The following is a 72,089-nucleotide window of genomic DNA, read 5'->3' on the forward strand; positions in this document are numbered from 1 at the left end:
TCAAAAAAGGGCTTCCGTCATCAGTCAAAACCGTGGTGGAACAGTGACCTTGACTCTCTCTTCAAGTGTGAAAGTGAACATGCATTCCTAAAGTGTAACAGTACCAAACTTGAATACAGGCGCCTGTATACATTAAAGCAACGTCGTTTTGATAGGGAAATTAAACGATCTAAGCGGTAGTTTGAAAGGGACAAACAAATTGAACTGAAAACTATATGCACGGAAAACCCAAAATAATTTTGGCGCCATATTAAGGCGCTAGGTCCTCGACGAGACCACAAAATACCCAAGGAATCAGTCGACGAAGATGGTAACATAGTAACCTACAATAAAAGTGTCCTTTAAATTTGGTAGAGAGAATTCCAAAAACTTTTTGACAAAGCGGAAGCGTGCGAAGGCGCAAACTTTGATGAACAATTTTACAAAGAAGAAAAACTGTTTAACAAATGTTTTACCTCTGGGATAACGCCCTCTATGTGGTCCGCGTCAATAATCAAGCCAATCCCGAAGAACAACACGTGCGACCCGCGTATACCACTTAATTATCGCGGTATCAGCCTACTTCCGGCCGTGAGCAAAATATTCGCGAGTGTTCCTAACAACAGTTTGACACAATACCTTGACCAGAACGAACTAATTGTCAATGAGCAAAATGGCTTCCGCAAACTTAGATCTTGCACCGATCACCTATTCACACTGTGTTCCATCATTCGCAACAGAAAGGCAGAGGGACTAGCAACGTATACATGTTTCATTGATATGATGAAAGCATTTGATAGGGTGGACAGAGATTGCCTGTTAGCCAAACTTTTGGCAATAGGTGTGAACGAACGCTTCTATCACGTTCTACGTCATCTTTACAGCACTTCGAAAGCGAGGGTGAATATTAACAATTACTTAACCGACTACTTCAACATCGAATGCTCGGTTGAGTAGGGAAACATAAGTTCACCGACGCTATTTGGACTCTATATAAACGATCTTGCTCTTGAATTGAAGGAAATGAACTGTGGTATAATGATCAACGGTGAAAATATATGTATCCTACTGTACGCGGACGACATTGTAATTTTAAGCGAAAGCGAACAAAATCTCCAAAAGATGCTGGATAACATCGATACATGGTGCAAAAAAATGGCGAATGAAAATAAATCCTTCGAAAACGAGCGTGATGCATTTCCGAAAACAAAGTCAGCAACAAACAACGTGTGCCTTTAAAATTGGAGAGCACGCTATAAACATAACGAACAGTTATAAATACCTCGAGTGCATTTTATCAGACACGCTTGACTTCTCCGTTACCGCTAACACAGTGGCGGAATCGGCGGGCAGGGCTCTTGGTGGTATCTTAAACAAAGCTAAAACAATAAATGGACTAACGTTTACTGTATACACCAAACTTTATAACAGCAGTGTTATACCTGTGATGGATTACAGTTCAGGTGTTTGGGGATACAAAACATACTCGAAATGCGACACTTTACAACATAGGGCGATTCGAGCCTTTCTTGGTGTGCATAGACACGCATCGAATATTGTAATTAACGGCGACGTTGGGTGGCAAACTACTACCGCAAGACACCATATTGGGATGCTGCGCCTGTGGGACCGCCTTGTAAAGATGCCAGACAATAGGCTAACAAAGAGGATTTTTAATTGGGACTTCTCGCAGAATAAGGGCTGGAACTCCGACATTAAACACATCTTTGAATCACTGAACCTTCAGCACTTATTTGCATCCAGATCGATGGGCAATATCTCATTAGATAGTCTTCTCAGTCGGGGAACCGAACACTATAAGAAAAACGACATTAACAAATGAACGCAGGGTCTCAAAACCCAGCCGAAACTCAGAACCTATCGGCAAATAAAACATCTTTATGAGTGCGAAAACTACATGACAATGTGCCTCCCGAAACATCTCAGATCGTTTATTGCACAGATCAGAACTGGAACCTTGCCACTACGCATTGAAACCGGGAGATTCCGACATCTGAAGCCTGAAGAGAGATTGTGTTTACTCTGCAAGGAACCAAATAAAATCGAATCCGAGTACCACTTCCTATTTAAATGTTCCTGTTATACAAACCTCAGACTTATGTTCTATAATTCCATCATAACGATAATACCAGACCTGATTCGTATGGATTATAGTGACAGACTCAAATGCTTAATGACGGACAAACGAGTGATATATAAATTTGCTTTATTTATAAACGATTGTTATTTAAAACGAGAAAGTATACTGTGTGTGACGATATGACTTTATTATGGCTATTATACAAAGTTGTATATGACACTTACAAAATGCTATATCCTATATTAAATTAGTGATTATTTTACAATATACTCTTTAACAGACATTAGACGGCTACACTTGTGTCCAACCATGTCCAATAAGTGACTCGTAAGCCATTTGCATGGCTGGGTAGTACTGTTTGTTTTGAAATTGTATATAATAATTACTATATGTATGTACTATGTGTCACTTAAATAAAATATGAAACTACTACTTTTAATTAATAAATAACGACATTCGGTTTTACATGTGAATACTTGTAAAAAAAGACGTCCTTTTATCTGAGCACTCAGACCTGAAATATTGTTTCCATACGAGCGAACATAATGTGCATTTTGTATTTTCAGTTTTCGCTTAAATTAAGGGGGACAACTTCTTCAATAATACACCTAAATTAAGGAATATATCAATCTATATTATTTGCAACATTGTTTCATGCATGTATAATCAGATGACGACACGTCTAGTTAACTATCCTTATTTTTAATTTTATAAACATATCTTTGTGCCTGATGCTAATATACTTTCACAAATGAATTACTATAATCAAGCAGTCTCAAAGACAAAGAAACATCTACCAAACAATTATCAGATAAAATATTTTGATCATGGACACAAAATGATTTACATACGGAAATACGTACGGGTAGTTAACGCATAGCCAACAACGCTTCATCCTTAGATACCTATATAGTTAAATTAACCGGGTTCGTTAACATAATATTGTTCCGTGTCAAAAAGCATACATGTAGGATGACCCTGTAGGAACGTCAATGCGAGTAACTTTCTTGTTTTCTGTTAACCATTTTGCTATTGTTCTAGTATTGAAGGTTGCGGAGTGAAATATGGTCAATCAATACGACTTTATTCAAATAAACACATTCAATATGCAATAAATAAGTTTAAGAATAGAAGCATTGAAAACAGTACCTGAAGGTGGATATGCACCAAGAATGCGTATAATTCCTAGCAAGATCCTTTTAAGCATTACATTATAGCTTTAAGCTGATTTGTGTTAATATATATCCTGAAATCCTGTTACATATAATTATACCATAAATGGGTAGTGTTGTTGGAAAATGCTATTGCCGCCAAGGCTTACACATGTTCTTTCTTACATCAATATTTTACGTTAATTTATTGGTAACCATATGATTGGTACAAATAGATCAGATCACAAACGTGTTTATGGTTCTTAATTTTGCTGTTATTTTTATTTTAGTAATGTTAAGGTAAACGAGCTCGAAGTATGACTAGCTGTTAAAGTTTTGAGAATCCAAGCCCTGTTTTATGTTCAAATATCAAGCAAAATGATCGTGTATCTTATTTGCCTGTGTTATCATTGCTGTAATACTGTCATGTGACACAGTCGTTTATATAATTGACTCAATACAAAACATATGTTAGATGAAGCAGGAACTAAATGAAAATAAACAAATAACATATGCCGCGCATCATGTTACATTCGTGATAAAACCGTCTGTTTAATATTTAAGTCATTAATGAATCTCTATTTTCGCTCACACCAATTGCAATCGTACATGTTTACCATTTTAACAAATTAAAAAATGCATTGTTGACCTTTTAAGTTTTAAATTATACAGTTTTATTTGTGAAACGTGAACCGTCTTTTTGTTGCCATGGGCGAGGAATTTAACATGCAGGGAAGTAAAGTAAGTGCATTCATTGCAAATGTATTAATATAAATATCACCATTGTCATCCGCATTATACTAATAAATGTTATTGTTAACAAGATTTAATTTTGTATTTATATTAATGATGTTGTACTTTATGTAAAAACAAATGCTATAGCTATGGTCATGGACAAAACATTAAAGTGCACGCTTTTATTGCCAATATGGTCCTTTGTTTGGTTGAAGAGACGTTAGGAAGCAGAGACAGTGTTGGCTCAAAAGGAATCTGGATCCAATACCTTGACACGTTACGAAGATACCCCTTGGTCCTTTAATGTACTCGTTGTATAGAACCAATACACGCGAGAAAATATTTCATTGTTAATTAAATGTGTCGTTGAGTCAGACACACTCTAACAGTCTCTGAAATCTCCTGTGTCACCAACCATTATTAAGCCAGGTACATCTGAATTGGTATACTAACGCTCGTCTGATTATATTTGAAATATCAATATACATGTATAGCCTTTGTTGCATCGTTGAACATTTATGCCACCGAATGAAGCTTTATTTTCGAACGCAGATAAAATGTTGTGCAGTCTTCAATAAAAATATGTTACTATAAATACTCTGAATATTTCAAACGTTGAAAACATTGTAAAATACAAATTAATATTTGTTGTCAATGAGGAAACGGTAACAAAAGACGTTCTACTAATGTAATATGTAAAAGCATATAGTTTTTTCATAATACAGTAAAATTCATGAAGACAATTATTGTCCCTTTTAACATTCGATCGATGACAGTTTTACTCTTTTTAATGAAGGAACGACGCCACTGTGTTTCGTTCATCCATTTATTCTGGTACATGTGTATGTCATGATCGCACAGAAAATAGAGGTACGGATACATAATCATTCATTTATTTGCTATGTAAGAGACAATCTCATATATATGTTATAAACGTCAAAAAAGCAATAGAAAACGAACTATGATTTGGAAGAACATTATAATAGCCGTTATCTTGCTCGCTCTTGTGCTTGCTATATTATGTTTTATGAATAGAAACGCATGATAGTCCGATTGACTATTGACGCATATTCGACTTATAGTTTAACTAACATATCAGCCTAGATTCGTTGTGGAAATCAATAGTTTTTCGGTTCACATATGTATATACAAACGCAAACGTGAGTGTTGATTGTGATTTTCAACCATTTCTCTCTCCGAAGCAAAGTGAAAATTGCTATGTGCAAATAGCATATAACCGAAACAGCCTGCGAGTAACTCGCAGTCTGTTCAGGTTTTATGCTGTTTGCTGCTCATTAGTATCTAAGCGTTTGAAATGAAGTCTTTAAAACGTGAATCTAGTAAGACAGGTCTTAACTTAAATTGAACTTTCGGAGGGACTACAAATACGTAAAAATACATATCTAAGCTGTAAAGGTTTAAACAAACAGTTTCTGATGTGTGCGAGTTTGAATTAAAGGATTTGAATCCTTAACAAAAGCTGGTGGAGAGCTTTAACCACTATATTGCAAATACTTTTTTTCATCATTGTATCATTTAAGCATTGTGCTTGCAACAGGTCATAACAGAACGCGGAGTTTGTGTTGCTGAATTTAACTGTGATCACTAGGACGATTACCTTTGATTTTTGACGCGCTTTGTTACGATGCAAATCGATCTTATACGAATCCGACTGACATTTGATCACGTGATCGTGTTAATCTTCGATTTGCGTGAAGACTTCCAAAATATCTCACGATAAGAATGTCGCGATTGACACCAAGGTCCGACAACATAGTGATAAAACCACTGCAATTAGTTAACAAATGAGGATATGATTAAATTCATAGAATCAATCGTTATAGTAGAAATCGTGTATTAGATCGACTCCAAAATTACGCTTAAAGGACACGACTGGCTATACAGGAATCGTCGCGCTGTCTTACGATAGCTTACGGTCTGATGTCATGTGTATACAAATATACAAATTATGTGGACGTTCAACTGTTTTAAATGAACCGACGATATTATTGGATCATCAAATACAGAGCACGATTGCATTCATACATTTGCTCTGCTCGAGTAGAGATTAGTTAAACACAACTGTCATGCAAACACGATTTTATTCAAATTATATTTCAATTTGGAAAAGGCAATAACAATACAAAATTGCTTTGGAATATGACCATAGTATGCTTATCACAACATTAAGCGCATTAATATTTAGGGGTTTATAATTATGTCTAAGTGCAAACATAAGTCGGTGTAATTATAAAAAGTATGCATATTTCCATCCAAGTGTTTCTAATGGGAATATGGCGTGGTACTGTCGCACAATTTTAGGCATTACTTAAGAACAGGCTGAAAACTTATGAAACCTGTCAAAAGCAAAACCGAAACAATCATGTTGCTATCGATCTTAAAACTGGGACTCCTTCAAAATAAATTGTGACATTAAGTCGAAGTCTGCTGCTAGGTCGCGCGATATGGTTTTTTTTTTAAACAAATGTCTTAATCGTATACATATCAGTGCATAATAGAAGTATAAATAGTCTTGCTCAAATACTGGGATATCCACTATAAAAAAACACCAGAAATAGAATCGGTTCTTTCACACTTTGAAATCAGTTTTCATACGCAAAGAGCTGGAAAAGAGATTTTACTTGTTGCGATATTTATCGTAAATAACATGTTATGTGCCGAATGCATTTGGGGACATCCCAGTGTATAATTTTAGACACACACGTTTTTAATGCTCGTCATTTCGATGATGCGTGTTATGTATTATTTTCTTTTTTGTAGATGAACAAAATAAAATCTTAGCATTTCAGAATATTTTCGAATTGATTTAAGCGTTAGAATTTACAAACTAAATAATAATAAAAAGAATTTAGTTTTCTGGTGAGTCGTTTCGCACACGTTCATGGTTTGTCATCGAATTCCACTCGCGCTGCTGACACATCACGCAATCATTTGGAGCGATACAACCAAGCGGAGCAACATAGGCATATAATATTCCCTATTTATTTTAGTAATTATGCACGGTCAAGGGAAGAACAGGGTGTTTTGTAAGCAATTTTACTTAATAATGATCAACTTACGGCACTTGTTAAACTGCGGGGAATTTCATAACGTATTCAGAAATGCATTTATATGTATTACTATATTCTGTTCTGTTAAAGGTGTGGTTGACGTTTTGAAAAAAAACACCTTTACAATACGATCAATTTAATTATAGTTTGTCTCACGTATGTGAAAGAATGTGATGTGTGAAAATTCAGTCTTTGTTTAGAAACTGGTAAATTCACTAAATTACTGTACCTGTGATAAATGGATTGCATGATTTGTATACAGACAGGTAGTGTGCATCTCCTTCGTAAACAGTTTCGTTAAGGTTCATTTTGGCAGTTTTTGTTTTCTTATAAAATATTAATAGATAACGAATAAATGAGAAACGAATAGTTTGCAATAATGATATGAAACAAAAAAGACCTTTTAATCGTAAGAGGTTACCCAATAAATGGAATATTACAACACTCCTTCTACAATATAAATGTATAATACCTTTGTATACTGCTGCGCAAATGTTTACAATAAATGGAATATTACAACACTCCTTGTTCAATATCTCCTTTGTATACTGCTTCACAAATGTGAATTGTTGAAATTTGTGTTTTGTTATAAAATGTTATACGATCCATAGTTGTGACATATTAATAGCTTTTCTAAACAATGCTTAACACGGAGTTGTTTTCCGAAAATACATCTTTCACCGAATATTTTAAATTTAAGGTTATAATCAACATTGCAATTGGTTTACGGTATATACTTTAAGCTATATATACATCAAGGAGATATACGTACTGTTGTGATAAACTGTGGGAAAATTGTATTGAGGAATAAACATTAATTAAAGAATCAATCGGAGTTTTTATATCATCTAAAAAGACATTCTAAATTATGAAAATGTACTCCAACGATCTAAGCCAAATATATGGTTTAACAGAAGTATTGGTAACAAAATCTTCCTCAAATTGTCTCATAAAACGTGATGCATAAGACGGTGCCATAGGACTACCCATAACAGTACCCATAGTTTGTATAAAAATTCTAGTTTTGTGACAAAAAGTAAAATTTCCAGAAATGTTGAATGTATAGTTTATTTACGGAGAAAATAGTAGCAAGCTTAGAATCAGTATCTAGTTGGAATGTGAGTGTATAAAAAAGATACGTATAGCATTGCAAGGTTTGAGTCTTTCCTTTACTTAAATATTCCAAATCTTGAAAATGAAATATGTGATGTTTTGTTTACGTACGACGGTGAACGTTGCATCACTAAATTTATTTGACACTGTCCAAGCACTTTGAGATGTTTCCGTCCTAGGACTCGATGCATACATGATGGCATGTCCGTGATATCTAAGTGGCATAATGTGACATCAAATGGCAAGAATGTCTCGGGCAACACTCAAACAGCTTACTTATACCGCGGTTATGGTTCTGTATATCTTTAAAACGTTTTTTCAAATATTTTTTTCGCTATATTGTGTTGGTTTACGTTCTCTTTTTCTAGAATCGTTCATCGTTGACAAAAAGTGTACATGACGAGTTGCTGCCTCGTTAATTGACGAGTTGCTTCTTCGTTAATTAACGAGTTGCTTCGTCGTTAATTGACGTGTTACGTCTTCGACTTATTTACTGTATTCTTCACTCTAATCGTATTAAACGTGCTCGTATATTGATTTTATCATGTGATTTACTCGAGAGAGCTTGTAGGTGTTCCTAAGAGATATGTGGCTGGATAGTTCGACCTTAGACCATAGCATTATGAAGAATTGCAATAAGATAAGCTTATATTTTATAAACCAAATAAATATCTCTTCCAACTGAGATGTAAATTTACATGGTGTCGTATTAAAGAACGGCAAGTGTTTACATACATCGTGATCTGTGAGATCGTTTCTATCTGTTTACTTCATTTAATATTGTTAAATATACGTATACACATTCGGCATAGCATGTCGTCTTCACTGATAGGAACCGAAGGCGAAACTGTAAAATACCGAACTTAAGTGTGTTTTTATAATGCTATTTAACATTTGATTGTTTGAATAATCGTGATAAATACATGATCATGTTACCAGATGACTTACAATTAAGTGATCGGGTGGTTTATGCGAAGGTTGTCTGTAGATTTAGCAGCAATAAAATGTTATAAACACGCACCTGTTTTACATTTATTAACAGCACCGCTCTACCAATTGTTTGCATTATAGTTATATATATAGCTGTTAAAATTTACATTTATATATTGGTAAGATACAAGAATGTACCCCCCACATTTCGGACACTGATAAAGCAGTATGCTCCAAAATACCATGGTGTTTGGGACAAATGCAATTTTCGCTTCTTTGTTGCAGACGATATGCACGATACCCATGAGTCTAGCTTTAAACCCGATAATTGTTATCAGCTGATTTGCGATTAAGGCTTTTCCCCGATTGCGATTTGCATGAAGGTTACTATGTGCAACATCATACAATGAAGAAGCTAAGGATTGCAGTTGTCCAATACAGATTTTGAAAAATGAACAACAAAACTAAATCGCAAAAGTTTCGTCCCTAGTCCGCGCGTGAAAATACAGATATCTGTAAATATAATAAAAGATAACCAAAATCAATGTTATTCATTTTAGACACTAACAGGGTGCAGAATCAACGGGGTTTTCAGGGACTTTCACACGGGCTTGACAGAATGAAAACACACCGTTAAGAACATTATTTTTGCAAATATCTCTAGTTATTGAAATACATTTGCAAAAATCTTTAGTATATAAAAACAGTTTTTGCAGATAGTGCCGATATCTTAAGGCTTAAGAATAAATCCTTGAATACGTCTGAAATTGGGGACAAAATGCCACATTGCCTAATGCTAGCCGTTTACGTGAATGCGGTAAAAAAAAATGAACAAGAACACATGCGTATTAGATAGAGTAATTCTGGTACATTTCACATTGCCATAAGCAGCATAGAAATCTGTCTATTATGCACTAGCTGGAACTCTTAAAAAAAATTGTTTTAAAAAGTTATTGGAGAAAAAAAGCACCACTTATCGGTGTGTTTAATTCATTCACGTTTAATTGGGAAAACCCACTAAGTCACGTGATCCGTGTCACGTACACCCTGGTTAAGATTTATATGTTATCGCTCTAAATGAAGTGCACATTTAATACTTTGCGTGTGCCGGGTGTACATATCAAGGCATTATTATGTTCAGTGTTGGCTGTTAATGCTTATAAATTGAATTGTATGTCAATGGAAAAAACAAAAAGGATACCTGCTACATTACAGATACAACAATACGTGCTCTTCCCATGGATAATATGCACAGGTGCATACTACTATTGATATTTAAAGTGTGTTTATATGAACGCATTGTTTTATTGTGAATAAGCAAGGCATTTATTGGTTCTACAAAATGAATTCTTCATATGCTTACCGAAGCCCTGTTTTTCGCCGATCAATTTCATGCGACAGTTCAGTAGAAACAGTCAACATAGAGGTACGCTTTGTTTTTCTTTAATTCCGTTGTCCATAAAACAATGGAGGTTTGATTTAAAGTATAAAGAATGTCAAATAAATATAATATAATGTATATACTAGATAACTACAAGTCCAAGCAAGACAATCTATACTTTAATTGATTTCAAGTGCAAAGCTATAACGATAACCTGAATGACATGTTATTAAAAACTACATTGGTCTAGTTTTATTTGGTTATAATGACTTTTTTGTTTTTCTGTTTTACAAATATTAACAAGACTGTTTATTAAGTCTGGCTAACAACGTGTACACTGTGAAAGATATTTAAATGGATTACTTTCCTTAAAGAAATGAAACTAACCGTTATACACTCCATAGGCTTCTTGATTATGTCGGACTTTAAAAATATAGTGGGATTAAAAAATATATGTAGGGTCTTAAAATATAAAAGTTCTTATTTGGAAACAGTTGAGTCCATTTAATATCCCATTTCCCTACTTAACTTTAACTATGTTATTTGAAAACGATACTACCCCGTTAGTGCATGTTTGACCATAATTTAACGTTGATTTTTTCTTTTTCTTTACTGGAACCATTCGTATAGTGCATCTGATTAAAGGTTATATTTATCTTTCAACATTACCATATGGACCGTGCTCTGTGAACAGGGGGTTTAATGAGATATGCTTCGATTGAACCATTGCCACATAATATTTGCTTTGGGAATGTTTTATTAATGTGTGTGGTCATAAATGCTTAATAGCAAATTGAAAGGACTTTTATAATGTGGTGTGTAATAGCGACAGGAACATGAATGAGCTAGGCTCGTAACCAGTAATTTAAGCGCGGTGGTTAGAAAACATCTATACAAACCGTGCCATTTGATTTTTCCCAAGACAATAACTGCAGAGAAAATCAGTATTTTATCAGATAAGTCTGAACCATTTATTATATAAGTTTATTGGTTTTAGCAATATAAATCACTTTGGGATCATGAAAAAAATGTCCACATTTAAATTTCCTCCACACTTTTAGCAGTATGTTATGCAGTTCAGGTACAACGATTTCTATAGATACATTTATATTATTTAAAACCCAAGTCGGTCTAGTTTTACTTGTTTATATTATTTTATTTGATGTGTGATAAATATTTATATTAACCAGACTGTTTATCGAATCGGAAACATATCATGCAAGCTAATGACAATATTTAAATGATTTACATGCGAAAGAAACCCTTTAGCTTAACACAAGGAAACATATATCGGCTGTTATATAATCCGTTAATATAACGGACATTACGAACATAGTTGGGTAAACGAACAATTAGTTGCTATGGTGCTTCGACTATGGAAATTCATATTCTCAAGCAGTTCTATGCAGTGTTCCTACTTGCCTTTAAAGAAACAGTTATGCATTTTTAAAACAAGACAAGTATTTAATTACCTCGTAAGTGCATCATAAACCATTTCTGAAGTGTCTTATTATCTATACTGGAAGCTTCATATGGCGATTCTGTTTAAAAATTATTTAAAAATGTTTTATTGTTCTGAATATGATTACACATGTTTGGATATAATGTAATGATAACCATTGATCACGTAAGAAAAACAACTTACATTCGTTGTCACATGTAACACCATGTTCAAACAAAGGTAATTACCAAAAAAAATCTTATTAGAGTAAACTAGGCATAAAGGGTCGGTGAAAAGTATGCATGTATTAAACAATTTCTAAATAATCTTTGCGTAACCTCTGTTTTGGTCTTAACTATCTCGAGATGGATTGTTGATTCTGATTGTAAATTACTCGTATCTCTTAAATACTAAGCGTTTTGTTATGAGACCAACCTTACTGGCGAAGGTAAAGTATTATAAAATGTTTAAGAAAGTCCATGACCTCTATTAAGTTGAATTTTTTTAATGAAAGCGTCTTATCGGTTTACGTGTTATTTTTAAGTTATTTTTTTACCGAGTGTCACGCCAAATAAAGGTGTCAAACATTGGGAAATCTTGTTTTCTGCTTTAACTAGTTTATGTATTAAAATAATAACAACGTCACATATGTTACTTTTCCTCTTGCAGTATACATCGGAATCCTTTTCAAGGTAGTGAATCTAAGTAAGATGAAAACATGATTGGTCTACATTTTAAGTCAGTATACAGTTTTAGCAGAATGTTTCCATGGATTCTTGCTTTAGATTATGCAATAGAAGAGAATAAGAGGTGTAACCGTTAACCTTCTCTAGAATTTTTACATGCATGTTGGTTAATATTAATTTCAATTTAAGTGTCAATATTTTGAATGAATTAAACATATCAGGTGTTCGTTTTGACTCGAAGAAAAAACTAACCAAAATATAGAACTGCCACAATTTGATTTTCCCCAATCAATCAACTCTCTACTAAATATTAACTCGTCTACTTCACGAAAACGACGGTTACTTAAAATGCGTTACTTTTCTTCCGTGAGTATATTGTAAGTAACGATGTTTAAACACTTTCAACATTTTGATTTGCGTGTCTAGTTTTCCCTTGGCAGTGTTTGACAACACATCTAGGTGCCAAGTTTATATAAACATTTCACAATTCTTTTGATTGATTGGTATGATTAGCCGCTTAAAAAATTGATTTAATTAATATGTTAGGCTAATTGAATACATGTATGAGCAGTAAATCAAGCTTATCTAAATCCTTTGAATTGAAACTTGTTAATAAGTAGTACTACTATTATATAATGAACTCTTAAAAGTTTATGCCTGACATAACGACAGATGTTACGAATTCGTCATGATAAAAAGCGAATAACAGATTACTGCCTGATCGTTTTGTAATATATCAGACAAGGCTTAAAATAGAATTACGGCGAGGCTTCATGCCGAGCCATTTATATAACACAAAGATCAGGCAGTTACCTGTAATTCTGTTAACCATACCACTCACATCCCTCGCCCATTTTTCAAGAAATAATAATAAAGAATATAATAAAATATAATCGCTACGACCGGTAGCTGCTGCATTCCTTTGACGCGTCACTCTGAATCAGCAGACGATTTATTGCAAAACCAAAATCTTACTGAGATTGCGATGTATAAACAATGAATTGTTCCTCAAAGCGCAAAGTAGCGCCATGTGATGGAACTTTACAATGCTGTAAAGTCTCTTTGCTTAATTCTGAAACAAAATACAATATTTCACAAAATAAATGCATGTATTATATATTCAAAGGCCAAACTTTAGCAGCGTTTGTAATATGTCAAGGCCAGAAGCTGACGCCTTCGCACTGTGTTTTCACTTGAAAAGTCTAAAGAATGGAGTGAAGTTTTTATTGCAAATTCGGATTTACTGCGTTTTTGCCTAAAGGTGGTTGTGTGTAAATATTTGTTCTTTGAAAAAAAGTTTCAAAGAAAATGACATTTATTGGATATATTTTGCCAGGATATGTTGAATGGGAAACTGCATGGAATGTGGGGAGATACTTTCTAGTTTGGAAGACAGTGTTGACCAGAGAGGAGAGAATATGTTGTTCCAGAATGATTTAAGTTGTGCATGACACAGATGGCGATGACTAGCAAGTTGTGCATGACACAGATGGCGATGACTCGCAAGTTGCAGTTGAATATGTTGCCAACAGGTATGAACATGTTTTCGTCGTTTGTTTTGAAATGTCGCTATAATTACCGATGATCTGAACGTTTTTGGGTCGTGTGAATTTCATTATTTCAGTGGATGCAATGTTTAAATTTCTTAATTCTTTAAATAAATGTTTTATAGGAAAAATAATACGTCACAAAACCGGCCCCGATTGCCGCAGTTTTTGACATATTTGCAAGTTTTATTCGCCTCCAGAACAGAAGATCAGAACTGTAAATTCAGTGTGGCATGTGCTGGCAATAACAATACTTGTTTGTTAATGTTTTTAGGAAACAAACGTAGAGCTCATGCAGCCTTATTGGGTGCTACGATTGAAAAACTTATTCGGCCAACATTGTGGGTGCGATACCGATTGTAACTTTTTTTTATCAGAAATTGTTTTTGTTGTTTATAACAACAATAGTAATAAAAAACGTTTAAAATGCAATAAATAATAAACATCGATAAATTTTATGAAATATTGTATTACAATTGGGTTGAAAATTTTAGAATTCCATACCATATTTATTTGAAAACAGTGATAATATTTGTCCTGTTCTTGATTTTTTAGTGTTTCTGCTTTGCGTTCAGTCAGTCTCGTGTGAGGGAAAGTGATGCATCGCTGCTGTGAAAGGTCGAGTATGGGATCTTAGCTTTTTGACGCTTTCGCTCAATTCTTCCCATGATGCTACGCAATGTGACTTGCTCGTATTCATAACTATACGTCTTTCTAATAGACCAGATACGTGGCAAAATATTCAAGACAGGCTTTTTCAAATGTTTATTGTCTGTAAACATCAAAATAATCGATTATGTTGATTGAGTCGAACCGCCATCTTGATATTAGTGGTTATTCATGAGCCGTGGATTCTGATTGTCTGTCCGAGTATCAAGATTTTCACACTATAAATAGCCTGAAAACAAACATTGGAGGGAATAATTATTTTTTGTAAAAAAAAATGTTAAAAGACGATATAGTATGAACAATACCCATAAATAAACGATTGTGTGTTGGTTTTGTTTATACTTATTTTATTGTTTTACTTTATTTGTCTTTGTTATAGTCTTTTTTTACATTTGGTGCTGAATGATTTGTCTTTTGTCACTTGCAAAGGAAGGCATGTCAAAAACAGTATTCTGACCCTTTTTGTTGCTTTCTGATGATAAAATGTACTATATCTTCGTTTCAAATTGTTTGCTTTGATGAATCTGATTCATTTGTACAATACAACATAACTTATTTGTTAAGTCTTAGTAATATGATATTCCACGACGCATTGACTGATATATTAACTTCCTGTTTAACATGGTATGCGAATAATTATTTTTTATCATGCTACATTATATCAGGCATATATCAATGTAGTGGTATGATAAATGGAAAAATCGTTATAAATAACGGTGCAACCGTTGTAATTTGTATCTCGCTTGTTTTTAATAAAGTCACTCGAAACTTGTGAAGCCTCTGTTGATGCCTGATTTTTGTATTATAATAACTTGTTTTACATACATTTGCAAATGAGATAAAACACCAGTGTGGTTACAGAATTTGTAGAGCAAGTTCAAACGTTCAAAAAATTACTTGTCGTTTATCGTATAACTATGGATAACATTAGCCAAACCAAAAGATAACTTTCTTCGGATAAAGATAACCGAAGTAAAATACCTTGGCTAAGTGTTATCCAAAACTAGAACAAAACTTGCGTCTGTTCAATTATCTTGTTTAAACAATCGCTAACCAAAACAAAGATATCCTAAAATTGAAGATAACCAAAACTTATCCGCTAGAGCTTTCCAGATGTATACAATCGGCTTCTGAAAACCATTCTTGTATTCACGTATGTGGTATGAATTTGTGTCCAAATGACATTTAAATCTTTATTCGGTTTATCATTTCCCATCTATTAAAGACCAAGCAAATTAGAATAAGCAATCGAACATCAAGCAATATTACAGTATGTATGTCAATGCTACTGTATGTGTCGCATTTTAAAAATTGGACTTAACATGGAGACGAATTGAAATGAGCATGTCTGTTGTTGTAAACGAAAGGGCTTAAGCTTCTTCGAACCTGCTTTTCTAGGATTACATCATGAACATATTTTCAACGAGTTTAACGATTGATTTACAGAGATAAACACACGCACTACATAGGAATGCAATATGATAATATACATTATTGGTTCAAACAGTATTCATTCTTTATAACTATATACTGCACATGGTATTTGCACTATACACTATACAATGCAATGTTCATATCTGCTGAGATAAAATTCAGATGAATTCAATAAACGACGCGTCAATACTGTAACGGTTTCGTTCCGTCGGTAAATACTGTGTCCTGTCTATCAACCAGGTAGTTATTAGTTTATTAAAATGTTATTAGTCTGTGAATAGATGTCTTCAAGAATAAAGAAATGAAAACAGTGAGACTTAATTTATTTATACTTCTCAAAATATACCAACATGAAACAACAAATGTATAAGAATATAATATAGTTACATTTTGTCCGACATCCCAGTTCTTTCTTGTTATTATTATTATTAAAGGTTTTAAAAGTTTAAATAATTTTAGATCTTGTGTGGCCGAAAAGTTGAATGTCCTAAGTCATCTGCGGCGCGTCTTTTATATGGATGCCCCTTGATACAATTCCTCAGACTCCGTAAACGGTTATGCGACAGCTCCGACCAATCAGAATGCTTGAATCGCCGATTTGAACCACTGTCATCCAATCAAATATGCGCGCCAAATGAACTCTTCAAAACGCTTCCGCACATCAGGAAATAGTTCCAAATGTTATATCTATGCTTATCAATCAAATGACAATAACTTGATATAAAACAGTAGCAAATCGTTAACATTAATACAATAAGACATAGTTTACTGTAACCATAAACTATATGGCGCAGTCTTTTGCTAAAATCACAAATATCTTTTTATGACGTCACAAGCATGGTCGACACTGTTTATGAGTGACAAGGAAGTGTTATTCTTTATGGAATTACAATCATAGGAACGAGGATTAATAACTAAAGTTGTGAGTAACATTTAAGGATTATAAGGATTAAGATGTAGATAAAATGATATATGCATGAAACCTCAGTAAACTGTTCAACATGCATATGTCATGTAATTCAACGAACTGTCAGAATCTGTCAACATTCGGTGAGTAGGTCTTTGCCCATATCCTAGATAATGAAACATGTTATGAAACCTTATTATTAGTTTTGCTTAGGATTACTTGTAGTCCATTATATTACACTTCCCCCCACTTAATTAAAATAATCCTCCTGGATTATGTCCAATAAAATAAGAAATGAGCACTTTAAACATTTATGCAACGAGATCATACAGATTGCATAGCAACATGAACAATTGAAAAACAATGTAACTATTCTCAGTCTGCAAATAACACACATCAGACAAATTGCATAGCAACATGAACAATTGAAAAACAATGTAACTATTCTCAGTCTGCAAATAACACACATCAGACAACTCTTATGCACCCACACGTATTTTAATGTTTGCCTCATCCAGTTTTTCAGTTATAATATCTGTGTCCTTCCACCTATCAGCAAGTTCAAGTCCCCGAACAATACCCTCTGCCACGCGACTCTCCTCCACTTCCCCATTTACGATGGCCTTGAGGTAATTAAAGTTATAATACCTAATTTTTGAGTCCATCTTCTCTGCCTCTCCTTCTTCCACTGTCGGCTTACCCTCAGCTTCGAGGGACAAGAAGTTGTACTTGTCCAAGAGGGCTCTCCTGGACAAGGTTGGGAAGTTGGTGCTCTCCACACGCTCAAGAAAGATGGCCACATACTCATGGGCCATGAGTTTCTGATCAGGGGTCATCTTCTTCCAATTTGCTGGCGGCCATACAATCTGTTGGTTGTTTGCTTCCATTGAGAATTCATTGACCAATGACCAGTCCCTTTTCGCAGGGGGACACATGGGCATACAGCCCTTCTTCAGAATCCGGAAGGCTCTGTCCTTTAAGCTGCTGCTTGAACCCAGCACGGATAAGCTACAGGACGATGCTGAAGAGGAAGATGAGGAGGAGGAGGAGGAGGAAGATATCTCACCACTTGGAGAAACAACCCTGTCTCGATCTGGGCCCATATTTCTCTCCGAAACCGCTTCTTCACCCAACTCTATGTTGTCCCTGTGATCAAAGTCTTGATCCCCTTCCGACTCTTGCCTCCTACGTTTTAGTTTCTTTTCAGTTTCTTTTGGCCTGTCTTCCTCAGCTGCTACTTTCGAGCTTGTGCCTTGTTCCAACTGAGCAACCGAACTTCTATCTTCCCGTTCCACTTGTCTTTCAGTTCTTGCGGATTTCTCAACCACAGTCCTCTTGTCTCGCGACACGCTTCGCTCCCTGGATTCCCTCTTCTTTGCCATACCTCTTAAAATCTCCAATCCTTTCCTCCAACCGGCCGTCCATTGATCTCCCCTAGCTTGCTTGTCTGAAAATGTATCGCTCCAACTTCTCATGGCTTTTCTCGCTTCATAGGCCGCCTTTGAGTCGTAAGGGTTGATGTTGTCAACTACTTTAGCGTAGTCCTCAGGATACTTGGCGAAGTAATACCCATTCGCCCTGGTGAACTGGTCCTTGCTCATTGTTACCTCTCGGTGGACTTTCTTCACATGGGATTCCAGATCCGCTATACGGGTGTAAAGGTTCTCTTTCCCCTCACACCAAGCGCACATCACAGAAAGTCGTCGATGGGCTGAAGAGATCAGGTGGACATTTAGTGACTTCCTGTCGGGGAAGTAGGCTTCACACAACCAGCATTTTTCCCTGAAATACCGACTTGAACAATAGACACATGGTAACCAACAATCCCATGTAACAATATTTAAAATGTTAAATTTGTCTTTGACAATCCATGCACAGACTTTTTTTTTTGTATACAACATATTAATTTGTAAATAGTTTGATAGACAGGCACATATCGATACCAGACGCACAGGGTCTCCACCAAAGTTAAAAGTTTAACACATTTTTTTAAAAAGTTTATTCATACATTTACAGTATAAACAGTTCAGGTCAGTTGTGTTAACAATGTTAATTATTTTCCATTAAATTTTGCAGCTGGACCTTCTTTATCCAACTTGGAATGCACGTCCCTGTATAAGGATATAATCTGTCAACATGATATGCTTTTGGAGCCTTTCTTGACGACTGCTTTACTTTGCAAATGAGATCGTCTATCATCCTTGTGACAAGAAATGGTCCTTTCCATTTCACGGCTAGTTTAGTGCTTATACCAACTTTTCTTGATGGATCATGCAACCACACAACCTGTCCTGGGAAAAACTTCTTCTTCTTTACATTGCTGTCATAGTGCTTCTTTTGATATAGAGCTGCAACCTTCAGGTGACTTCTTGCAATTTCATGACAACCTTTAATTTTCTTTTTCAGCAGACTAACATAGTCATCTACACTTGTTTCCGGTGTGTCCTCTTCTGGTACACCTACTACTGCTTGCAACGGAAGACGAATATCCTTGCCAAATACCATCTTGTTAGGGGTGACGGATGTGCTACTTTGAGGGGAAGAGCGATATGCCATACATACTTGTTGCAGATAGACGTCCCAACAGGCTGGTTCGTCTTGACAATATGACCGCAGCATAGCAAGAAGTGTTCTGTTAAATCTTTCAACCAGTCCATTTGCCTGAGGTCGTCTAGACGTGGAGTGCGTCTTTTGAATCCCAAGGAAATCACAAAGATCTTCAAGAAGTTTAGATTCAAAACTACGGCCTTGATCTGTGTACACCTGTAGGGGAATTCCAAATCGACATACAAAATTATCCAAAAACGCTTTTGCAACAGTTCTCGACTCTAAATCAGATATAGCGACACATTCTGTCCATTTGGTGAACCAATCGATGATAACAAGTATGTAGCGATTGCCATTATCTGTAACTGGAAGTGGTCCGAGTATGTCCATTTGCACACGCTCCATTGGTTCGCCAACTAAATAACAACCAAGTGGTGCTTTGTTTGACTGTCGTGAAAGCTTGTTAATTGCACACACATCACATGTTGAACAATACTCTTTCACATTATCTGCCATACCAGGCCAATAGAATGCTTTTCTGATTTTGTACAGAGTCTTTTCCACCCCAAGATGACCGCCACTAGCAACATCATGATGTAATTTCAAAACAACACCACGTCGATCAGCCGGCGTTACCAGCTGGTGTAAAATGTCACCATTGTTTTCCTCGTACTTCCGAAACAGCAACCCTCCAACAATTACTAGGCGATCCCACTGTCTCCACAAAGTTTTTATTTCAGCTTTTGAATCTGAAATGTCTTTCCATTCCGGTCTGGTTTCATTTCCCTCTTTTGCAAGCTTAATTACACCTATTGCACTGTCACTCAGTTGACTGTAAGCGATGTCTGCATGTGTCCAACCATCAATGAGATATGCTGCTCTCTTAAGTTCTGTTGACTGTGCAGCCACGTTACTTCTTGTAACAGCTCTAATTATTTCATCAGTCGATTCAATTTTATCTATCATCGCTTCTTGATTATCTTGTTGGTGCTTGCATGACTTGCATGGTCTTCTGGACAAAGCATCGGCATTGTTGTGGCTTGTTCCCGCTCTATGTTCTACTGTTAAGTCATATGTATTGAGTTCTTGAAGCCATCGTGTGACTTGTCCAGTTGGTGATTTTAACGATCTTAACCAGCTCACGGCAGCGTTGTCAGTCCTGACAAGTATTTTCTGTCCATATAAGTAGCTGTGAAAATGTTTCAGAGCGGTTACAACTGCCAGAAGTTCCTTCCTTGTTACGCAATAAGACCGCTCATGCACATTCATTGTTTTGCTCATGTAAGCAATAACTCTTTCATGCTCGTCTTGAACTTGAGACAAAACGGCTCCAACACCTACATCTGAAGCATCTGTGTCTAGAATGAACTGAGAACCCAGTTGAGGGTACGCTAGCACCGGTGCTGATGTAAGCATCTCTTTGAGGAAATCAAAAGCTTCTTGGCACATCTGATTCCAAATAAATTTCGCACTTTTCTCACACAATTTGTAGAGTGGCTTGGCAATGTCAGCAAATCCCTTTACGAATCTTCTGTAATACGATGCTAGGCCAAGAAAGCTCCGAACCTCCTTACTTGACTCCGGAACTGGCCATTCTTTAATTGTTCTGACCTTTTCTGGGTCTGTTTCAACACCTTCTTCGGATACAATATGACCCAGAAAAGACACTGATTTTCGAAAGAATTTGCATTTGGAAGGATTCAGTTTGAGATGAGCCTTTCTTAACCGTTCGAAAACGTTTTCAAGCCGTGTCAAGCTTTCATCGACTGTTTTACCAGGGGTTATGATGTCATCCATATACAGCAATGACTCTATCCACTGTAGACCCCGCAAAACATCCTCCATAACACGTTCGAAAGTAGAGGGAGCATTTACAAGTCCAAACGGCATAACTTTGAAGTGGTACAGGCCATGACTCGTTGAAAAAGCTGTCTTAAGTTTGTCCTTCTCATCCATCTTCACTTGCCAAAACCCTGAACAAAGATCCATTGAGCTAAACCATTTTGATCCAGAGAGTGCATCTAAGCAGTCATCTACCCTGGGAATAGGGTAGGCGTCCTTGACTGTCACATCGTTCAGTTTTCGATAATCCACGCAAAACCTTGTGGAGCCATCCTTTTTGGACACCAGGACTATTGGCGAAGACCATGGACTGTTTGACGGTTCTATAATACCCTTTTGAAGCATCTTTTCAACTTCAGCCCGTTCCACTTCTCTTTTTCCATATGGCTGTCGTCTAGGTTGCTGCCTGATGGGGTTAGCACTTCCAGTGTTTATCTTGTGTTTCACGACGTTTGTGCACCCGAGATCGTCGGACGACTTTGCAAACACATCTTGGTACTTATACAACAATTTTGCAAACTTGTTTTTCTGTTCGGGATCCAAATATTCAACACCATCGTCAAACATTTTTTTCACATGTTCTGGCAAAATGACCTCTTCAGACTGCAAACCCGTGTCACTTTTGACTGTGGCACACGTATCTGTTTGAATTTCTTTAGAAATTATGGGGTCCTCAACTGGGAAACACTCGCCAACAAGATATCCTGCTTCCAAACTTACTGTTTCATCAAAATCGTTCACAACACACACGGACACATCTTCTCCCTGAGTTTCAACAATGCCTGCCACAACTCGACAACTTATGTCCTGCAAGCCTTGAATCCCATCAACAAACACTACCTCTGGCACAAAGCCTTTTACTTCTACAGGTAACATCTGAAAGCTCCTAGGTGGTATTTCAACCTTCTCTTTCACGAGCACCCTGCATACACTCAGCCCAGTCCCTTCTGTAACACAATCAATTGTATTACCATCCAGTGTGTGAAGTTTATGATTTTGAATGTCCCAGGATTGAATGTGGTTTGCCATAAAATCTTGTCCCAGAATTCCTTGAATATTTGGTATATCGCAAACGGTGGCGTCAATTGCAGTCGTGAAACTCCCGACCTTCAACTTTAACTCTACAGAACCTTGAACGTTTAAAGGTGTGCCGTCTACGGAACAAACTGTACGATTATGCTCACGCAAATCATCTGTCTTCTTTCCTATAGCCTCAAGGGTGTCTTTAGATATTAAAGTGGTTGTTGCTCCACTATCTAATAGCAAGGTTACCGCAGTTCCGTCTATTAATGCTTCAATATAGACACCATTGTCTTTCGTTTTCATCAGATCGCTGCAGTGACCAACCCGCAATGCCTTTTCATCTGGTCTGCATGGCACCTCTATTTGTTTAGGTCGATTTTTCACTTGAACCGTCGCATCACGACCTATTGACGTGACGGTCTGAAGTTTTCCTGCTGCAGTCCTCGTCTGTTGTCTTTTATCGGACAATCTCTGATGAAATGATTTGTAGACCCACATCTGTAGCACGATCTTCCAGAGATTCTGCCTCCCATGGTAGATTCAAGTTTGTCCAATCGTTGCTCAATACGCTTAATGGCACTGGTAAACTGATCATAAGTTCCCTCATGCACCGGGTTGGTTTCAAAAGATCTCTCTCTGCTGCTTGTGTTTGTAACACCCCTAATCTGCGCACCTACACCTTGCCCCGGACGTCCCAACACCTCTTCATAACGCTCAACCACCTCCACAGCTTCACTAAGTGTCTGGCAATTTTTATCCATTAAACGGCATCTCATCTCGGCTGAAACATTCTTATTAAAATGTTGTAATGCAAGCATTTCTTGGGCCTCTTGATCAAGTGTTGAATAGGCTTTCTGAGACAGTAGTCGAATTTCATCCCCAAAAGCAGCAATTGTTTCTGTTTTTCCCCTCATTCTGTTTTGCATCTTTGAAAGCCATCGGTTCTGTTGTCTTTTACTTCCAAACCTCTGTTCTAATCTGTTTGTCAGGAGTTTGTAAGACCGTTTCTCTGCAACAGGTAACGAACTGTAATGCATGCGAGCCTGCTGCTTAAGAGATGTAGCAAGGTAAAGTAACTTCTCCTTTTCGTTCCATTGTGCAAGCTCTGCACAATCTTCGAAGTATGCGATGTACTGGTCCCAATCTTCATCTCCGGAATAAGGGTCTGGTTTAATGTTTGGACGCGGTCCACGTCTGTAAAAGCCACCATATGCCTCGTCAAATTGGCCCTCTTGGTACTCTTGACCTTCCCCTCTTCCGTTCTCGTTGACATTGAAGTCAACCTCGGAGTCGGACTGGTCATTGTTGTCCGCCATTGTACGACTAATGTGATGGTAATGGCACAAAGAAAAAGAACTTGAAAATTTGCACTTTATTATTCACAATAAAACATAAATCATATAAATTTACACAACAAGCAGTTAGGAAACGATCATCTACTTCTGTTTCTGTCTTTTAACGTCCCTGCCGTTCCGTTCTGGTGCCGACGTTCCGTTCTAGTGCAGCCGTTCCCGTTCTATTGCAGCCGTTCCCGTTCTAGTGCAGCCTTTTCCGTTGCAGCCGTTCCCGTTCTTATGCAGCCGTTCCGTTCTGGTGCAGCCGTTACCGTTCTATTGCAGCCGTTCCCGCTCTATTGCAGCCGTTTCCGTTCTTGTGCAGCCGTTCCGTTCTGGTAAAGCAGTTCCCGTTTTCGTCAGCCCGTTCCCGTTCTCGTCCGGCCGTTCCCGTTTTCGTCAGGCCGTTCCCGTTTTCGTCAGGCCGTTCCCGTTCCCGTCAGGCCGTTCCCGTTTTCGTCAGGCCGTTCCCGTTCTCGTAAGGCCGTTCCCGTTTTCTTCAGGCCGTTCCCGTTTTCGTCAGCCCGTTCCCGTTCTCGTCAGGCCGTTCCCGTTTTCGTCAGGCCGTTCCCGTTTTCGTCAGGCCGTTCCCGTTTTTGTCAGGCCGTTCCCGTTCCCGTCAGGCCGTTCTCGTTTCTGTCCCTTGCTGTTTTCCCCGTGGTGACGAAAAATAAAAGTTCTGAGATGCTAAAAGTATATTAGCATCCCACTTCTGACACCAATGTAACGGTTTCGTTCCGTCGGTAAATACTGTGTCCTGTCTATCAACCAGGTAGTTATTAGTTTATTAAAATGTTATTAGTCTGTGAATAGATGTCTTCAAGAATAAAGAAATGAAAACAGTGAGACTTAATTTATTTATACTTCTCAAAATATACCAACATGAAACAACAAATGTATAAGAATATAATATAGTTACATTTTGTCCGACATCCCAGTTCTTTCTTGTTATTATTATTATTAAAGGTTTTAAAAGTTTAAATAATTTTAGATCTTGTGTGGCCGAAAAGTTGAATGTCCTAAGTCGTCTGCGGCGCGTCTTTTATATGGATGCCCCTTGATACAATTCCTCAGACTCCGTAAACGGTTATGCGACAGCTCCGACCAATCAGAATGCTTGAATCGCCGATTTGAACCACTGTCATCCAATCAAATATGCGCGCCAAATGAACTCTTCAAAACGCTTCCGCACATCAGGAAATAGTTCCAAATGTTATATCTATGCTTATCAATCAAATGACAATAACTTGATATAAAACAGTAGCAAATCGTTAACATTAATACAATAAGACATAGTTTACTGTAACCATAAACTATATGGCGCAGTCTTTTACTAAAATCACAAATATCTTTTTATGACGTCACAAGCATGGTCGACACTGTTTATGAGTGACAAGGAAGTGTTATTCTTTATGGAATTACAATCATAGGAACGAGGATTAATAACTAAAGTTGTGAGTAACATTTAAGGATTATAAGGATTAAGATGTAGATAAAATGATATATGCATGAAACCTCAGTAAACTGTTCAACATGCATATGTCATGTAATTCAACGAACTGTCAGAATCTGTCAACATTCGGTGAGTAGGTCTTTGCCCATATCCTAGATAATGAAACATGTTATGAAACCTTATTATTAGTTTTGCTTAGAATTACTTGTAGTCCAATATATTACAATACTATTGAATTGTATCAAGGCAATGAAACACTGCCATGTCATTTGATTAATGCACTTTAAACTATTGAAAAATTACTTTTTGTTATAAAAACTGGATATATTTGCCATGATAAATGTTTTTGCGTCATTGAAAGTACTGGAGGTTATCTCCGCGGCCTGGCTTATTACTCTGCACCTACAATCTCCACTCAGAGTTGACGTTCCATGCTCTAACATACAATATCAGCCATTCCAAAAAAATGTTTTGTAAGTATCGTATCATAAAAAGTATCATTTTCTTTTATATTTAAAAAAAAGTGTTCAGGTTTGGGTTAATAATAAAAAAATAATGAATAACATTTTTAATGAAAAAAATATAAACGGGAAAACTAGTGTTCCACTTGAATCGGCTATCGCCACGTGGTTGGTTATAAATGCAGGGATTTGAAAGTCAAAGCACTGCGCGGTGGTTGCTGCACCTATAGTAAGTGAGTGAGAAACCGTCCTTAAACTTTGCAATGCCTTAGCGTCTATAATGTTGTTTTGTAATAAAAAATCGCCATGTGCTTTATTCGATATGTAAGTAACGCTCACTTTAAAATGTTTTTGGATGCACTAGAACTAGTAATTCGTGAATAATTTATTAAATGATCGTTTAGCACCTGACTTAAATATCATTCATTGTAACCGTGAACAAATTGTCACAATTGATTTTGATATTGCTCGGCTTGCATTTATACACTTCAGTGGGGTTTGTTTAGTGCACGATTGTTAATTTGTAACCGCATAAACCACGAAAACATGTCTAGCATACACACACGCGTCTTTTTTACATGCTTGTTATTGAAGATTATCTCTTCGAGTTTATCAAACGTCTTACAGCCGCATCCCGTGAATTGTATGTTTACAGTTAAAAAGTAGGCGGCCAGATAAGATATTATTGCCATGTTCAGTTGTTACAAAACTTGATGTCACAACATTCTTGATGAACATGGCACAATCAGTGCATTTGACTGCTCTTGTCTCTCGCAGAATAAAGTGTTCTCACTTACAAAAAAAACACTGTCTCGAGTGCCTTTTTTGTTGGGATACCACCACCTCATTTGCGCAGCAGCAACTTGTGTTTACTCACTAAATTGAATCGTGGCTTTTCCCGAAACCACTTGATGCTATTCGGTTTTTTATAAAAAGGAACTTTCTGATTAGAAAATTGAGAAACCGTTTGGCGTAAATTCTCAGAATCCAAAGCCACAAAGTACAAAGGATGATCTGTTATGAAGCATCTCCACAAAACATACGCAATGCACGAAACCAATAAAAACCAGCAAATAGGATTATAAAGCAAATAGGTGCTTTGTTGCAAAAAAGCTATGTAGGTAACCAGACTGTTTAGCCATTAGACATTGACAGATAAGATTAATAATTGAAATTATATTGCTTGCGCTTAAAAATATTGGAGTTTCTTATGTACCATGTAATGATAATTATAATAATAACATAGAAATGAATTATATGATGACAATTCTCATCTGTGGTTTGCATGGGTAGTCATATTTTACAGCACATCTTCCATATTTGTTGACTGATTAAACACATTTTTAATATTTCGCCTTACAACTATTGTTGTTCTGGTAAATAGGAATACATTTGAGTAAATGCAATTGTTGGTGCTTTACTTTTATAAGGCATGATGTACTGTTCGAAGTTCTGGTTTATAGGAAAACATTTGAGTAAACGCAATTGTTGGTGCCTTTCTTATATATAGCATGTTGTAATCGAAACTGCAATATTTTGTATTATGTTGTAAAGAAATATCGAACCTTTTTTTTATCTGAGCGGATTTTATTATTAGCTCCTTCATCTGAAAATGGGTATATTGTTATATCGGCCAGCGCAACTCTTGACACTCCTCCTCACCCACGTAGCCAGTTCAGTGTTTATTTTATCGCCTTGAGCTTTTTTATCTCATCTATTTATCTTTATTGAAAACCATCGTATCAAATAGCTTGTTTTACAAGGTTGACGATTTTGTTTATAGTCAAGCCTAACTTGTAATTAATTTGCTTAAGATTTTGAGATAACCCATTCCTATATTTAAGACATATGAATCGTACATGTAATATGATACAATTTTCGCCATATTTGCAATACGAAATATGAATCATGGTATAACTGATTATTGTCGCTATATTGTCAAGCTGCCTTCCTTGCTGAAGTGTCTTGTGTAAATTATACAACAAACAAAACAGTTTACAGAACAAAATCAACCAGAAGTGTTTTGATATTAGACAACTTAAGTTATAATGATGCCCAAACTTTGCCATGTTGATCAAGTGTGTTATGTTCCACGCTCAGTATACCTCTGATGAACGTCTTTATCAGTACAGGATCCTCATTGCAATTGCTAATCGATTACGTGATATAAGATACAAATTGATTTAAGATGGCACTGTGAATTACAAAGGAAACTTTGCATTAGAAAAGGTTGCAAACACAATATATTGCTTCTTTCAAATCACATGCGAAGCAGACACACATATACATTAACATATATACATTTATAAACGGTATAATAAAAATTGCAAATAAGTTAAAACTCCTCCTAGCTTAATATAACTATGTTATATTTGCAGCGCGATCTGTAAAGTCGATAATTTTTTTCAACTGGAAATATCGGAGTCTTATGTTTTGAAAGTTGCAATTAAATGCAAACACGAGTGCTCGTTTGACGTACTCGTTTTACAAAGATGATAATAGAAATCATATAAAATTATCATAATACTATTTTTGTTAATATAAGTCATCGCTTTTTAACATTATTTCCGAGACGATTTATCCAACATGTTTCCAGTCATACTAAAAGATACCACAAAATGTACGTGATTGTCAAACACAAAACATGGGTAAGAGAATAAAAAACATATGGTTTCATACCATTGACAAAGAAAATGAAACTTCGATAATTTCAGACAATTATATCGTGTTATTACCTATAAAGATAATATATTTATCGAATGTACAAATATAAAATAGATACTTGAAAGAAAATCCATAAAATGATACGCAGTAAGGTGTTGTTCAAATTGTTTAAACGAACATAAACAAGGAACACCATTTCGTAATAAGGTCGTTCGATCGTAACCACGAGCGTCCTGTTAGATTTAAATTAACCTATCATTCAGTATTACCAACCACCCCCAACCCCGTTAACTTTTCACGATTATCCCGCAAGGCACAGATCCGCGATTATTCCGCATCATCGTTATTCACACGTGCCTTTAGCTGGGTTATTTATTTAGCTTGCTTTACTTTTTATATTAAACAATTGTCTAAAGCTTATGCAATTAAGAATAGCTCTAAACAGATGCACAATTTATATAAGATGTTAACTACTAAATAACATTTCGTTACATTAATATCTCAATATGCTGACATTTATAATTATATTTGCTTGTTTTTATAATGTGTTGATCGATTTTCTTTATACATTGTTTTGCGTGAAATTGAGTATTTGAAAGAGATTTCATAACAATTGATCTCCATGGTTATTTATTGGTAGTGTATGCATCCCTCTGTAGACTATAAATAATGACTTGGTTTAAAAAGCATCAAGAATTTGATACATATATGTCGGCCCTGTAATATGGATTTAAAAAAAACAACAACAGTTGATTCATCGTTTAAAGTTTAAACCACAAATATATCTTGGAATCTTTCTTAAACTTGAAATGGAACAGTAAATACATCAACATGCATTTTATATGTACGAATATGTTCAACTGCAAGATGTGTGACAATATTTCTTTCATATTTAAATAAGTGACGAATAGAGCGCAACTATTAAATTCTTGTACACTTAAACAAGTATTGTCATGGTTAAATAATGCGTTCAAATCATCGGTTTTTGTTGTGTAGGACAGATCATTTCTATTTATAACTAATGAGTGGGAACATTTGTGAAGTCCCGCTTGTGCAAATTCTTAACCTTTGAAATACGGTAAAGTACAGTCAGGTTAAGATGACTAATTTACGTGAACTACGTAAATGTATAAAGATTTAAACTGATATCTGAAAAGGTTGAAGGTTCTCTAAATATGTTTGCTTAAGTTTCACAGGCTGTAGAAAACCAAAAATGAGTCATTTAACTCGTACCCATGTTTGCGTGCCCCAGTTTGATCGATTTCACAAACGCAGTGTTGGTTATTGATATGCCACTGTTTACGTGCATACCGCATTTGTATTGATGTTCTCGTTTTAAATTATTTTTATTAACGGCTTGTCGTAGGACTGGCATTAATAAATTAGAGCAAGGTTAAATATTTCCTGTTGTAATTTTGCTGTTTTTATAACAGTGAACTAATACGTGGACGCATCGTGACATTGATATAGCCATTGGGATGTAAAGCTTGGAGAAACTTTAAATCCGGGGCACACCTTTACGCACATATGCAAATGATCTTATAAAGTTATGCATGTAAGTTAGATAATCAGTAATTCAACATTGAAACCGTGCCTAGAAAAACGGATGTGAATACTTAGAAAATAGTACACTTTAAATAGTTTGTTGAAGTACAAAGTACATTTATTTTACAATGTATAACCTACATGTAAATGCTGATTTATGGCTAAGAGTAGAATGGCATAACATCTTGAGCACAGGTGGTTAGCGTGTGGCTATGCTATTAATTAGTGAAAACCGCATTTTAAATGATGCATAATGATATTTTTACGAAAAATCTACTTTTTTTGAAAAAAAATTCACTATCAGATATATATTTAAAAAGGTTTTCAACTCGAAATCACCCAATATCAGGCCAATATCAGAGGGTGGGATATTTTCCATGGCTCTTTGTCATTTTTCCTCTCATTAAACATGATTGTATATATTTATTTGAATATATTGGGTTCCTGGGCCCATATACTATCCAGGGTACGTTAATCCTCGTTTTCCAAGAGCTTGGTTCATGTACCAAACACAGGTGGTTAGCGTGTGGCTATGACATTAATTAATGAAATTATCATTTTGAATGATAAATAATCATAGTATTACGAAAAATCAACTTTTCTCAAAACAAAGTATTTCACTATCAAATATATTATATATATAACAAGGTATCCAACTCAAAATCACCCGAAAACAGGGAGCATCGCTTTGAACAGCCATAACTTCATCAATTGTGCAGCGATTATCACGATCTCGGTCTTATTCAACGCAAATGAATTTCCTTTCTGGAAATGTATATATCTTGTTATATTTCTACGAATGTTGGGTCAAATTTTAAGAAAGAACACGACACACAACTCGGTGACTGTGGTATAGCTTGCACTGGCCACGCCTACTTGCAGGACACGCCTACGGCATGAATGCCTCTTTGATAGCATGTTCAGAGACAGAGTGTTTTGTATGCTTGACGAGTACGGATGTAAATAAAACCAGTATAACCTTCAATGGTGTTTGTTCCTTAAATGGAGTTCCTTTAATGGTGCTAACTAGTGTATTCTGTAGATGAAACACTACAATTGGCGACGAGGATATTAAACGTTCAATTACATTGTCTTAAATGATGGAAAAAGAAAACGACTATTTGCCCCGATTCGATGTGCATGGTGAACCGTCGGGATTAGCGGCAAAGTGGAAGCGTTGGTTTCGAGCGTTTGAACTGTATGTTGTCGGGAAAGGAATTAAAGACAATGACCGTAAACATGCATTGTTGCTTCACATGGCTGGCATGGAAGCGCAGGATGTATTCTATACTTTGCCGGAAGGAGAGGGAGCAAACGTTTATGCTTGAACCGTCGATGCGCTAAGCAAGCATTTCGCGCCACAATCGAATGTTCCTTACGAAAGACATATGTTCCGGAAGTTAGATCAGTCGCCGACAGAATCCGTAGATCAATATATCACACGGTTGCGACAGAAAGCAGAGACGTGTGCATTTGAGAACACAGATGAGCAAATTAGAGATCAGGTGATTGAGAAGTGCATTTCAAGTGAATTAAGACGGAAACTTCTGCAAAAAGGACGGGATTTAACCCTGACAGAATTGCGTTCCATTGCGAGAACATTAGAAAATGCTGAACATCAGGCAAAATGCATTGAGCAAAGCCCACAGGCGGTAAACACAACAACAAGCCGAACAACAAAAGGTACGTTTGCACGGGAAAATCGTATTCAAAATGACGTTCAATGTTTTAAATGTGGGAAACGGGGTCACATTGCAAAAGACAGCACGTGTCCAGCGCGTGGAAAGCACTGCAATAAGTGTGGCAAGATAGGACATTTTGCGATTAAATGCCGATCGGGTGAAAAGTCGAAAAAGAAACCGCCTTCTGTGCGTAAAGTTGTGGACACAACTGATGACAGACAGTTCACGTTTACTGTACAAAATAAGTACCCGACAGCAACATCGATAATGGTCGAAATTGGTGGTGTACAAATAAAGGCGATCATTGACTCCGGTTCCAGCTGCAACATTGTGGATAGGAAAACGTGGGAGTTCTTGAAACGAAATGACATAAAATGCAGGGACGAGCCAAGGAAAACAGAACTGTATGCCTATGGATCTAAGGAACCACTGAAGACTGCTGGTGTATTTTGGTCAACGATTGTTTACAAGGGTGTAGCGGTAGATGACGCAGAATTTGTTGTCATTGAGGGATCTGGACAGTCCTTTTTAAGCTGTGATACAGCTATGCGACTTGGCGTACTTAAAATAGTGCGTCAAATGGAAACCCCGGGAATATCGGATGTTGTTAATAATTACAACGAATTATTTACGGGACTTGGAAAACTGAAAGGTTATCAACTTGAAGTGCCCATTGACCAGGCTGTAACACATGTAGTGCAGCCGACCAGACGCGTGCCATATCAGTTACGAGAGAAGTTGGAAGCTAAAATCAAAGAATTACTCGACTCAGATGTCATTGAACCCGTAAGTGGACCGTCGAAGTGGGTGTCACCTGTCGTCATAATACCAAAGAATGATGGCGACATTCGACTTTGCGTTGACATGAGACAGGCAAACAGAGCCATACAAAGGACTAGGTATCCAATACCAACAGTGGACGAAGTGTTGCAGGAAATGAATAACAGCAAGTATTTCAGCAAACTGGACATTGAAAACGCGTATCATCAAATTGAACTGTCCCCAGAATCACGAGAAATCACGACGTTTACAACACACAGTGGACTTTTCAGGTATAAACGTTTAATGTTTGGAATAACATGTGCTCCAGAGATGTACCAGATGATTTTGCAACAAACATTGCAAGGCTGTGAGGGTGTTAACAGCATTGCCGATGACATTATTGTCCATACTGCAACGAAAGAACAACATGATAAATGTTTAAATAATGTGCTATGTGTATTGAGAGACAAAGGTTTTACACTTAACAAGGAAAAATGTCAATTTTACATGAATAAGTTAGTGTTTATGGGTCATGAGCTGTCTGAGAGAGGGATAGGGGCAACGCAGGTCAAGGTCGATGCTGTAGTAAACGCGCCTGAGCCGCGAAACGCGAGCGAGGTTCGAAGTTTCCTCGGTTTAGTGAATTTTTGCGCAAGATTCATACCGAATTTGTCTACGATTTCCGCGCCGTTAAATGATCTGTTAAGAAAGAAAACGGTGTTTAAATGGGGTCGGTCTCAACAGGACGCGTTCAAAGAATTAAAAAGAAGGCTATCATGTGCCGAAACATTGGGGTATTACGATAAAACCGCGCCGACAAAGGTCATAGTCGATGCGAGTCCAGTAGGACTAGGTGCTGTGCTCGTGCAGGTTCAAAATGGCGAAAACCGCGTAATAAGTTATGCCAGTAGAAGCTTAACTGATGTTGAGAGGAGATACTCACAAACTGAAAAAGAGGGTTTAAGCGTAGTGTGGGCATTAGAGCGTTTTCATCCATGGCTTTATGGTATCGAGTTCGAGCTTCTTACTGACCACAAGCCACTTGAATACATTTACGGACCAAGGTCAAAACCGTGCGCTAGACTTGAGCGATGGGTTCTTAGGCTGCAACCGTACCGATTTACGGTTAAACATGTGAACGGTCGAGACAATATTGCAGACGCACTGTCGCGACTTCCGCTCAAGCACAGTTCTAGGACAATAGATAGTGTAGATGACCACGAATACATTAAATTTGTTGCGCGCGAAGCAACACCCAGTGCTATGACCACTCGAGAAATAGAAGAGGTATCATTTCGTGATGATGAGATAAGCAGATTACGCGAAAGCGTGACGAACGGGACTTGGGATAAACACGAGCAAAATCAGTTCATACATATCAAAGATGAACTGTGTGTAATTGGTTACTTAGTACTTAGGGGTACGCGAATCGTTGTCCCGCGTGAATTACGCAAACGCGTATTAGACTTAGGTCACATAGGTCATCCGGGAATCGTGTTGATGAAAAGCAACTTGAGGACCAAAGTTTGGTGGCCGGGTATTGATAAGGAAATTGAAAATTACTGTAAAATGTGTTATGGCTGTCAGTTGGTAAGCCAGTCAACAAATCCCGAACCGATGACAAGAACCGAGCTACCAAGTGCCCCATGGCAAGATTTAGCCGCGGACGTATTAGGTCCGTTGCCATCAGGTGATTACATTTTTGTTTGTGTCGACTATTACAGTAGGTATGTAGAGCTTGAGGTCACCAAAGTAATAACTAGCGAAAAACTAGTGTCAATATTAAGGAAATGGTTTTTGACGCATGGCTTGCCATTATCTCTACGTACAGACAATGCTAGTAGTTTTGTTTGCGAGCATTTCGAAAATTATTTGCAGTCTCAAGGAATCGAACACAGGCGAAATACTCCCTTGTGGCCGCAAGCAAATGGGGAGGTTGAACGTCAGAACCGTTCAATACTAAAGCGATTACGCATATCTCAAAGTCAAAATCGTAATTGGCGATTAGACCTCGATGATTACCTGATAATGTATCGAAGCACACCCCATTCAGTAACGGGTATGTCACCTGCTGAGATGCTGTTCGGTCGTAAGATAAGAACATGTGTTCCTGAAATTAATACGTATAGGCGGGAAGATAGCGAAATACGTGATCGTGATTCCGAGAAAAAGGGGAAAGGGAAAGTATACTCCGACGCGAAACGAAATGCAAAAGAGAGCGAAATTGTACCAGGCGACAAGGTTCTTTTGAAGCAAAATAGAAACAATAAACTCGACACTCCGTTCAGTTCCGATAAGTACACAGTTATAGATAAGAACGGGAATAGCGTGGTTGTACGTGCCGATGATGGTACCGAGTATCGGCGAAATGTAACGCATATAAAAAAATGAATGAACAAAATCCTCAGACAGACTCAAATGTAAACAATTCTAAAAGTGAACATTGTCAAATTAATGTATCATCTGCGGGTAAAGACAGACCGATAAGGGTTCGGAAAATGCCCGAGAAATTTAATGATTTCAAACTGGTGTAAATGCACCGCTAAATAGGCATGTAATTTACTGGTGTTCATTCGAGACAACACACGTGGCGCTTATCCCGCGGATGCTAGTAAATTTCTATTAAACTGACATGTGTATCATGCTCCGAGTGTAAAATGGCTTATAAACGGAAATTGATTAACAGCCAGTGTGGTCGCTCATTACTTTCATGTTAACGATAAAAGGAAATTGTGTGAGAACATTGCTAGTACAAGCGGCGTGCTATTTTATTTTCATTGATAAAATGTTTTCATTTGTGATGTTTTTGTTTTGATTAAATTTAGTTTAGATTGTTTCATAAATGCATGGTGTAATTTGTTATCATGAATTGTTTGTGAACGTATGGGTTTATGTTTAGAGTATGTATTTGTTGATCATGCATTATTTGGTTTGAAAAAAAGGAGGGATTGTGGTATAGCTTGCACTGGCCACGCCTACTTGCAGGACACGCCTACGGCATGAATGCCTCTTTGATAGCATGTTCAGAGACAGAGTGTTTTGTATGCTTGACGAGTACGGATGTAAATAAAACCAGTATAACCTTCAATGGTGTTTGTTCCTTAAATGGAGTTCCTTTAATGGTGCTAACTAGTGTATTCTGTAGATGAAACACTACAGTGACCTACTTAACATCGATCAGACAGGATTAATTAATGCAATCTTCAGATGGGAAGACACACCTTTGCATTTGACCAATTAAATCAATCGTGTGTTTAAAATGTCGGTTAGTTGAAATGTAATTAATTAAAGGTTTCAAATGGCGCTGGACAGTTAGTTTTGATACATAATGCAACGGAAAGCACGGTAAGAATGCTTTTTCATACGTTTTATTGAATTATGGTATCGAGGTCCGGGAACTTAAAAGGGGAAATGCACTTTACTCCGTGAAGATTTCATTCGTTAATCCTGTCTGATCGATGTTTAGTAGGTCACGCGAGTTGTGCATCATGTTAGTTCTTAAAAGTTGACCCAATATTTGTAAAAATATTGCAAGACATGTACATTTCGAGAAAGGAAATTCCTTTCTGTATTGAATAAGACCGAGATTGTGAAAATCGCTGCACAATTGATGAAGTTATGGCTGTTCAAAGCGATGCACCCTGTTTTCGGGTGATTTTGAGTTGAATACCTTTTATATATTTGATATTGACATTTGTTGTTTTTTTCAGAAAAGTTGATTTTCGTTATAATATGATTAGTTATCATTGAAAATGATGTTTTCACTAATTAATGGCATAGCCACACGCTAACCACCTGTGATACCAAACGCATATCTTACATGTCTAACTAACAATTTGACATAAAATTGTCCTCGAGAAAATATTCAGCTACCGGTAGTACATAAGAATAAGACAGAGCTTTGCGTGCAAATGGATATATGATTATTCGGTAACTGTATGAAGTGGTTATTTAAAGCTAGATTGGGGTTCCCAAAAATGACGTTCAATAACCTGTGCATGGATATTTTTCTATCTATTAATAGCACAAGTAACCTGTATAAATTATAAACTCAAGTTGCTGTCGATGTGATTTGCTCAGAGCGTTCAGTCTATTTACACGTGTTTGTGATAACTTGATGACTTGAAGTATTGTTGCATGTCTGACAACAGTCAACTGTTTCGGGTTATTGTTAGTAGCTACTGAATAAACGCTTTATGCCAAGTTGGTAAATAAACTGATCTGTGCAACTCTGAGAGAACAAAGTGTTAGGCGCACAAGTAGAAACGTAAACTACGCAAATGTTCTGAAATTTTTCTTTGTGATAATGGATCATACAATCGTACAGGAAGAGGAACAAAATATTCCGTTAAATGATAGGACGGTATGTAGATCTAATACTCTATTTGCGCCGCTTACCTTGAAAACATAAATACATTTGTGTAAATTGTCGTTTCACAGGCTAATCAGGGACGAAACTTGCCGCTTAAACCAGATTTTCGTTAAAAAAGAATTGCTTAAAACGAAACGTACCATAAAACGGGGAAAGTGTCGCCATTTATTAGCCTGTGTTGCCTGCAAAGCCTAATATAGGGCGGCACTTTACGTCCACGCATAAAGCCCGGTTTTTCCAGAGCGAGGCTCTTACAGAGATTTTTGTGTAAATATAAGCCGTGCTCTGTGAAAATGGGGTTTAATGCATGTGCGTAAAGTGTCGTCCCAGATTAGGTTGTGCAGTCTGCACAGGCTAATCAGGGACGACAATTTCCGCCTAAACAAGAGTTTGCTAAGAAGATACTTTCTTTAAACGATAAATATAATTAAAAGCGGAAAGTTTCGTCCCTGGTTAGCATGTGCGGACTGCACGGGCAAATCTGAGACGACACTTTACACACTTGCATTAAACCCCCTTTTCACAGAGCGAGGCTCATATCATTTTTTTACGTCAACGTACTCGAAATTTGCCACTTGTAAAACATTAATCGATGCGACTTTCTGTTCGTCAGCAGTTGTTTGTCCGAAGGTTTTAAGTCAAATGGTTTGTGCAATCATGCTCTATATATTACCATAACTCGTCACCTTTATCCTCGATTAGACAGTTCCAGCTGATCAAGTAAAATGTATAAAGTAAAAAGATGTTCGACAGTTTTCAAATAAGGAGACTTAATGCATCTGCATTAAGTGTCACCTAAGCTTGGCATGTGCAGTCCTTACATGATAATCAGGGACGGCACGTAAAGATTAAACAGGATTTTCGTGATGAAGAGGCTTCCTTAAAACGAACAATTCAATAAACAAAGGTGGAAAGTATCGTCCCTGATTAACCTGTGCGAACTTCACAGGCTAATCTGGGACAACTCTAGGCACATGCACTGAGCCCGTTCTTCCCAGAGCGAGGCTCAAATGTTCCAATACCCCAATTCGTTCCTTATTCGAAGAGTTGTGTCACCAATAAGAGTGACAGTCCATATAGCGTTTGCGATATTTGCACATGCAGACAGAATAAATGAATGTAATCTGTGTGTGTTTTGATAAAAATGTGACATGTGGGTGCAGCAGAACTTCCGCGGGTTTGATAAATTGTGTATGTCCCACTTGAATTGAACATGGGACATTTGCTTTATTATTATCATCCACAGTCGATATAAAGCAGTATAATTTGCTCTGTTAAACAAATTGAGAGTGTCCTCAAATAACTTAGACATTTCAAATAGTGTGTTGTCCCTTGAGCTCGAATAACAAACATTTGAAATAACATAATAAATGTTAAATCAGCATAATTTATAATTATAAGTATAATTTGGCGTTAAACAGTCTGGTTTTTTTCTACCTCAACCGATCCAAATGTCGTGTGCCATTCTGAATGTTAACTATGTTTGGTATTTAATTTAGAATTTCCGATCATTTTGTTTCATTTGATTATATTTGCTATTATAATGTAAACGGATGAAGAACATGTAAAAATATCAAAAATAAAAGTTTATCAGGCCTACCTACACAATTTGAGATTTTAGTGAAAATAAACACTTTGTATCGTGCTCAAGTTATTTGTTCATTGGATCCATTTCGGACGAAAAAAATATTTATTGCCCGATACCACGAAAATTGCTGTATCGATAACACATAAGCGCAGAAAACGAATAAGAAAAAACGACCGTGGATTTTAAAGAATGTACAATGCTAAAAACGAATGGGTTATCATTTTTTCGTTTTAAACTGATAAGCCGCGGTGGTGTTAAAAAAAACTTGTATATACTCCATGCGTCACATTCTTATAACCTCTTCCTTGATGGAAAGTTTTGTCCGAGCACCCTTGGCGCACTAGGTGCGGATGGGCTGGCATTAAGGGTATATTTCTGTTTTCGCGTATTTTATAAGTTCTGGATACGCTCATTATATTTTAAGCTGTAAATGGAACTGTTTAATGGCATCGTCAATCATAAAATCTGCAATTCAATACAGTTAAAATCATGCATTACTATTATAACTGCAAATGGAGTTTGTGAGTGGATAACGCTTGAGTAATTGTTTATCTTCGTATTCACAATCGTAGTTATATTCAAGATTTGCTTCCGTGTTCGCATATCATTTATCGGCCAACGCCTTAATATAAATAAACCACCATCAACCTTTCAGAAATGGACGACGGTTTCCACTGCATTCATTGTTGTCATTCTGCAGCATCGTAATCCTACACATCCAACTCAACCCAACAGCGGTAATTGTGGTGCTGTCAGAGCTATATCGAAATAGACATTGCATTGCAATTTTACCTCGATCTGGGAAAACGGGGTTAATGCATGTGCGTAAAATGGCATCACAGAATCGCCTGTGCAGTCCGCACAGGAAAATCAGAGACGTCAATTTCCGCTTCTATGGTATTGTTGTTAAAAGAATGTCTCTTCTAAACGGAATTCCAGTTTAGGCGGAAAGTGTCGTCCTTCACTAGTATGTGCGGACTGCACAGGCTAATCTTGGACTCGTCCTTCACTAGTATGTGCGGACTGCACAGGCTAATCTTGGACTCGTCCTTCACTAGTATGTGCGGACTGCACAGGCTAATCTTGGACGCCTCTTAACGCACATGTGGGAAAAAAACGTTTATCCGAATCGCGACTCAGTTAGCTTTAATTAAATGCGATGGTCACATTTCGGTACAGAATACCGCTCGAGTATATTTGCTTCTGTTACTATAACACCGTATTACAGCTTCTGCTAGAACTCCGCTGAACCCTGCGACACACATACCTCTAACACAATTTCTTTGCTTGTTTAATTATTTTAAATGTTTTGTATAATTTTGATATTATCGATCAAAACCATTTATTATATAATATAACGTGTGCCATAAATTGATCGTCTAATATGTTGTTCATGGAACGACCTAGTTATTTATACAAAATGTACATAGTCTGAATCATTAGTCACTTAAGGATTTAGTTAAAATTTTGACGGTCAATGTTTAAGGTAAAATGCCAGTTTTAGTTCGACAAATGCTTTTTTATAAATACATGTGTGTATTTATATTCTTAAACGATTGGAATCAAGAGAAAACTAGAATATCAGTGAAACTGATGGATGCTCCCCGATGATGCGCTTTGTCAATGTATGTGTTAATAAACACCTAAAATATCTATTAGCCTCGGTGACCTTGACCCAGTGACCTCAAATCTCATCAAAAGATAGAGGTCCATGCAAGGTACCTACATGCCAAATATGAAAGCGATTGGTTAAGTATTAAAGGCGCTATGAGAAACGGTAGCAAAAGTGTGACAGAAGAAAGTCTATTATTAGCCTCGGTGACCTTGACCTTGACCCCAGAGACCTCAAACCTCATCAAAAGGTAGAGGTCCATGCAAGGTACCTACATGCCAAATATGAAAGCAATTGGTTAAGTATTGACGGCCCTATGAGAAACGGTAGCAAAAGTGTGACAGAAGGAAAATCTATTATCAGCCTCGGTGACCTTGACCTTGAACCCAGTGACCTCAAACCTCATCAAAAGTAAGAGGTCCATGCAAGGTACCTACATGCCAAATATGAAAGCGATTGGTAAAGTAGTGAAGGCGCTATGAGAAACGGTAGCAAAAGTGTGACGGAAGGAAGGAACACGGAACTACAAACTGGCAACTATATGCTCCACCGAATGTTTTTTTCTTTTCGTTAACTTTTTTTCGTAAACCGCTCGGGTATTTCCCCCACCTATTTTGGTGTTGACGTCATATTTAAGCATGGCACGCAAACTCGTCCATTGATATTACGGATGGGAGCTTGAACACATCAAATTTTACATTCACTATCGCGTCATTTTGTTACAAATTTGACATTCACTATCGTGTTATTTTGTTTAATTTTTCGTTAAGTTTTATTTAAAGCTTTTGTTAAAATTAGTTTTTTGCATGACAAACGCTAAGCCCAAGTCTCAATTTTGCCGGTAGAGCCCGGTTCATCCCGGTTTGCTCACGCCGGTCGACCCGCGAGAACCGGATGATTCGTAGTAATGTTTTAATGCTATCTGCCATTGCCGCCCCGGTTGAAGCCGGTCAACAGCCCGGCAGAGTCCTGGTCAACCCCGGACTGGCAACGGTTTATCCCGGTGAAGCCCCGGCAGAGCCCCAGTTGTCGCCGGTTATGCCCCGGTTGAGCACCGGTAAAAGCCGCCAGCGTCCCGGCAGAGCCCCGGTATACTGTAACTCCGCCGGCACTCACCAGGGCTATACAGGCATCAGACCCCGACAGAGCTACGGTAACGCCCCGGTTTTCCCGGTGGCGTCTCGGCAGAGCGCCGGTTAACTTATGTACCGTAGCTTCACCGGAGCTCTGCCGGCATTCACCGGGGCTCAGTTGGGGCGTTACCGGAGCTGTGCAACGGTCTGTATGTGACCCGGTTTCGCTACGGTGCCGTCCCGTTTGTTCCCGGTGCCACGCCGGTACTTTCCCGGTGGAGCCTCGGTTGTCCCAGGTCGTACCCGTTTCATCCCGATGAAGCCCCGGTTAATCCCGGTAGAGCCCCGGTTCATCCCGTTAGATGCCGGATCACGCACCGGTGCTTCGCCGGCATCATAGTTGAGACTGGGCCTCTATTCGACACGGTTCAGTGTGTTGCTTTCCGGACAAAACTTCGAACTGCAGCACTGGATTTCATAAATTTAAATTATTTTTATATTTTCTGAAATTATGAAGCAATATTCTAAATGTATTAATATTACTAGAAACACGGAAACGCATTATTGTTTTTCCTTTTTGTATATCACATATACGGATATTTAAAATGCCACTATTTTTCATTTACATGTACGCATCAATGGTTTGGTAACAAAAACACGTTATTTGAACATTTCCCTTATCATTAAGATATAATAGGTGATTCAGCAAAACAGCTATAAAAAGACAAATACCCTTTAACTTATACATAACTCAACTTATCGTCTGTATCGCCATAAATTTTGAAAGTGTTAAAAATAGTATGTGTGTTTATCAATTATATTTCCTCAACTTATAAGAAATTTTGAGAGATTAAAAAAATTACTATGTAAACTCATTAAACGTATATATAACACAAATAATTTACTTTTTACTACACATACTAGCTACAGACATTTTTTTAAACGGAGTTTCGAATAATATTAATTAAATTGATATTGTTTGCTAACACTATTTGTATGTTATATTGAAATATTCACAATAAAATATAATATGCTTATGGTTTTGTGCATGGATCATTCTTGTTGGTTTTTATTTTATAAACACTTAACAGCTCTGCAATTTTCAGTATTGATAATTATTTGGATTAAAGGTAAGATCACAAAGAGAATGATTGCTGTCTTTTTTTCTTAACTTTCGCAAATATCCAGCAAAAGCTAATCTCAAATTGACACAAGTAATCATCGCTGTGTATTATTCCAGATAGTGTAATGTAGTTAATTGTTAATGTATGGTGGTGGCTTATGAAATACATGCCTTATTTGCAACGATGACATTAATGCTACAATTTCTTACACTAAATGTTTGGGAAAGAGCAAAACTCTAAATACATTTACTTAATTGTACTTTATAACTTGACGTCTTTGTTACAATGGTCACGTAAAGAAGCAAAAGTGAAGTTTGTGACATTCCGAATGTTCTCACATTTTTTAGGAGAAACACATTTTGCAAGCACTACTACGAGCACACGCTGCCAACACACACCACAAGCACACACCACAATCACTCACCGCAAGCACACACCACAAGCACTCGTCGAAAGCACTCACAAGCACACACTGCCAACACACAACGCAAGCACACTCAGCAAGCACACACCACAAGCACTCGTCGCAAGCACACACCGAAAGCACAAACCGCAAGCACACACCGAAAGCACAAACCGCACTCACACGACGCAAGCACACACCGCAAGCACTCGTCGCAAACACACACCTCGAGCAAGCACACACCGCCAGCACAAACCGCAAGCACACACCAAAAGCACTCGTCGCAAACACACATACCGAAAGCACAAACCGCAAGCACACGTCGCAAGCTTATACCGCAATCACATACCGCAAGTACAAACCTCAAGCACACGTCGCAAGCACACGCCGCAAGCACATTCCTCAAGCACACGCCGAATGAACATGTAACGAGCACGCGTCGCAAGCACATGCTGCACGCAAGCACATGCCACAAGCACATGCCTTTGGAAAACCCTTTAGCACACACCGCAAGCACTTGCCACAAGCACACTCCGAATGAACATGTCACAAGCACAATCCACAAGATTACGTCGCAAGCGCACGCCAAAATCACATGCCAAGCGACGGAAAATGTCACATGCACACACCGCAAGAGTATGTGCAGGCGCGCATGGGCACAAGCAAAGACTTTAGTTTAGATGTATCCCGCTCAACTTTGAGCCTTGCGGACACTTAATAGTACACATGCAGATACACACACATACGACACAATATCCCAGCAGCAAAGACTTTTCTCCGGCTGGTGGAGCTGAAGTTGCGCTTTGTTTATATTTGTACGCAATCATTTGCGCACGCATATACGAACGAATATCGAGTCATACTTGGATGTAGACGTGGGCACACGCTTACAAAAATAAAATCATTACACCCGTGCAAGCACCCTCGAATATATACTTGCTTAAATGGTGGTTGTAATTGACCTTTATTTTTTAATTTGTATCATTGCAGGACGACACCGCCTCTCAAGGCAGACGAGAACAAAGGAGGGAAAATAGGCAATTCGTGAGTAATTTAAGGATTTCTTATAACCTTATTAAGATATTATTTTCTTTGGCATATCTTTGTATATCGAATCATGTTAATAATTGGGACATTGAACGCGTGTGATGATCAAATGCAATTGAGCTTTAAAACTATTTAACTGATCTTAACTCGATTGTATCGGTGTCTATGCGCTTACACAAGAAACACTCAATTTTATTTTCTGGTAACATTCTTAAGTATTTTGAGTTTTGAAAATAGTCTTGATTCGACCGCCAGGTCGCATGATGTATACTATATGAGCCTCGCTCTGGGAAAACGGGGCTTACAGTATGAGCATCAAATGTCTTCCCATATTAACCAGTGCAATCCGCATAGGTTAATAAAGGCCGGCATTGTCGCTTTTATGGAATGTTTCGTGTAAATGAAGTGTCTTCTAACCCAATATCCAGTGTAAGCGGACAATGTCGTCCCTTATTACCATGTTCTGTCCGCACAGGCTAATGAGGAGCGTGAATTTTCGCAATCTGGGTAATTTCCGTTTGTAGAAAGTTTCTTTAACACGAAATCCAGTTAAGGCGTAAAGTGTAGTCTTTGATTAGCCTTTGTGGACTGCATATGCTAATATGGGACGGCTCTTTACGCGCATGCATTCAGCCCGGATATAAAGGCTTCAATAATTCATTTCAGTATCAACGTTGCTCTCTTAAAGTGACTTGTGGGGTGACTAATGGCGTATGGTTGGTCTTGTGCACAGTCTTGAGTGTCGTTGTATATAAACAACATTGTTCGAATCAACCCGCAGCTGCTCCGTCCAACACTTCGGCTTTGGCCGCCGGTAACAGTACATTAACTGGACCCGATACGCAGGAAAAAATCGGTAAGAAGTGGTTGATTTATTCACCGTAGCCGCTTGACTGAAATTCATTGTCTTCCATATGTCTTGCTATAATTAATGCCACGAGAGATTTGAACACTATTGGAAACACGTTAATGCATTCTGACAACAGTCGCATTTCAATAGTGGCGTGCTATTCGCGGCCCAATGACGTAAGTTTATGTGAAATAATACAAAATGTACCTTATATCAAAATAATGATTCTTGCTTCTTTTATGTAACGATTAAATACGTTCTAAAATGTTATTATGCGTGACTTTATCTAGACTCTTTCATGTGAGCTATGTCCAATACAAAACGATACGTTAAGACGTCATAAAACATTTTCATTTGCGAATTACGCAGTATTGTAAATATCTGAATGCTTCCAGGTTTTTATTTTAAGTTCTTTTTCAAACCATATTTGTTAATATTTTGCAAGCCTCTTCTTTCCTATGCCGATATCATTCTTATCCGATATATGTCAATCATCATAATAAAGTAACAATGCATTCTCTATGTATCGAACCATTTTATAAGTGTTTCAGATCGCAAATCAATAGTCAGTTAATTCAATAACGAGGTACTGATATTATATTACCCGCGTCGTGCGAAACAATGTCTTATGTCGCATGCCATTGAGCAGTTAGGCCAGGAGCTACGCTCTCCGTTTTCAAGTTACGCAAACTATCGTGAGCTCATTAGCCGACACTTTAGCTCTAGACCAGACTTTGCGCATATGGCATAAGACCCATTTTTGCATGACGTGACTCATATAATCTTAAAAAACACGATTGTAGATGCTGTAATATTTTATTGTTATTGTAAAACAATTCATATCAGTATTGTTGTATAGCATTTAAATGTGCATGCATATACAATTACAGGGTCAATACTTCTATTTTAGAATACAGCATCAACGTTAAGAGAAGTTCGTGTCAAGGAGTATACTGCAGGCAGTGCAACTTGACTATAAATGCCTCTGTTAAACCAGTAAAACATCATGAAGGTATGACAAACGATTTTCTGTTATAAATAATTTTATCCGAGGAAGGCTCTTATTATAGAACATGGCGAACCTTAACATTTGTTATAAATATTTGCAAAATCGACTCTATATTACTTAGATTGAACATAATAAACATGTTAAAAAGTTAACATCTTGCCAATGTCCGCGGGGATGCAATTCAAAGATCATGTTTAACTACATAGTGTTGTGTCTAATGGATATCATTTTGGTAGAGCCTCATACAACTTCCTTGTGCAATGTTCACTTGATGAAATTTGTCAAGAACGTTTATGACTGGTGGATCTCATTTAAAAATCAATTAAACATGATAAGCAGCAAAAATACAATATTGTTATATCTACCATTTTATTTAAGGTATTATAGATATTTTAACGATAATAGATATATTTACTCAATTCATTATCGTTGAAAAGGCACCTAGTCGGGTCAATATATGAAAAAATACCTCTCAACCCCTTAAAACTTGCTACAAAAGGAAATTTTACTGATCCTGGTAGGGTCGAATGTCCTTTCTAACATGCCTTGCGATGTATACGAGAACAATACAATCATTCATATTTAATTATTGCAGGTAATGATTGCCAGCGCTATTATTCCCATACAGGTATGTTTGGAGGGATTATCTTTCTCTATGTAACATTAATGTGTTTCTTACGTTGTTTTGATTTAATAATCTTTGCGCTGAAATTTAGCACAAAATTAAAATAAATGATGCAATATAAAAGTAGGGTTAGCTCATGCACAAGGATTTATATAAATTTCACAATATGTGTTTGCCATTGTTATTTCCAGGGCAACATTTTACTCACAGAAAAAGCATCATTATTATCAGCATAATATAACGATTACAAATAATAATAATCAATATAGTTATTCTAATTATTATACATAAAATAACGGTGATAATAAGTTGTAAAATATGTTGTTCTGGTTTGAATATTAATTAGTAGGTAATGTTGTTATTCTGTCATTACCATTATTATATTTATGTTATTAGGTTATCGCGACTGTGCCGCTAATTCTAGCTTTGGTTGCATCGGCAAGTGTATGGACTGCAACGGCACGTGTAGGAACTACAGCAGCATGGTTCAATATCTGGGCAAACAATCGCCTTGCACAGAGGATATAGAAACAATTAAGTGTAAGCCTCGCTGTTTGATTGCTGTTATGCAGTGTAAAGAGTTTCGTCGATTTTTTTTCTTTAAAACGGATCTGCTTAAAAAGATATCTACTACCGCTGAGCTATTATTATTTTGATTACAACAGTATTAAAGTTGATCGGTTGACATTTAAACTAGTACCAAAGTACCTTAAACTACAGCCTATAGCCTCTTCCGGCGTTCAAGGGGCGATGTGTTTGAGTCGCGTTCTGAGAAAACGGAACTTAATGCAAGTGCTTAAAGTGTCGCAAAACATTAGCCTGTACAATAAGGGACATTACTTTCCACCCAAACTGGATTGTCGCTTAGAGAAACTACTTGTAAACGAAAAATTCCGTAAAATCGGACACATGCTAATCTGGGACGACATTTTACGCACACTTCACGCACACCTCACGCACACTTCACGCACACTTCATGCACTCTTCATGCACACGTTAAGCACATTCGTTATGAACAGTTTTCCCACAACGACGCTCATTTTACAACTGGGATGCATTTTGTTCCTTTCCTTCAGGTTGCACGTTGCTGCATATGCTTCCGGATAATTACTGTCGCAACGGCGGGAACTTATCTTGCGAAGGTGATATGAACAAACCAAAATGCACGTGTCCGGTGGGATGGACCGGAGACATTTGTGAGACTCGAATGAATGAGACTGTAAGTTAACCCTTTCAGTGCGGGAACCGAATTTTGAAGGCCTTTGCAAACAGTTTGGATCCAGATGAGACGCCACAAAACGTGGCGTCTCATCAGGATCCAAACTGTTTGCTATTCTGATAGTATTCTTTGAAAAAAAAACAAAGAAAATGCTAATTTTAGAAATTCAGCAGACGACATTTTAGCAGACGACAAATTTCCCAGCATGCAAAGGGTTAAGGAAACCAGTCTGAATCTAGTGATGCTTGTGGCAATACCATTTATGAGCATCCCTCTGGGCAGACTGATCTCAATGAATGTGCGTAAAATATCGTCTAAAATAGGCCTTCGCAGTCCGCACAGGCTGATAAGGGACAACACTTTCCGCGTTAACTTAATTTCGTTAAGAAGAACCTTTCTTTAAATAAAAAAAAAGTCATAAAAGCGGAAAGTTTCGTCACTGACTATCCTGTGCGGACGTTACAGGCTAATCTCGGGCATAACTTTACGCACATGCATTAAGCCATGTTGTTCCATAGCGAGGCCTATTGCAATCGATTGTCTAAAAGCTTTGGAAAACGAGTGTAAATATTGTCACTAGGATTGTTTCATAGATCCTGTTTAAATACAAACATGATCTTCTCTGCTACTAATTTTCTAAGTGTTGGCATGGGTTCACGCCAGACAGTAACCTTTGATACGTTAATATTAGTGTATGTCAGTCATAGCATGTACGTTATTATCGGGTAAATCATCGGTGGTGCTAATATTTAATACCATTTTATATTGCTTTACATTTTTATGGTGACTGTTATTTTGTCGATCTACATTTTCCAAAATTGCGTGTCTATTATAGATATATTGCTTAATTGACATTTAAACGTCAACTGTACCTCATTTTATAAGGAAGACAGGCCAAATCCCAATTGACATTTATAACACAAAAATCGAAACGGTTGTTTACGTTGCGCGAAAATGCGGGTTTCTTCAAACTTTTTTGAGAACACACACGTTTGTTTGGTATCATTGAACTCTAAGATCAACTTTGCTATGGAAACGAAAATATGTGTAAACCATTGTCGTTCGGGTTCTAATAAGTCACATACCTCGGCTTTCGCTCCTTTCTTTTTAAGCATATATAAAGTAATTTTTAAAAGCTTTTCTTCAAACAACATGTGCGTGATGCGTGCATATAAATCAGTGTTTATGTTTTATCTGTTTCAAATGTAACATATATGATACCTGTAAAGCGTTTCAGTGCGACTATGAGAAACGGATACAGGAACAGACACATCTTTTTGTTTAGGCAGATAGTTTAAACTAGTAACCGTCCATTGTTAAGAAGAGTAATATCCATCCGATGATGAGGACACTCGTAAACTTTGCAATGGTCTGTCTTTTTCATCCCAAACATTCAGTATCCTTTATGTATGAATTATCATCGGAATGCGAAAATGGTTATTTTGGTTTTATGCGGCCAGCATAGCTCCAGATCAACCTGCGTATCAGTCCACTTATGAGACCACAAAACCTTGCGTGACTTCATAGCGGACAGCGTAGCTCCAGACCAGCCTGCGTATCCGTCCACTTATGAGACCACAAAACCTTGCGTGACTTCATAGCGGACAGCGTAGCTCCAGACCAGCCTGCGTATCCGTCCACTTATGAGACCACAAAACCTTGCGTGACTTCATAGCGGACAGCGTAGCTCCAGACCAACCTGCGTATCAGTCCACTTATGAGACCACAAAACCTTGCGTGACTTCATAGCGGACAGCGTAGCTCCAGACCAACCTGCGTGTCAGTCCACTTATGAGACCACAAAACCTTGCGTGACTTCATAGCGGACAGCGTAGCTCCAGACCAACCTGCGTATCAGACCACTTATGAGACCACAAAACATTGCGTGACTTCATAGCGGACAGGGTAGCTCCAGATCAACCTGGGTATCCGTCCACTTATGAGACCACAAAAACTCGCGTGACTTGATAGCGGACAGCAGATCAACCTGATTATCCGACCTCTTATGATACCACAAAACATTGCGCGACTTCATAACGGACAGCGTAGCTCCAGATCAACCTGCGTATCCGTCCACTTATTAGACCACAAAACCTTGCGTGACTTCATAGCGGACAACGTAGCTCCAGATCAACCTTCGTATCCGTCCACTTATGATACCACAAAACCTTGCGTGACTTCATAGCGGCCAGCGTATCTCCTGATCAACCTGCTTATCCGTCCACTTATGAGACCCCAAAACCTTGCGTTACGTCAAAGCGGACATAGCTCCTGAACAGACTGTGCAATTGCGCGGACTAATCTGGATCTTCGCTGGCCGAATAAGACATAACACCCATTTTTGCATGACGCGGGTCGATTCAATTAATGCTACGTGATCAGGATGCGATTTGCAAGTGCGATGATTTGAAGCTTTTGTAGAATAATTTTATCAATATGTATACAAATATGTGGTTCAAAGCGTCTGTACTCTTCGAAACCTTCAATGTTACAACTTAATTATATAATCCGCTGTTTTAGGTGACCTGTAAATGCTTCAAGACCGAAATCACGTGGAACTCTTTCTGTGGCGAAAATGATATGTACAACTGTACCGACGACGACAGGCCGGAAAACTGGACAGAGTGCCGACATACCATTGAGAGGGTGACGTTCAGTCGATGTGTTTGTGAAAAGTCTGAAGGTAATTTCTCGTTTGGAAACCGCTTTGCTAAAATATTCTAGCATTTGTTTGTACTTTTCTACATAAGTAATTTACGTAAGATTGTATCAAGGTAGAGGGCTCAACATAAAACCGTCTGTATTTTCTAAAGATTTGTATGTTTTATATGAAGGGTTTAAAGTCTACGTTGTATTTCATATCTTTTTAGTACACCACTCTACGACATCCTTACAGGAATGTGACAAGGAGGAGATTTCTGTCCTGAACCAAGAGGCTTTAATCCAATCAAAAATTACATCTTTCACTCCTTCTTTGTCTTCAAATGGTAAGGTGTTAATTCTTATAGCTTAATATCATTAAAAATTGAATTGACTTTAACTGAACTGTTTTTCCTTTGCTTACACAAAAGGTTTATCACTATGCAGCATTTTAAAATCATTAAATGTGATACAAATCATTACGTTAGTTGTATTAAAGGAATATTATATCTTATTAACGTATTCATAACGTAAAGAAAGTGCAATACATTCACATTTTGCACTAAAGTGAACAGATCTCCCTTAAAGTTGTTTAGTTAATCGCAATCTACTATATTAAAACACTTTTTAATTGCACTCTGAGAAAATGGGGCGTTATGTGCGTGAAGTGTCTTTCCAGATTAGCTTGTCAAGTCCGCACATGCATTAAGCCCTTAATCAGACCGCTTCACAATTTAGTAAATATGTTGCCATTTTTCCAGGAGCTGCAATGGTCTCGAGGAGTGCAGCCATCACATTAACCTTTCCATTAATACTAATATACAGTATACTGTTTCAAGCCAACCATTATATCTGAAAACGGCATGTTACCACAGAGGGCTGGAACGGTGTGGGGATAGAACTTTTTTGAATTTGAATTTGAAGAACTTGAACACTCAAAAATTGACATTTTTGATCAATCGGTGTAGAAGTCGCAACACAGCGAACACCAACACCGTAGGATTGTAAAAACAACTTGACAAAATGATGTCGCTCACCGCGTGAATTGAAAGCATGTAAGACAAGTGAACACGCTCTACTTGTGATATTGCGAAACGATATGTAGAAACATCGTGCTGTGCTCGGCGTGTTTATTTCCGCAGCATTTTTACACATCACATTTCAATTGTGGCCAGCAAATAAGACGGTCAAGTGGTCCATACTATAGTGTCCGCGTCCTGTCTCTGGGGGAGCTGGTAACAGAGTTCGCATGCGCGTAGAATCCACGACAAGTAACTGGCGTACATGACAAAACACCTTGTGACATATCATTGTTGTTGTAGACGGATTAAATATTGTGTGCAATCTTCAGTTGCATGACCAGCTCAAATTGACAATTTACAATTTACCATGTTTATGTTCAGTGTACGTGCGTAAATTTAGTATACATGGTCAGTTATGTTCTGCCGTTGATGATGTAAAATACTTTTAGTCAACTTACGTTGCCAGTAACAATGAATATAGTAAACAAAAAGATGAATTCCGATGACGTATTGTTTGTGGTTGTGTTCAAACTTGATTTATGGCATTGATCGAATAATGGCATTTATTGCGTAGCAGTGTGGAAACATGATTTGCTGTAACATTTGCAAATATTCGTTGAAATTTCATTGAGCCCAAGATAAAGCTCGGGTTGCCAGGACGGATGCTTATATGTGCGGAGACTGCTCGATGCCTCTTCCGGTTTGCGAGAGACGAAATACAGGGTTTTCCACCCTTCATTATTTGTTCATTCATATTAAAGCTTTTCATGTTATGCTAACCACCACTAAGCCTTGTGAAAACAATAAAACTGTGTAATAACATTTTCCTTACACATGTCTGAAGACAATCAATAAATTAGGCCTTGTTTTACTTCAAGCTTCTTTTTCATATAAGTGCGTGTATTTGTATCAATTTTTACCTATCTCCCCGTGTTTTATAATTACTATAAATAATTGCATGAATAGTATTTTCGTATACCGGTACCTTCGTTGTCTGAGTTATTGTTACATATCAGCGTCGCTCTGAAAACTGGTTTTATTAATTTGCGTACAGTGTTAAACCAGATTGTGGAGTCCGCACAGGCCTTTTTGGGACGACACTCTCCGTTGTATTGTATTTTACGTTTAAAGGAAGTCACTTCTGGGTGAAAATCCTGTTTCGGTGAAAAGTTTCGTCCCTGATTAGCCTGTAAGCACATGCATTAAACCCGTTTCCCGAAGCAAAGATCGAGTTTCCTATTATGAGAGCCGTGCTTTGTGAAAAAGGGGTTTAATGCATATGCGTAAAGGCTAATCAGGGACGACACTTTCCGACTGAATTAGATTTTTCCGAAGAAAAGACTTTCTCTAAACAGAAAATATCATAAAAGCGGAAAGAGTCGTTCCTGATTAGCCTGTGCGGACTGCACAGGTTAATCTGGGATGACATTTTACACACATGCATTAAACCCACTGTTCACAGAGCACGACCCAACGACCCATATGTTTATCGTTAATGTTATAATTATACACATAGATGTGGGAGTCTTATTGCTTCCCTTCAGATTGGTGCTACGGTTAGTATTTTTTAAGTGCGATGATATCTGAATATAATTCTAATTGTTTTCGCTAGGTAAAATATTGTAGCAGAAAAGCATGGATCGTTTAAATGCAGTTACTCATCCCTGTTATTGCGTCATTTTCCCTTTGTGACCATACAAATCCTTATGACACTGAGATTTCACATGAAAAACAGACTTTGGAACAGAAACTTATGTTAAAGACAGCATACCATTTTTGTTAAGAAGTGCATTAGCTAAGTTTCGATGAGGTGTGGCACCGCTTAGATTAGAAACTTAACTATGAAAATATGAATTGGGTAATTTAACATGTTTCCATTGTAAAACATAGTGGATGGTGAGATACATGTACTTTTCCATTGTCCTTTATATGTGAATATCAGGAAAAGTATAATGGAAAATGTAATTAAAACTTCGTTTTACATTTGTAAAATAGTTTATAGACAAGTCTAGGTTTTAAGAAGCAAATGGTATTTCAATGTGTAAACAATGTTGATAAGTGTAAAAAATAAAACATAGTCCTAGATACAATAACTTATTTTAATAGAAGTAAGTTTTAACCATGTGGCATTAATTTCACAGTCAATAATTCTAAATGTATATAATTATATAGGCTCTTACAAATCATATTATGATTCGTCGCATACATTTTACTGTGCTTTTTATATGTATTTTAATTGTATATTAATTGCGAATAAGACTTGACTCAAACATTGAATTAAACTGTGCCTTTTTTCGCCCATTACCTAAAACAAAGATCGTTTGTTATCCACACGCTTTTAAAAGCGTGGGGATATTGTGGTTATCTCCACCGTTTGTCCGTCCGTCCGTCATGGCCACTATCTCCTCCTACACTATTAGCACTGGAACCTTTAAACTTTAACACATGACAGCTATGAGCATATGTGCGACGACGCACTATTTGGAATTTTGATCTGACCCCTTGGTCAAAAGTTATGGGTTAATAAATGGGTAAAAAGGGGAAAAAACAACCTCATTTTACTTAAAACATGCGACGCACATGATAATAACATTTGACCCACGGGTCAGATCAAAATTCCAAATAGTGCACCGTCGCACATGTGCTCATAGCTACCATGTGTATATGTTTCAATGTTTCAGTACTAATAGTGTAGGAATGGATAGTGGCCGATGAAGGTTGGGGTGGGGCCCAAAATTTTGTTTTAGCATAACTTCTTCATTTATTGACCAATTGACTGAAAATTAATACTGAACATCTCTTATGACAACAAGGTCTATCTCGACCATCCATGTCCACATAACATAACCCAGGGCCATTGATAAAGGCAAAGGCAGCTTGGTTCCCGTCCTCTTTCAAATTTATCGAGAGGTCCAAGGGTACTACTTCCCCGTACCCCCAAATTTGTGTCGTACCCCAAATCTTTCGTACCCAATTTTTTTCGTACCCAAATTTTGTTTCGTACCCAAACCTTTTTTCAAACTCTAATTTCCAGTACCCTTCCTTTTTTTTTCGTACCCAAATTTTTTCGTACCAATTGTTTTTCGTACACATTTTTGTTTTCGTAAGCAATTTTTTCGTACCCAAATTTGTGTTCGTACCCAAATGTTTGTTCGTACCCAAATTTTGTTTGTACCCAAATTTACTTCGTACCCAAATTTGTTTCTGGCATAATTTTTTCGTACTCAAAATTGTCGTACCAAATTTTTTTTCGTACCCACAATTTTCGTACCCGCATACACAATTGTGGTGATGAAGATACACTTAAAGTGATGCTTTTATTCGTCACACTAGTACTGTCAGTACGTTGATTCTTGTTTGTCATTGATAATCCCCACGCTCCAAATTGGCGTTTATCTCCGCCGTCTGTCCGTCCGTCCTGGCTACTATCTCCTACACTATTAGCACAAGAACCTTGAAACCTACACAATACGCACAAGAACCTTGAAACTTAAACACATGGTAGCTATGAGCATATGTGAATCAGTGCACTACTTGAAATTTTGATCTGACCGCTGGGTCAAAAGTTATGGGGGTTGGGATGGGGCCCGTCATAGATTTTCACTCTTTTTTTTAGGTCATTTAACATTAACTTCTTCATTTATACACAGATTCGCTTCTAATTGATACTGAACTTCTCTTATGACAATATGGTCAATGTCAACTATGCATGGCCCATTATCAACCCTAGGACGCCTCGCCCACATAGACCACGCCCACCCAAAATTTAGTTTTTACATAGCTTGTTCATTTATTCACCAATTGAATTCAAATTAATACTGGACATCTCTTACGACAACACGGTCTATCTCGATCATCCATGTCCGCATTACCCGCCAACATAGGCCTGCCCACCCAAAATTGCCTTTTAATATAACATCTATGCGGCGTGGGGATACGCGTCGGCCTCTGTCGCGTCATTTCTAGTAATACATGTGTACGCCATTGTGTTTAATATATCCGTTTGCAATTTAGACCCGTAAAAATCTGTATAATAGAACCTTTGTATTACTCACCATATTTCTAATTTTGATCAACATTACTTACCATTTGACGTCATCGCCTCACTGACCAAGCTTACTTACCATTTGACGTCATCGCCTCACTGACCAAGATTACTGACCATTTGACGTCATCGCCTCACTGACCAAGATCACTTACCATTTGACGTCATTGCATAGTGCAATCTCACACTTTTATATCACTATTCACTCTACGCTAAAAATGATTTTTTTAACTGTTCCAAAAGTAATAAGTGTGCTATAATAAAGCGCCTATTAAATGCAAAAAAGTTACATTTCATAAAATATTTATTTACAAATATAGAAACAGCAATTAGAAAATCTTCAACCAAACTGGCAACATAGTTTTTTAACCACCTTTTTTCTTGACATTGGTGCATCCCCCCACCCCCTCAATCTTACTCAAAATCGTTTTTTTTGTCTGCTACAGTATTTCACTTAACTATTTCAACGTTGGTAATAATAGTTATTGCTTTATTGATTCAATATCTAGCTTAATTCAATAAGCTACGCGTTAGTGACTTTACGATTTATCAGTATAGTACTTCTGCGGACAAAAAATCGTGACAGTCTTGATATTTGACATGTATGTGTATCTCATGGAGCTTCACATTTTTAGTGGTGAAAGGTCAAGGTCATCCTTCAAGGTCAAAGGTAAAATATATGGGGATATAGTGTTTTACAAACACATCTTGTTATATATATATATATATATATATATATATATATATATATATATATATATATATATATATATATATATATATATATATATATAAAATATATATGTGTGATAAAACCAAATGTCTAGTGATAGCGGATATTTTGGCGTTATATTCTTAAGGCTGAAACACAAAATGTGTTTGTTTTATGTTACTTAACCAACTTCAACAGTAGCAATCTGAAGAACTGTTTGTGCGGTTGTCCGTTGTTGTGCATGGTGTTTTATAGCCTCTAATTATTAGTAGATGGAAGGGGTCTTATACATTTGCCCATGTTCGTCTACCTGTTAGTTCTTCCGTTAGTCGGATTTTTGCGCGCTCGTAAGACAAAAATAATTGTGCTCAACAAGTACACCTACATTAAACAGTAACCCGCATGAGAATGTGCGTTCCTGTTATTAGGTGCTGTATTATTTGTTTTCCGAAATTCCAAAAACATGAGATTTTAAAACTTGTTTCGCGCCTAAATCGAGCGTTTTAATGCTTGTAATAATGAAACTTTACCAACGCACCAGATAAAGTTCGGTATCTGGTATTACACATAAGTCGTTGACAAAACCGGACTGTGACGAAGCAAAACGCCTTTCACATGTTTCCATGTTCTAAAGCAAAGGTGACCTATACATTTTCACTGGGTGCTTTGATTAATATCTATGGCATTTTTTAAAATTTTTAGACACAGTGAAATTATGGATCTTCCGATACCGTTTACACATATCCAGCGTGTTATTACACTCATATATGTTCACTATATTTTTAGTTTAGGAGTTAAACTGATCTTTGTTTGATTTTTTTGTGTTTTTTTTTTGGGGGGGGGGGGGGGGGGGTAGGGTCAGTATTTCTAAGCTTCCGTGTAATTAATTAAACATAAACAATAACAAATAAATAGCATTATCTGTTTTGCCATGTAACAGAAACCAAAATTGATTATTTAAGACTTAATATTTGTTGCGTAAATAAGTACAAAACACAATGAACTCCGGCTGAAATGGTCATCACTTGGGCCAAGTAAACAACACTGTATTCTTTGTTTACTTGTTTGCTCTTCATTTTTCGTTGTAAGTGATGCGTTAGATGTTCCGATCGGCTCTAAACACAATCGTATGAGCTGTGTTCTGAGAAAACTGGGCTTAATGCATGATTGTAAAGTGTCGTCCCAGATTAACCTGTGCAATCCGCACAGGCTGGCCAAAATGGTCACACAATAAGCCGAAATTAGACACAAACGAAACAGGATTTCAGACTCAGAATATTTAATAAAAGTTTTTGTAATGTTTATCCTTATGAGTGGCGTGATAATATTTGTATGACGCCACCACTTATACATTTTATTTACTGCACCAATTTATGGTTACAATGTGGATTCTCCAATTCAGACATGGAATAGCAACAAAAGAGGTGTCCGCCTTGCGGCTATGGTATCATTGGTTCGATCCCCACCGTGGGTCCCTTCTTTAGATTTCAGCAAAGACCCCACGTACTGGTTCTACCCAGGAAACCGACTCGAGAGCGTTTCAATAACACTCAGGTAGTTGATGCAATATAGATTAAATAAATAGGTTTAAAATAAAATATAAAAAAGCCACAACAAAACAAACGTGAACCAACACGATTGAATAGGAAACTTTAAACTTAAGATTTAATGACTTTTCAGTATGCTATTTATTGCTGCGCACAAAATACATGCCCAAACGTTTTATTAGCTGATTTTAAACTTTACATCTTCAATCAAAATGTCTCCAATTGATGTTTAATAGTTGTTGTGATGTTTGTAAGTGAATGTTGTTGTCTAGTCGTTTTTGTTTGTTGTGTTTTTACGTTTCATTTATATGCAACTTTAAAGAAAGATCATGCGTATTTCATCGGGTAAAGAAAAGCTATACTTATTATACGTAGTTAACAAATGCCGACTCAGCAGAAATAATAAGATTTAAATACACAAAAGACAGTAAACCAGTAAACTCATATATGGAATATTATAAATAACCAAACTAAAAACTGCAGAACATATCTAGAACAGAACAGTAGCGCGCTTTAAGCTTATCATTAATGGCAACCCTGAGATTTCAATTAAAACCACACTCCCTCAACCTGTTTTCGGAAAGTAAACACTATTAGACCGCAAAACTTCAAACAATGTGTCTGCTATCTTTTTTCTTGTAAATGCGACCGAAACTAAATCTTTTTTCTTGTAAATGCGACCGAAACTAAAAGTGGGAAACCGATGGTTGATACATGTCTATCGCGAAGTCAGCAGTATTGCATAACATGATATCAAGCATGCATAATGGTAGTGATTTATAAAATCGGTCAATGCAGACTAGCGGTATCAACCTCCGCGCAGAGATTTGACGGGAACCAGCATAGCTGAATTGTATGCGAGTGCAAGGAACGACAACTCTGCGTGGAGAATGTAGCGTTATATTTCAAGATTTTCTATTCAACACAAGATTCATCTCAAAGCGCTCGTATGTTGTAGTAAATTTTTTTTTTTTTTTTTGGGGGGGGGGGTTTAAGGCAAATTACATAATAAGCGTTTATTTGCGTGGAGTTTAATACAAATTGCAATAATAAAAGGTATTGGGTCGTTGTTGTTAAAAACGATTTATTTTATACCACATTCTAGGTAAAGAAGTAGTCATATAAAGTTTATAAACCAATGTTTACAGAAGGCGACAGAAGCGATCCTAATTATAGGAAAAAATATCTAATTATATGATGAATAACAATTATACTTTTACAATAAGAAAAGTTAACGCAATATTTAAACTCTCCATACAAACACGTTCCCTGTTCAATTATAATAAAAAGTTTCCAAATAAATATATAAGTGCATATCTAAGATTGTACAAAGCTGTTTTAACGGATGTCCAGATTTTAGTAGAGATTATATAATGTTATGGTATTTGGAAGAGAGGTAGTTCATGTTACAGATTATGTAATTTGAATTCGGGGATTAGCTCCCTTTCATTTCACTATAATTATATGATGATTCTTGTGTTGGTATATTACTCTTGTCTCTTATAACTCGATACTTTCGAGTGGCAGCATTTTATTATTATGCTTATGTTTTTATTTTATGTTGTGATTGTATATGCTGATGAGACTTTAATAAACTAATAATAAAATAAATTCTAACACGGCACGCGACTTGTTTTCTATAGACAAAGAAGGAAATCAAGTGTGGGTTATTCTGCAATAACTTATGGGCGGAGCTTAATGCTTCGAAAATAGTTCCGAATAAATAATGAAAATATTGCAGTAAAATGCACGTGCTTAACCCCGCTCTAAAAGAAATGTAATAAATGTAGCATGTATATAAATGTAATGAAACAATAAATTGTATATTTGGTGATAAGTGGCATAACCACGTCTACAAAGAGTGTTATTTGTGAGGATACGTAATTCAGACAACATTTATAGCATGTCAGCTTTTCAGTAGCATCAATAAACGTGACGTCATTAGGTTTCTACGATTGTTGTTTTCAATGAAAGTGACGTCATTTGCAAAATATTTATGAATGAAAATGACGTCATATGTTTGTACAATTCAATGACGTCAGTAAATAGTGAACTTAGTACTAAGAAGGGCGGAGTATTGAAAAATATAGTTCACGTCCTAAAGCTTGAACCAAATCAATCAGAATCGTGTTAGAATCGAAATAATATTTTTCTATGATAGTTTGTTGTCGAATAACCCACAGTAAGTTGTATAGATGCGTGTTATCAAATCACTCGTGCTTCGCACTCGTGATTTAATTCCTACGCATCTATACTCCTTACTGTGGGTTATTTGACAACAAACCATGATAGAAAAATATATATCAAGCATTTTAACCGAAGTCTCTATATTTGATTTTATTATATCTTTTTAGTCACAATGCTAAACTCCCATAGACCATCGTGACATAGAAATACTGTCAGACCCAGCGGGAAAATAATTTCTGTCCCAAAAATACCGTCGCCCGCTAACTTAGCAATCACGTGCGGAATTACTATGAAATGACGTCATTTTGTTGACGAAATGACGTCATTATTCCAGCGAAATTCTCCAGTTAAGCTCATTTGCACAATTAATAAACGGTAAAAAAAATGTGTTGGATTCGTTGGAATATCGACTCTAATTCACTCGTGATCACATAAATTGTCCATGTTTGAATAGTTTTTTCGGTATTATAAAATAAATAGTACATGTCTGACAGGGTGACAGTAAATTTGTCAACATTCTGAAAAATACTGTCATCCTCGGCTTCGACTCGGTTGACAGTATTTCCTCAAGTTGACAAATTTACTGTCACCCTGTCAGACATGTAATATTTATATAATGTATGAGTGTACATTTAATTATACTTAATGTTCAGCTGGAAAACGCATTAAGTGTTTATATGAAGTGTTCAACTATTGGTATTACGTTCACTTAGATCATTGCAACAATATAATCGTTATTTCAAGAGGAGCAATATTTACAAAAAACACACACAATATAATGGGCGTTTTACATTCAATGAAATACATTAAAAATACTTGAGTTCCTTCCCATTTTCAAGTGCATGTATTCGATATATAATCTGAAAAGTATATTTGTCATTTGTAGACTACATTTACATTTGGAAACACGCATTTCGTTACGTGTCTACTGAATAAAAGTTCTTACTAATGGTTACAAGTATCCAGTAATTTCAAACATTTAAATAGGTTCTGGTAACATCTTTCATGTTTGTTTTATGAAGAAATGTTAAGAACGTTCGAAAATGAAACATTGTTTGGATTGATCCTTGTAACTTTTGAACGAAGAGTTTTGTTGACATTTTAGATGGACGTTGCTTAAGAATGCACGCTCGCTTCCACTTTACGTTACTTAATGTACTTCGTCGTAAAAGCTTTATATCATTTGAGGTGTTTAGGTTGTTTTTTTCTTTAAATACATGTTGATTCGTAGGACAACCGATTTTAAGACTTCAGCCTAAAATTACAGAATATTCTAAAACAGAATGTTAAGTACGAACACTATATGAAAGTCAAATCTAGCATTGTCGTTAACACTTATAATTATAGAATTCTTTCTCAAGACGATATGTTAATAATAAAAGCACTATTTTAAGACTGAATGTAATCAAATTCTGTGGTAATTGTATTGAGTCGAAGACTAGTCTTTATTGAGTCGTGTTCTGAGATTACTGGGCATAATGCATGTGCGTAAATTTTCGTCCCTGATTAGCCTGTGCAATCCGCACAGGCTAATCAGGAACGACACTTTAATATTTTATGACATTTTTCGTTAAAATGAAATCTCTTCTAAGCAAAAATCCAATTTAGGCGGAAAGTGTCGTCCCTGATTAGCCTGTGCGGACTGCACAGGCTAATCTGGGACGACACTTTACGCACATACATTATGCACAGTTTTCTCAGAACGCGACTCGTTTTATTAATTATAAAAATGAGTTGGTGAAAGCACATTTCAAAAAGGCATACAATAAACATGAGCTCAAATCGTTTGCTGCCTTACTTTAATAAAATCACTAACACTTTAAAGAGATATATATATTCAACAAAGATGAAGGACATTAATATAAACATGTATACTACGTGATGCATATATGAAAGAATCGTTTTCATTAGATAAATAATCGGCATATTAGTAAAGATAAATAATTGGCATACGAATAAAGAAAAGACGCGAGCAAAAAAAATCAACGTCTAACTAAATGTCTTAGTGAACACTAATGCTAGCATCAGTTAAAGTTATACCATTCATTATATCATTATAAGCCAGCTAAAACATATGATGAACGACTTAAATCTTACAAAGTGTTAGGGAATACGTTCCTTGAACTTCCCAAAACGAATGAAAAGTTAGTGAAACTACATTACGTCGCATACAATGTTGCCTTGGTAACCAATATCATATGTACTCGCACGTGTGCATGTTGGGGTAGCCTCCCTTTCCGGAAACCAGAAAGAAACCATTTCCGTCCGTCGTCATGCACCGCGGTCGGTCCAGACCGTCCATGCGCGTCGCGTGCTCGAACATGAACTCTCCCTGTGGGTCCAGAACTATAATTCTACTGCGACTGTAATCCGACACGAAAATGTTATAAAAATGGTCACAGCACAATCTCCCGGGTAGCCATTCGGACTTCCCCATCTTATTTTTTAACTTGTCCTGTTTTACAAACTGACCAACGTCGTCTTGGATTATGACGCTATTAGTTAGCCAATTGGAGACGATTATATGCCCTTTGCTGTTTGACGTCACAAATACCGGGTTGCGTATCTTTGACCCACGCGAAGGAACTATATCGTTGCAAAGCTCTCCGTGTAGGTCGTAAACCTGAAATGTGTTGGTCTTGTTGTTAACGACGACGAAATACCTGTCTGTTATCACGGTTACGGGATATGCTGACCCCGTGCTTTCTAGATAGAGCTTTTTCTTGATTTATCGTTGGTAAACAAGTTAAGAGACATGGTCCGTAACTCCTATGACGTAATTACAGAAAGCGACCCATCATGGTTTGACGTTCGCGATAGTCTCAACATAATGGCCAAGTTGCGTGAATATTTTGACTTTCCGGTTTTCCTGGTCGCCGACAACGAAATGATCGCCGACGAGCGAAGCGAGACCAGTTGCGCAGCACTCAAAGTGGTCCTCTCGCGGAATGGTGGCGTTGATACGCCGAACCAGCTGAAATCCGGCCACGTGACGGGTGCCGAATTTCAGTGGTGGTTCCGGTCGCCGGTTGAATTCTCGAGCCAGTGTCAAATCAAACAGTCCGATCCGGTCCACCGTGAGAAACACGTTCCTGAACCTAATATCCGGCGGATGCTACTTGACGGTAAGGCTGGTAATGTTCTTCGTTTGAAGATCTTTTAGCCGACGTCTCAGAGACTTTTCCAGAAACAATACCTCAACATCTTTTCCGTTCTTTACAATATCGGTACATAACGATATATTGCCTTCCATAATATCGGATATGGTGTTAATCTGCTGCTTTCTAGTCGCACAGGCATCACGTTGTTCGTCCATCGTCCTTTTTAAAGATTTTAATATATCGGCCTTCTCTCTTTCTATTTGATCCACGAGCTTCTTCACTGTTTTTTCAACGCACTCGATAAGATCTTTTTCTCGTTTGTCGATATCTAAAACAGTAGAGTCAACATGTTCAGCATTTTTCTCAAGGCTTCAATCTTCTGTTGGACATTCACTTACATGTTTGCAACCTCTTTACGCCTAGAAAGTTGCAAATCCTTTGCATTTGTACATGTGTGGCCAACGTGTAGTTCCAACTGACACTCTCTGCATATGGGGACGTTGCAGTTTTCACAATAATTTTTAACAGATTCGCCATCATGAATAGCGCACATAATAAGCTGCTTGTTACGAATCTCCTGATCTCGTTTTCCACCAGAGAGTTCAGAAAGAGGCTGAATCTCGCGTTTTATCGTCATGCGCGTTAACGTATGAGCTTTCCCACAATCCTCGCACAGAAAGCCGCCGCAATTCATACATTTCAATGTCGCAAAAGTGTCCCGGCCCTGAAGCTCGCAGATTCGACATCGGATATGATTGGCTGTTTTCGCCAAGTAGACCGAAACGAGGCTATTTCGGAAATAATTTGGCGGGAAACCGTCGATGCCGTTTTCAGGTTTATCGATGGTTTCCTCGCACTGTGGACACTTGATGACGCCCACAGAGCTGTGTTGGGCATAAATATGCGACAGGCAATGACGGCAGACGGATTGCAGGCACGGTAGAAGCGTCGGTTCCTTGAAGATGCTTTTACATTCAGGACAAGTGATACTTTCTGGGCCCAGGTTTGCCAGAGCCTGTTTCTCCGCCATTGATGACATCCCTTCTGTAAATAGAGAATATCGCACGATTGGCTAGGCATGTTCATGGTAACCATTAACGACTTCGATGATAATGATGATGGTGGTTGTGGTGATTATGATGACGCTGATGATAATGATGATGACGATGACGACGATAATGATGGTGAAGAAGATGATGATGATGACGATGATGTTGGTGGTGGTGATGATGATGATGATGGTGATGAAGATGATGATAATGATGGTGATAATGATGATGCTAATGATGATGATAATGATGATTATAATAATGATAATGATGATGATAATGATGATGATGATGATGGTGATGATGATGATGATGATGATGATGATGATGGTGGTGGTGGTTATGATGATGGTGATGATGATGATGATGATGATGATGATGATGATGATGATGATGATGATGATGATGATGAAAGCGACGACAAATTTTTTTCTATATGTGAAACATATTTATTGTAGCAAATCAGTTAATTCACAATAAACATCACAGGACCCAGTTGTTCGAAACCTGGGTAAATTTCTACCCTGGGATAAATGTCGGATAAATGTAACCAAGGGATAATTTTTTGGTTAAGTGTTGTTGCATCATGTTGGTTAAATTTATTCAGCGTTTTGTCTGGATACATTTAACCCTGGTCTAAAGGTTTGTTAAAATTTATCCATGTAAACAAACAAAATGGGCAAATTTTATTTGTATCGTAATCCACGTAAGAATCGCCAACATTTTCTGAATGTTGTCTTAAATGACGATGAAATGCGGAGTCGATATCGGTTTTCAAATGAAAATGTTGATATAATTTGTGATTTAATTGGCGGAAATATCGAAAGATCGACAAATCGACACCTTCTCTCAAGCAACAGGTATTGATACCATTAAGGAACCTGGCATCAGGAAACTTCATGCAGACCGTGGGAGACACTTTCTGTGTAGATAAAGGTACTGTTTCCAAAGTGGTAAACTCCGTGGTCAGCCAGCTGTGCTCCCTCAAAAATCGGTTCATCACATTTCTAATGACAGCTGAAGTCGTACGGATGGAACAACATGCCTTTTACAATATGCATGGTTTTCCCTGCATTATAGGGTGCATTGATGGCACACATGTCCACATACTGTCTCCAGGCTCCCCTGCTGAGAGAGACTATGTTAACCGAAAAAACTTCCATATCATCAATGTGCAAGTGACATGTGACAGCCGAGGTAAGTATCTACGACATTCTTTTCAACACATCTGTCACAGGGGTGCTTTATATGAGCAAAGTCCTGGAGTAGGTTCTTAATTATATTTGTTCCGTATAAAACGGGCCTATAAAGATATATCATCTATTTAGAAAGATATATCATCTATTTAGAAATATATAAAAACAATCTAACATAAACACACAATAAAAAGATTACACATATCAATATCACAATAAACCTGGGAAAAATGGGACGCGCTGCGGAAAAACAATACATGTACATGAATAATATAAAGAATAATATAAAATTGCTTACCACAGTGTCCGATGAATTAATAAATATAAATATCATTTAAAGTAATTATAAAGAGATATTTTAAACCGTCTTAACTTGTGAAAGTTATCGAGGGTTGTGAGGGACTAAGAAATTTGGCGGGGAAGGAAGAAAAGGGTGAACGAACAACCCTATAGAAACCTTTCTCTCAATCTTTCTTTCATTCAAACATAAAACATGAAGAACAATTGGACGGAAACGGTAAACAGTGCTCGCACGAAAACATGTGCGGCAGTTGGATTGCCTCGGCCGACTTCGTAGATATACATTGTTAAATGTATAAATCCGAAGTATTCCGATTCACCCAACAACAGCAGACGACACCAATCTCTTGCACTACGAATACATTACATTCACCTCTGTGTTGGGCTCAGAACGGACTATTGTTATGAAAGCGTCTCATTCATGTCATGATCATTCCAAGCGTTCATCATTGAGGTTACAGTATACTAAACAATATCTTGCACGACGGTTACATTGCATTCACTGCATTAAGAATAACCATCTCATGCCATGATATCTTATATCAGTCTTAATTCATTATTATAAAATTGATATGGTTATTTGATGTTAAGAAACCAACATACATACACACGTCGAAGCAATTCCTAACGTCACTCAATAGAAATTATGTTCAATTGTTTACATTTGTGAAGTGCGTGGAATGATTCCATCTGCGTAAATGGGCAATAAAATAGTTCCAAAGAGTTGCATTAAAACTCGCAAGTTTTTGCACGATTTATCGTAAATTTAAAAGTCATTTTTCTTATTTAAATGCATGCGACCTTAAATATCAACTCAAATATACATTGAATGCGTTTGTTCGGTATTACCTATTTGATAGGCAAAATGGCATGCTGAGCATTTCGCAGAGTTGTATGTGATAGCAAGGAACGACAACTCTGCGTGGAGATTGCAGACGACACAATGACAAACCACCTTTGACAAAGACAAACGAGTACAAACGGAAAAGTCGGCGCATGCGTGATGATAAATATACGTGCGCGTGTACTATGGAACGTCGCATACAAAATCAATACAGATAAAATTATATATATATAATTAGAAAAAGTGCAAGTAATAGCACGTGCTATGGATAAATAACTTTTTTCTCTTTGTGTCAAATATAGTAAATGGTCAGACTACGCACATGCATTAGCTATGTTCTATTTACGTCAAGTCCCCTGTTAACGAAAAAAGTCAATGGTTAAAAATGCAATCACGGCTTCATTTAGCATGTGAAATTGAGACAGCTTTTTTGTTGTGTGAGTCTTAATCGTCCAGAGCTTTGCTTTCCGTTTTCACCATCGTTATGTTGACTCTGACATCTATAAGGGCGCATTTGAGGTATAACCAATACCTTGTTATCTCCTGATTGCATTGTGTCAAAACAGTCAAAACACCAAATAACTTTGCATCAAAAAGGATATTATCTATGACAGAAATATTTGCATGATATGCTCAACGAAAATAAATAAACTTCTCAATTAACTTCTGCTATACCTATGTTATAAGTGTGATGAGTAGAATATGTTACGGTGTTTTAATAGTACCCTAAATCTGTTGCCTATCCACTATTCGGAATATTGTTGTTAAAAAAAATAAAACTTCAAGACTGTCAAAATAATATTTGTGCTTGTGAACATTTCCTGCATGGTCGTGAACACATTTTACTAAACTTTATGCATACGTGATAATAGCGGTAACTTTCTGCTTTATGCTCGTATACTTAAATATGCACGTAAACTTAACTATCTCATCAGCCATTTTAGCAGTAAAAAAAATTGTGATATGAAATTACTGTAAACAATGTATATAAAATATCTAATAAGAATAATCATTCATAGCAACTGTCTGTCAATGTTTGTGTCTGTGTATGTTTCTGTACATAACTATGCTCATACATAAACACCATGTAAGTTTTTGTGTCTGTTGTGTGTATATAAAATCTTTATTTTATGTTTGCGTATGTATGTGTACGTAAGTATGCACATAAATTAAGCAATCATACATACATGCATTTTAGTAACTACAATTTATATTGACACTTTCTTCAATGCATGAAACTATTGTTATTCTACTCTTCTTATGTATTTTCCATCATATAAGTACTATATGTATGGTATGATAATTCACTTTTAGAGATGTTTGTATTTGTATATAACGAAACATATCTAACGTTTTAACATGTATGTACAAGATCAAGACATACAATTCACCATCGATGGTCAACGTTTTCACGATACTTTACTCATGAAAATAAGGGGCAAAGCTATGTGTTATATTTCCTAGGAGAAGAAATTGAAAATCGTGATAAAAACCCTAAATATTTTACAGATGATTATGTTCAATATATTAACATTTGAAAAGCGGAACTAACAAAAACATGTAAAATGACAAATTAAAAGGATCCGCCATTAGGTCGTGAGCTAAATGGCTTCAAAATGGTTAAATGCCCTCGACCCTTCTTTTAACTTTAAAAAATACTGTTATACGAAATAAATTATGACAAAGACAATTAATGAGAACGGATTATGGAAATGAAATTAGATAACCAATCTTATATTTGCATAAAACTGCCTTATTCTATTTAAACAATATACCAATCTCGCAATGAAAACGATTGCAATGAAGATAGAAATAGTTATGTTCATGCCATAGAAATACCCAAACTTTAAAGTGCACAGTCAAATAGTTTAGAATGGCCAATAACAGTAAAAGTGGCTTCTATTATTAAAAAAAAACATTAACATAATAAAAATACAAGTTCCTTCGGTTTTACAGTTGACTTTTTAAAGGCACTTTGGTCAAATATTGACACCTTTGTTTGCATAGCTCATTACAACGCGTTTATAAGAGGAAATTTATCCGTATCTCAACGCAGGGCATTATGAACTGCATTCCAGAAGGTGAATGACCTAGACAATTTTTTTAATAACTGGAAACCAATAAGTTTACTAAATACTGTATATAAAATTGGTTCTGTCTGTATTGCAAACAGGTTGAATATATATATATATATATATATATATATATATATATATATATATATATATATATATAATCAATGACCAAAATGGATTCATCAAAGGTAGGTTCATAGGAAAGAACACAAGGCTCATTTATGATGTACTATATTACAAATATGAAAACAATATCCCGGGTCTACTATTGATAATATATTTAAAAAATATGAAATATATATTCATTCGTCTTATCAAGTCAACTGGGACTAGTTTCATGTCGGCCTTGACATCTTTGTAGCAACTGGTGTCTGGAATTCGCATTCTAAACTCTGGCATTAGTTCCTTGTAGTTGTTGACATTCTGATTCCGATCATTGGCGCCAAGCCTGAAAGATCAAATAAACTGTTCAAATGCCCTGTATAAATAAAAACTGATGAGTAAAAAAAAAACAAGTTAATTAGACCCAGGCCCCTTAAAATTCGTAGTAGTCCCCACAATTTAAACAAGAAACAGGGTGGGAGGCTGTTGTCAAAATTTCAGTCTTACAAAAAAACAGAAGTATACATGTATATCACCCTACACAACCTTTCATCAGTTTTGATATGAACTTGTAATTAAAATATTAAGCAATGCAACTTTCAAACAGTGATGTTAATAATAAAAGAATGATTGGTTTATGATTGTTCTTAAAGCCTTTAAAATGATTTTTTTTTTCAAATGACCGCGCACGAATGAATAAAAAATGTTTGCACTTTACATCTCGATTAATTATTGTTTCGTCCAGATAAGTTTGCATTTCTCTTTCTTAAGTCTGTTCTAATTTGTCGCAAAGATAAGCTGCCAAATTCCGAAGCCATACTTTTGAAATTTAAACTAGCATTAACTAATCATAGAAGATTGTTTAATCTTTATCGCATTCAAAATATGCGGAAGTAATAATGGGAGAGTACAACGGACCTATTTGACTGCAGTGCAACATTCCATCTATTTACGAGGATGTATCTTTGAATCGAATTACAGATGTAAGGCTGATATGCTAAACAGTTATTTTGCAAGCCTGAGTTCAATTTTACAAAAGCATCCATGCACAATTCAAACCATAACCGTCTTCGATTCATATATTCTATTCATATAACACAGGAGGAAGTTCTTGGCTCAATTAAACGCGTTATGGTAGAAATAGTATCCGGCCCTGATGGAATAGATAATCGAGTCCTCAAAGAGGCATTGCATCACTTAAACTACCAAGTGTGTGATTTGTTTAATTCTTGTCTTCATTTCACGAAATGACATTCTGTTGGAAAATTTCAACTGTGTGCCCGATTTTCAAAAAGGTGATCCAGCTTCAGTATCTAATAATTAACCTTTTTCACTGCTTAAACTATCGAGAATGTCCTTGCAAGAATAAACACAACAACAGTTTAAATTTTCTTCATGCAAATTCATTCTTTGCGCCCAATAATTCTGGCTTTTTGCCTGGTGACTTTACTGTTTATCAGCTTTCATATATTTATTAAACATTCTGCAGAGCCCTTGACATGGGCTCAGAAGTAAGATATTGTTGGATATAAGTAAAGCGTTTGATAGAGTTTGACACAAAAGTGGCTTATTAAAACTACAACAAGCAGGCACCCAAGAAAATCTATTATCTTTTTATCTATTTATCTTTATGATCGTAAACAAAAGGTAATCTTACTTTTACAACTTAATACAACTGAGAATGTCGTTGAGAAAATATAACACAAACACATTTCACGCACGCAAATAGAAAAGTGTGAACAAATATCTGAAAGAGCTGCTTCATCGTCAATGAAGGGAAGCCTTTTGAATCCAATGTGATCATGAATTTCCCGTCATATAATTTCGCAGGCGGACTACCGCCAGCACAAACACAAACATAATAATAAAAATTGAACAAATTAAAGTCATGTATATACGGCTCTATTACTTTCATAACTACATTTCTTGACGAGGAACACAATATTATTTGCCAGTCACCACATCCGCTTAATTTTTTTAACTATGTTGTAACCTTTTAGCAATTGTGATCAACTTTAAGTATGCAATCTGTGTAAAATGTAGTACATATATCCATGTTTTTATGCATAAATCAAAAGCAAACACTTGGTGAAAAAAAATATGTGAAATATACATGTATGTCTACTATTCCATTGGCTTACGTATCTACGGAACTTTGGCTTTTTTTATGAAAATCAGGTTTTTAGGTGTACATGAAACACGTATTAGAAAAAGCTGCAACCTGGATCATCCATACATTATGTTGTGATTATTGTAACATTCAGCAAACGTTGAACAAAAAGGTAATGTTGAAATTTGAGTTTAAATATGTTCAATTGAGCATTCTACAACTTATTGATTCACGCATGTTCGTGCATTTGTTTCTAGAAGCGGACAGTAACGCTTTTTGTCAGAGTACAGACTTAAACTAGTAAGAAAGATAAGCTTCTTGCCCTTGCGTTCCTATGTAAGAAGCACCTTTAAAGAAATGATATTGCGTTCAATCACACTTTGATTTTCTAATCAATTAAAAAACAGTTTAAAAACACAGATGCTAAGCCCATTACATATTGAAAAAAACACACATAGATCAGTCGTCAAGTAAATGAATATCGAGTTGAGATACTAATGTATGAAACGAAATATATTTAGACTGAGAAAGCGTTTTAACGCTTTCCCTCGATAATTTGGAAATTCGTCTGGTATTATTATCAGCGCCGTAGCCACGCTGAGGCACACCGAGGCAGTTGCCTCGGCTAAAATTTGCAGAGCAATGTTGAGATTACAAGAAAAAAAGAGGAAAATTTATGTCAAAGAATAAAATCTGTATAAGAAATTGAGGCAATTAAATGAATTTGAGGCACTATGATATTCACAAACAAATATTATCATTGAATACAATTGGTTTATGTTGAGGCAGATAATTATAACTTCAATTGATGACAAATGGCTCCGCAAAAGAACATATACTGTGTCTTGTGTATTTATGCGCATTACATAATGATATTATAATAAACGATGAGGTTACATGACCTATGGCCGTTTGTATTTAACTAACAAACATCTGTATGTCCAAATAGTCCCCTATACGTTAAGCGTTTAGTGAGTGATGTCAGCTACGTCTGTGACTGACTCTAATTATTCGTATATGTCTTTAAGTTACGTTTAGTATAAGTTTGTGAAAATGGCATACAAACAAAACACAATTCTAACTACGATCACAATTTAATAACACTATTTGATAGTTCAAACACAAATATCAATGATTGTTAAAGCAGTTATAGATTTTCACATTAAGTATTCTAATGGCATTTAAAACACACATGTTTTATAGTTTTTAAATTTCGCAATCTGGTCCGTACATTTTGTGCATTAAAATAATAAAAACAATGATATCACATAGACACAAAACCCAATACGGCATATATAACGTCAAATAGAAAATAATGCACACAACATTTATATAACATTAATAGATCTTTTTTCGTTTTAGACCTTTACCTATTAAAAGTGTTGTATTTTCGACAGTATCCCTGTTTCTATCTTTGCTTTTAGCAGAATAAAGTTAACTAGCAGAGGCAGGAGAAATATAAAACATTACATCAGCAATGTGTTCATTTTATTTGCAACAATTTACACACCCGAGGAACTCATATTGAGTCGTTGTTACATTGATTCCCAATACGTCCTTCACAGAACATTTTCTCAAATGCATGGCCAAACCTTTTAACTGACAAAATGCACATATTCAGAAGTTACAGTTTTTAATTTTAATTACTATTAACCTATGGCTAAATATAAATGGAAACGAATATAATCAACTGGATTGTTCATCAATAAAGCGCTTGAGGCCGGGTAAAATGTATACCATAATATAGCCATTACATAGGGGACATAAAGAAACTCTAAG

General features: G+C 36.8%; 1 protein-coding gene across 7 annotated transcripts; it reads left to right on the forward strand.

Annotated features, from left to right (window-relative positions):
- Positions 1-3,924: 3,924 nt before the first annotated feature.
- On the forward strand, positions 3,925-52,026 carry LOC127852971 (neurogenic locus notch homolog protein 1-like). Of its 7 annotated transcripts, none has more exons than XM_052387078.1 (10): positions 3,925-3,972; positions 43,621-43,674; positions 44,344-44,533; positions 45,438-45,539; positions 46,132-46,164; positions 46,558-46,701; positions 47,238-47,380; positions 49,901-50,063; positions 50,251-50,367; positions 50,782-52,026. In XM_052387078.1, exons 1-10 carry the CDS (start codon positions 3,940-3,942, stop codon positions 50,874-50,876), a joined length of 1,074 nt encoding a protein of 357 aa, XP_052243038.1. In that variant the 5' UTR covers positions 3,925-3,939; the 3' UTR covers positions 50,877-52,026. The 7 variants fall into 7 exon arrangements, with proteins under 7 accessions (XP_052243038.1, XP_052243039.1, XP_052243035.1 ...); XM_052387075.1 differs by lacking the exon at positions 3,925-3,972 and adding an exon at positions 10,150-10,506; XM_052387074.1 differs by lacking the exon at positions 3,925-3,972 and adding an exon at positions 30,896-31,033.
- The last annotated feature ends 20,063 nt before the right edge of the window (positions 52,027-72,089 follow it).

This window comes from Dreissena polymorpha, chromosome 12 (genome assembly GCF_020536995.1).
Source record: "Dreissena polymorpha isolate Duluth1 chromosome 12, UMN_Dpol_1.0, whole genome shotgun sequence".
Lineage (NCBI taxonomy): Eukaryota > Metazoa > Mollusca > Bivalvia > Myida > Dreissenidae > Dreissena > Dreissena polymorpha.

What these genes read in the sequence shown, in the direction of transcription:
- LOC127852971 (XM_052387074.1), top strand. Translation starts at nt 30,911, where the DNA reads ATGAATGCCTCTTTGATAGCATGTTCAGAGACAGAGTGTTTTGTATGC. An exon ending in ACCAGTAAAACATCATGAAG is followed by an intron (nt 45,540 to 46,131) that starts GTATGACAAACG and finishes TAATTATTGCAG; the next exon opens with GTAATGATTGCCAGCGCTAT. An exon ending in TGTTTGTGAAAAGTCTGAAG is followed by an intron (nt 50,064 to 50,250) that starts GTAATTTCTCGT and finishes ATATCTTTTTAG; the next exon opens with TACACCACTCTACGACATCC.